General features: G+C 40.4%; 4 protein-coding genes across 6 annotated transcripts in view; 1 reads left to right on the top strand and 3 right to left on the bottom strand.

Annotated features, from left to right (window-relative positions):
- Nucleotides 1-14477: 14477 nt before the first annotated feature.
- Nucleotides 14478-23825, bottom strand: IMPA1 (inositol monophosphatase 1). The gene is made up of 9 exons (XM_065752268.1): nt 23760-23825; nt 22405-22486; nt 21153-21286; nt 19962-20066; nt 18901-18946; nt 18642-18750; nt 17787-17895; nt 15488-15639; nt 14478-15084 (listed from the first exon to the last, which is right to left on the bottom strand). Exons 2-9 carry the CDS (start codon nt 22465-22467, stop codon nt 14966-14968), a joined length of 837 nt encoding a protein of 278 aa, XP_065608340.1. The 5' UTR covers nt 22468-22486; nt 23760-23825; the 3' UTR covers nt 14478-14965.
- A 2347-nt stretch (nt 23826-26172) lies between these two features.
- On the bottom strand, nt 26173-30532 carry ZFAND1 (zinc finger AN1-type containing 1). Its single transcript, XM_065752541.1, has 8 exons — nt 30458-30532; nt 30111-30153; nt 29390-29429; nt 28938-29065; nt 28761-28852; nt 28421-28545; nt 26510-26665; nt 26173-26384 (listed from the first exon to the last, which is right to left on the bottom strand). The coding sequence occupies exons 1-8, from the start codon at nt 30510-30512 to the stop codon at nt 26214-26216; spliced, it is 810 nt and encodes a 269-aa protein (XP_065608613.1). The 5' UTR covers nt 30513-30532; the 3' UTR covers nt 26173-26213.
- Nucleotides 30533-31995: 1463 nt separating this feature from the next.
- Nucleotides 31996-44793, top strand: CHMP4C (charged multivesicular body protein 4C). The gene is made up of 5 exons (XM_065752562.1): nt 31996-32345; nt 39143-39320; nt 40259-40373; nt 42336-42444; nt 44352-44793. The coding sequence occupies exons 1-5, from the start codon at nt 32150-32152 to the stop codon at nt 44414-44416; spliced, it is 663 nt and encodes a 220-aa protein (XP_065608634.1). The 5' UTR covers nt 31996-32149; the 3' UTR covers nt 44417-44793.
- A 7019-nt stretch (nt 44794-51812) lies between these two features.
- The window catches only part of SNX16 (sorting nexin 16), a 19667-nt gene continuing 537 nt past the window's right edge, over nt 51813-70942 (bottom strand). For 2 of the 3 annotated variants that reach the window (XM_065752043.1, XM_065752041.1), the window contains exons 2-8: nt 67284-67746; nt 63607-63693; nt 59462-59610; nt 58089-58158; nt 54855-54991; nt 52773-52889; nt 51813-52498 (exon numbers count right to left, since the gene is read on the bottom strand). In XM_065752043.1, the coding sequence (XP_065608115.1) occupies nt 52387-52498; nt 52773-52889; nt 54855-54991; nt 58089-58158; nt 59462-59610; nt 63607-63693; nt 67284-67655 (1044 nt within the window). In that variant the 5' untranslated portion in view covers nt 67656-67746 and the 3' untranslated portion in view covers nt 51813-52386. Of the gene's footprint in view, nt 52499-52772; nt 52890-54854; nt 54992-58088; nt 58159-59461; nt 59611-63606; nt 63694-67283; nt 67747-70761; nt 70923-70942 lie in introns of those variants that run through there. The other variant, XM_065752042.1, reaches the window with a different exon arrangement.

Here is a 70942-nt window from a genome sequence, read left to right as displayed (position 1 = left end):
AGACCTCAAGTAGATAGATTTGAGGAAATTTAGGTAAATGGTTGAATAAAATTTGAGGGGAAACAAATCAAAGCAAAGGGTAAAGAGGATGGTTGTCTCCGAGAAAGAACAGATACAGAGAGATTCAGAGTGCAGAGCTAAGGTAGGACTCAGAGGCCAGGCTGCTTCACTGTAAGTTTGTCACTGTCTCCAAACGCAAGAGGAAAAAGAACAAAATGGAAAGGTCATATTCATAATTATAGGAAAGGAGGAATAGTATGAGCAAAGAGGGATAGGATCCTAAAGGCCAAAGCATAGAACAAGATGCAACAAGAAATTTGGCTTTTAAACAGGCTTAGTAAGGGAAGAGTCAGTCAAGAGGAAGGTCTCTGCCTTGAGTTTGATTTAGAGAAGGACAAAATATTCAGCTCTCTCATTTGTTCAGCTTTCCCTAAAAAGTTCAATGATGAGCAAATCTATAATAATTAATATCTGCCAAAAAAGTATAAGATTTCAGCCTAGAATAGGAAAAAAATGGGATGAAGAGGTCTTGCAGAGCAAACTTTTTGATACATATTATTTTAGCATCGCTGATATATTGCCAGGTATTATTAGAAGTCAGAATGAAGCAACCTCAGTGAAGAACAAACAAGAGATGAACAGGAGCCCAGGGTAAATGCCCTCATAGCACCTGTCCTTGGGAGAGAGGAGAAGAAACAGAGACTAACAGGCCTTACTGACACTTGTTCAAAAATCAATTGAACGCATTCAGATGATTAAAAAAAAAAAAGGTAGTACTTGCTAACACAGATATCAAGAACAAATTACGTCAATTCTACTATATTTTGGGAAGAATGTTGTCAGGGAATGCAGGGATGCCACAAGAGAAGCTAAGGCCTGCTTGTAATTACATCTGGCAAAGGACAAGAAAGGCTTCTTTAAGTATGTCAATAGCAAAAGGAAGATGAGAAAATGTGGGTCCACTACTGAATGATGTATACCCTGGTAAGGGAGGACACTAAGAAGACAGAGTTACTGAGTGCTTTATTTGCTTGAGTCTTTACTGCTAATACCGTCCCTCAGAAATCCTAGGCCTTGCAGATAACAGAGAGTCTGAGGAATGGAAGAATTCTCCTTGGGTGAGGAGGATCTCGTAAGAGATTTTCTAAGCAACATCAATGCACACAAATCATAGAATTGTAGAATCACCAAGGTTGGAAAAATCCTCCACGATCATCCAGTCCAATCATCAACCTACCACCAATATTTCCCTACTAAACCACGTCCCTTAGTACAACATCTAAATGCTTTTTCTAAACACCTCTAAGGACAGCGACTCAACTGTCTCCATGGGAAGTCCATTCTGGCACCTGTCCACTCTTTTGTTGAAGAAATTTTTCCCAATATCCAACTTGAATGTCTCCTGGAGCAACTGGATGACATTCCCTCTAGTCCTATTGCTACTTACACAGGAGAAGAGGCTGACACCCACCTCATCACAACCTACTTTCAGGTAGTTGTAGAGAGCTATAAGGTCTCCCCTAAGCCTTCTCTTCTCCAGACTGAACAATTCCAGATCCCTTAACCAGATTTATTACCCTTCTGTGGACACACTTCAGGGTGCCAATCAGAGAATCACAGAATCACAGAACTGTAGGGGTTGGGAGGGACTTCCAGAGATCATCGAGTCCAATCCCCCTGTCAAAGCAGCTCCCTAGCTCAGGTTGCACAGGTAGGCGTCTAGCAGGTCTTGAACATCTCCAGAGAAGGAGACTCCACCACCTCTCTGTGCAGCTGTGCCACTGCTCTGTCACCTTAATTGTGAAGAATGTCTTTCTTGTTGCAAGTTGCACAAAACTGAACATAATGCTTGAGATGCAGCCTCACAAGAGCTGAGTACAGGAGAACGATCACCTGCTCCTGCTGGCAACAGTTTCTGACATGAGCAAGGATGGCATTGGCCTTTTTAGCTACCTGGGCACACTGCTGGCTTATGTTTAGCTGAGCATTGACCAACACCCCAGGTCCATTCCTTCTACACAGTCCTCCAGTCACTCTGCCCCAAGCCTGTAGTGTTGCTTAGGGTAAATCCATGGGCCTCGTTTGGATGCATCTATGTGTGCTGAGAGAGCTAGCAGAAATCATTGCCAAACTGCTCTCTATTGTTTTTGAAAAGTCTTAGAAAATGGGAGAGGTGCCTGAGGACCGAGGGAAAGCCAATGTCACTCCAGTCTTCAAAAAGGACAACAAGGAGGAGCTGGGAAACTACAGGTTACCCTCCCCCTCTACTCTGTCCTGGTGAGGCCAGATCTGGAGTACTGTGTCCAGTTCTGGGCTCCCCAGATCAAGAAAGATGGGGAACTTCTAGTGAGAGTCCTGTGGAGGCCCACAAAGATGATTAAGGGCCTGTGGGCATCTCCCTTATGAGGAAATGTTGAGAGACCCAGGACTGCTCAGCCTGGAGAAGACTGAGAGGGGATCTTATCAATGCTTCCCATCTAATGGTTGGCATTCAAGTGGACAAGTGAGGTTCTTTTCAGTGGTGCCCAGAATGAAGGTCAACAGGTACAAACCAGAGCACAGAAAGTTCCACACAAACATGAGAATTAACATCTTTACTTTGCATGTGATAGATAACTGGAACAAGCTGCCCAGAGAGTTGCCTTCTCTGGAGATATTAGAGACCCACCTAGATGCTTTCCTCTGCAACCTACTGTAGGGAGCCTGCTTTAGCAGGGGGTTGGACTAGATGATCTCCAGAGGTCCTTTCCAACCTTTCCAACCCTACAATTGTGTGACTATGATTTTCTTTTTCAGTAGCATATCTGATACTTTATTTAGGGAAGAAGTAATAAATCACTTGTCCTGGCAGCAGTTTTTCACATCGTCCCTTTGGACACTCTTACAAGGGTGTTAAGGAGACAGAGGTAGGATGAAATTAGTACAAAAGTATAGGGAAATGTATATTGTTCCACAACTTGTTTTTAAAATGGAAAAACTGAGGTTTCTGTAAGGCCTTTCCTTAGGTTCAACACTTATAAGTTTTCTACTTGGTATAAGATTTTTTTGTCGTATTCATAGCAGATGAAACAAAAAGTAATGACCTTAAGTTTCAACAATATTCATTTTAGACATTATTTAAAACTTTTCTAACTGTAAGTAGCACAAGGAGAAAGAGACAACTTCCATTACCGGAGGTCTGTAGTAACTCACTGAACAAACATGTCAGAGAATAAAAACAAAAAGCTGTAGCTGACTCTGCCTTGAAAGAGAAGAATAGGAGTGGGAATAGGAATAGGTTAGGTCTCTTATCTCCCTCCTTTTTTGTCTGAGATTAAAGGTATTTAAACAAAGCAGAAAAAAATCTTTACTCAAAAAGCCTCCATCACATCAAATGCTGTTGATGTTTATGAGCAACATTATCTATCTGTATCATTTATCTTAATTTCTAACAGCTGTAATCATAATTAAACGTCAACATTGCAGTTGTGGTTCATGTTAAAGCTTCTTGCTTTGCAATGCCATTGCTGAGTGATCGATCTCTGGAGCTGATAATTAAAGGATGAACATTCATGGCAGAGAACTATGCAAAATGCAATGGGAGATTAAATAATAAATGGAAACAGTAGCTGTGCTGTGAAAATAATTCCCATTTGCAAGAAAGAAAAGTTTTGCATATTCCTAGACTTGTGCTTAGTTTCCCTAAGTACTCCCTGATGCCACTGGGAATATGTGTGAACTGAAAGGTGAGGTGTGAGGAGCAGCTGAGGTTCCTGGGAGTGCTCAGCGCAGAGCAGAGGAGCTGAGGGGAGGCCTGATGGCGGCTGCAGCTCTCACAGGGAGTGGAGCGCAGTGACAGGGCCCAAAGGAACAGCATGGAGCTGTGTCAGGGGAGGGGTGAGTAGGAGTGAGGGGCAGGGTCTGCACCAGAGGGCAGTGGGCATGGAACAGGATGCCCAGGACAGTGGGCACAGATTTGAGTGCCCGAGCACAGGGAGCATTAGGATAACACTCTCAGACATAAGGTTTGAATGCTGGGTGGGGCTGTGTGGAGCCAGCAGCTGGACTCGATGATCCTTGTGGGTCCCTTCCAACTTGGGTTATTCTATGATTCTATTATATACGTAATATAATAATAGGTGTACATGGGTTTTTGCAAAGTAACATAAAACATTTTCTTATGATGATACCAGGAGTCATTTCTGTGATTCATGAATCCATGACTGACTTCCAGCATGAAATCTACCGAGTTACGTGAAGAACCACCCTGACCTTACAGATTTTCTCCCTTACTTTCAGTAACCTAATTAGCTGAAGTTGCATTCACTACGATGTTATTAATATGACCAATTAGCTGTTGTATGTTTATATGGCCCACTTACAAACCTGCTGTGAATGAGCCTGTTTCAAAAAGCCACTGAACTGGGAGCTGAAATGACACCAAATCAAGCACACTTTGTTGCACAGGGCTTCACTTCACCCAGTGTACTCCCTGTAGTAGAATTCATCTGCAAACTGTCTTCTCTACGTTAGCTTGCAAGACCTCTGTCACAACAAAACAGCTCACATGCTCTTTACCAAAATGAGTTCATGCTGTCCTTAATGGTACTTCAGACTGAGTTCATTAAAGTCTGTGTTGCCTCTGAACTTACTGACAAAGACATTACAACAGGCAGGTGAAGTGGATTGCAGGAAGTCAGCTGCTGTGGTGCATTTGGAAATGGTATGGACACATTCTCACAGGTTGTAATAGAAGAGTCACACATCTTGGATGCTGCCCCTGCATGTCATCTTGCATATCTTGGGATATATGAAGCAAGGAGGATAGAAAAAGCCTTCAAATGAAATACATTTTTTAAAGAACATGCTCAGGTATAAATGGATACAGCATACGATTTTTTATGTGAGTGGTACAACATAATCTCCTCTCCAAGACAACATAGGCCATGAGAAAGGCTATTATTAGTCCACATGCACTATTATTTAGTCACAGAATCACAGAATTGTAGGGGTTGGAAGGTATCTCACTACTGAAGTGAGTCCAGCCTCACCTTTTTCCTCCCACTCCTTAGATGTTCATAGACATGGATCAGATCCCCTCTGAGTCTTCTTTTTTCAAGGCTAAATGGACCCAGGTCTCTCAGCCTTTCTTCATAAGGGAGGTGTTCCAAGCCCTTTATCATCTTTGTACCGTCTGCCGGACTCTTGAGGAAATCCCTGTCTTTTTTGTACCAGGAAGCCCAGAACTGGAAATCAGGACAGAGTAGAGGGGGAGGATCATCTCCCTTTACCTACTGGTCTTTGAGTCATTATTTCATAATCCAAGTAACATTATTAATATATTTACAAATCTCACTTATTTTCTTTGGTGAATTGAATTGAGAGTAGTTTACTGTAGCTGATGTCACCTCCTAAAAAATCATTAGCCTCTTTGTAGGTTAAAACTATAACTGAGTCTTTCCTGGCTTCTCATCTTCTATTTTCTGTCAGATGGTGACTTTATTGTGAATGGAAAGCCAATATAAAAATTTAAATATTTTTGAAAAACTGTCATATGATTTTCTTTTCTAGATAGTCTGCTAAGATTAACATATTCCTTTAAGAAATGCAAACGTCTCTAATAAAATAAGAGCAAAACAAACAAACAACCCTTTTCCTTGTTGATTGCATGTTCTTCATTCTTAGGAAAATCAATCAACTAAAACACAGTTACATATAGACAACAACTGACCCTCCAGAGGACAAAGGCTCCCTGAGTTCACCATCTTCCAGAGAGCATTGTCTAAAAGCTTTGTTCTGGACTACAGTCATAAAGCTCAGGATTCCATGTGGGTACAGTTCTTATCTGAGCAGTGCCCTGTGTGAAGCTGGAAGTAGCTGGTTTGAAAATTCATTTTCTAGGGTGTTCATTCAAACTTAATACTGCATAATACAAGCTAAATAGTTAACACCTGAGAGATTTCCTACAGGCAGCCTGCTGAATGTGCATCTCACATAGTTGGGCAATCAGGGATTACTTTTTCCAGTTCCAGAGTTCAAATAGCTCTGCTGGATAGGACTGTGGATTTGATCCCATGCTGCTTAGGTGGGTGGAAAACATCCCATTAGACAAGGGTGATCCCAGAAATGATTTCATGTGTGTTCTCACTGAACACATAGCCATAAGAGAATGGAGAAACAGAAGAAACAAAACCAACAATGAAAAATGAATTCAAACCTCTGTAACTTGTCTGTATTTTGAATAACTTACATTGGCTGGGAGATGTGGGCTTTTGTATGCATGTTTGCTCTGTATATTGTATTTTTCCTGTAAGTGAAAGAAGTCTTTTGTGGCCTCTCAGTTCTTAGGGAAAATCACATTCCTGAACTCTCTTAGCATCTGTTTTCTAGGAGTGAAGATGGTGGTGTGACACCATAGGGGTAAAATGATGGTGTGACACTGAATGTTTGGCTGCGTACGTCCAAACCTGGTGATGTGATTCCCCCTGCTGGTACAGGACATCCAGAATGGCAGTGAACAGATGGTGCTGAAGAATCTAGCACAGGAAATATGGGTGCATAAGTCTCTGAATTCATTATCCTGTGAATCTCTGCAGAGCTGCAGGTTACCACTGGCAGCACCTAATCTCTCTCACTACCTCATTATTTGTCTTGAGAATTCCTGAGGTGCCCAAGAGGTACATGGCAGATGCCCAGAACTGCATAGTACTGTCAGCAACTAACACCTTGGATGCTCCAAAATGTGGCAAGTACTTTACCTGTAAATCTGTTTGAGAATGAAGATCAGACCAAGCCTCTTGAGAGACTTTGAAAATCTCACAGCAAACTCATGGGGTGCCAGCATCTCCTTTCACAGACTTGTATGGTCTGGTTTTGTGCTTATTGAAATGCAAAAACGCTGTTGTTGTACTAGGAGCTGGAAAAAATATCCTCAAATTTCATGTGCAATTGTGTATCTTAACCAGCAAACTGCATCCCTCCAGTCTCTCTTGCTTGCTCTCTACTGCAATGCATACCAAATTCTTCTTTGGTAAGATACTATCTGGGAATGGATCCTTCAGTCCCCTCAAGCAGAAAAAGAAGAAAATGTGGCCTCCCACATGCTGTGAGAGCATCCTCCACCAAGTACACTGCTTTGTGTCTGGTCAAGCCAAAAGAAAAAAAAAACAGGGAGTGGGGGAAGAGGGGGGGAGATCGGAATCAAAAACTTTCTGCTTCAATAGCACAATAAGAGCAAGAGAACTACACAGAAAAACTCATCACACTCCTAGTTGTCAGCCACTTCGACTCAGGAACTTCCTGAGCAAGCTGTGATTTATTTATAACTTTCAATGAATTGCAGTTCACTGGTGACTTCAGTCTACATCCTTTTTTTGGGAACTGGCTTTCAAGTTCTGCTAGGAATAGGATTCAAGACATAGTGCTACTCATCAGCTTTGTCTCCTGAGTAATTTGAAGAACTTCCTACTGAAGAGAGCTCTGTTTTGGAGGGTCCCTGGTTCTCCATGTTTATTGCATAGAAAGATGAGGCAAACAACATTTTTGGATAGGTTGGATAGCTGGGCTGAGGCCAGTGTGATGAATTTCAGCAGGACCAAACACCAGGTCCTGCATTTTGGCCACAGCAACACTACAGGCTTAAGGCAGAGTGGCTGCAAGACTATGTAGAGGAAATGGACCTGGGGGTATTGGTTGACACTCGGCAGAACTTGGGCAAGCAGTGTGCCAAGGTGGCCAAAAAGGCCAAAAGCATCCTGGCTTGTATCAGAAATAGTGTTGCCAGCAGGAGCAGGGAAGCAATCATCCCTTTGTACTCAGCTCTGGTGAGGCTGTACCTTGAGTAGTGTTCACTTTTGGGCCACTCACTACAAGAAAGACATTGAGGCTCTAGAGCATGGGAGCATGTCCAGAGAAGGGCAATGAAGCTGGTGAGGGGTCTGGAGTCCAGGTCTTATGAGGTCTGGCTGAGGGAGCTGGGATTGTTCAGTCTGGAGAAGGCTCAGGGGAGACCTTATTACTCTCTACAACTTCCTTTAGGGAGTTGTACCCAAGGAGATACGAACATAACTGATGCTGAGGTATATTGATACATTCCTGTTGAAGATCACAATGAAATCGTCAGGAAGTAAAGGGAATATTGTCTTGTAGTAGAGCCTGCTGAACTGGAGGGACTAACTGTGCACAGAATTGGACTGACAGTTCCTAAAACTTCAATAATTAGGCTTAGCAGTTGGCAGGTACACAGAGGACAGAAAAAAAAGTACTTCTCACTGGCTCCACAGATAATGCATTTTCCACAGAATTGCAATAAAAGGCAGAAGAAATTAGCCGAACAGGAGCACATGCTAGTGTGTAACTTATTTTCTTTTTTAATTGATCTGTTTTTCAGCGACAGATACACAAATGACTGTTGGTGGAAATCATTATTTCAGGGTTTGCACTGCCTTTGCTGTTAAGACCCAAGCGTCTACAGAACAAAAGCTTTTAACCTCTCCTCGCTGTGATAGTTTAACATTATGAATTCCATTTCAGCTAGCTAGCTGAAAAAGGGGCACAGATGAAATGGGGTACAATTTAACTCTCACATAGCTAATATGTTGCTAATTACACCTATGTAAATATTGAAACAGAAATTTCTAACAGCATTAAACATTACTCTCTTTTAAATGTGTTTTGCTGGAGGAGTGTTCAGAACTGTAATCACAATCTCAAGTATAATGAAGCAGAAAGAAAAGGAGTTTTTACTATTTTTAGCTTTCAGTAGTGAGGTGAAAATAATTATTTTTCTGCTGTTTGCCAATGCTAACAGTCAGTAATGTGGGGGATTCTGTCATTAGTAACAAATAAAGTCATCCCAGACCTATATTAACCTTTTGTTTGGGGAAAGCTACATCTACTTAGGCTTTCAATATGGCTGTATTGAAAACCTATACAGAACTCCCCGTGGCTGTTCATTATTGGAGATGGAAAATAACTGCCTTCCTAAAACCAGAAGAAAATAATCATAGGTACTGATGCCAGCCCCAAGCTAGGATCTCTTCTCCATTTTGCAGCTGTCTGCTGCTGTCAGTCTTCTCTGGCCAGCCCCTCTGCTGCCCTCCTAAGATCACACACCCCGTGCACTCCCCAGGTGGTTTTTCACTCCCACACTGACAGTCACACAGCTGGAACTCTCTCTCTGCAGCAATGTGTCCTTAGCCAAGCTCCCTGCTGCCAGAAAATGAGTTGCAGGTGCTCCTGGACGTATCTCTCCTTTTGCTATTTGCTATTAGGATACAGAGCCCCTCAGAGCCTGCCCAGTATCCTATGCTGATGTGCAGGGCTCATGCTGGACATGGCATGTTTGGGATGGCAGGGTACCTCCAGGGGTGTTGTAGTGAAGGTAGTCCTTAACCAGCCACATTGACATAAATTGTGAACCATTAGTGTGTAATGCATTAGCATTACTGCTTCTCTCCGCCACTACCTTCCACAAATACAGAGAAACTTTCTCTTGCATGCTGCATACAGACCTGTGAGAAGATGAAATAAAGGGATAAAGCAGCTATCCATGCCAGAACAGGTTCCTAAAAGCACAGTCTCAATATGCTATACGGTCTGTTGACAGTTTAGACACAACTGGTAAAGCTCTTTCAAAATCATCACAATGCATTTGGAAGCAAAATAATTCCTACTGGGCTAGGGTTCTCTTTGGAAAATAAAACAGGAGCAGTGCTAAAATGATGAAGAGCTGTTCATCTGTGCCTGGGTTTGTAGCCCAAGGGCTGCTGTACCTGCATACAGACTGATACACACATACCCCAAACATTATTTTGTAGGTTTAAAAAAGCCTTCCAAATGCCATGTCCTAATTTGTGACAGCAAAAATCCAGGGGAAATGACTACAGATTTAAATATAGTGCAATCTAATATTTTGCGAACCCTCAATTAATCAAAAAGTTTTTGCTCCAATTTGGAATTCAAGTTCCAGTGACAAATACCACAGTCTTTCAGTACACTGAAAAACAGGGAATGTTAATGTTGCTGGCACAAGAGAAGCCCTGTTTCATATATCTTGTCAAGACACAGACACACAGAGCGTAAATCCTCACATATTCGAGTTGTGATTCGTCTGAGTAATTATCAGATATGGTTGTAGTTGAATTCAACGTTAATTAGGGACAGGAGAAAGGGGTTGGGAAGAGAGAACCATGGTGTTTTTCTGGCTCTGGCCGCCATCTAGTGTTCTGTCAGGAGTGGTGAAGTTCAGCTCAGCGAGTCTGCGTGGACCTCCGAGACAGAGCTCCATCTGTGTACAGAAAGGATGAATAACTCAGACCCACCTCTCCGAGGGACAGCAGAAGGGGAAGATTTAACAAAGCAAGGGGAGGAAGCGCTTCCATGATATTAGCTGCCAAGTGTTTCTTCTGAATTAACTGCTTTCCACGATTGTGAATGTGGTTCCCTAGAACAGACATATCAAAACATAATTTTTGATCCCTGCTGCTTGAAAAAGGAATAGGTTTCCATACCTCACTGCTGCTGTCATACAGTTGTCACTGTTCTATTTTGGGCCTCTTTTCCTTTCACTTAAATGGGCGTACAGATGGCCTGATTCTTAATAGCAGCAGTAGTGGTGTAGGAAAGAAAAAATCCTAATGTAAAACCCTTGGCCACAACTGCAGAAACCAATTGCATTAGCTCAAGCTAATGTAGAAATCAGTGTAGTGATAAGCTCCTGGAACAGGATGGGCATACACCATCATTTTTAACATTTTAGCAGCTAGAATTGGGGTAGGAAACAATTTCTGCTCCACTGCAGGAGGATCTAATCCATCCTCCTCCAGCAAGCAACAGTTTGTAGCACTTTCACACAGTGGCAGGATGTGCTTTCAGCTGAGCACGCTCCTCAGTTTGTTTTGGATGTTGAGCATGGCTTTGAAGCCTTTGCTTGCCCCACTCTTGTAGCAGGCAGACAGCAGTCACAAAGGACATTTCAGAAACTCGTGCTTGTCTTTGGGAAGCCACAGATCCATGCATGAAGATTGTGCAGACCGTAGAGTGATGTGACAGACTGCATTCACAACCACTTTTGGTGCAGCACAGGCAGAAAGCCAGAGATGAAATGGATTATGTTGTCCTGGAGATGGCTGGCTCTGGCACAGGCTCTTGAGGTGTCACATCACCAACAATAACCTTCTGATGCCTGGAGCTTGCACAAACAAAGGAAGTCATGCCAACTGCTGTAGATCAACCAACAATGTGCTGTTGGAAAATTGCCTGTCAGCACTGTAGCAGCAGGATCAGACTTGTGAAGTAATTATTTCACCCACAAGTAATGAATAGAACTGAATTAGCAGCTGACTTTGAGAGGATGAAGCTCATGAAAAGAGATCTCCTATATTTAAAATGCTTCAAACTGAGCTCACAGGTTGACATCCTGTATCTAGTCAAAGAATCTAGTCAGCTCTAGGCATTAGTCCACACAGAAGCTCTTTAAAATCACAGCTTTGAGTCACGGATATTAGCAATAATAACCCATATTTTCTATTGAAGGAAGAGGATTCTCCTCACATCCACAAATGCAGAGGGCTAGATGGCTAAATGGAGAGGGGGAGACAGCAAGGAAGCATCATTTGCTTCCTTATATGCAATCAGTACTAAAAATCAGTCTTGCCTATTTTTTTAGTGCAGATTGTTTTAGTTTTAGGCTCAACAACAGTATATCTCCTATGAAAACCTTTGTTAGGAACAGCAGTAGGCTGTGTAGCAACTGTACAGATGGTGGCAATCCAGTAACTTTCTCAAAGTGAAGCAGCTGGCTGTATTTGCTCATACAGTCCTTTGATTTCTAGCATTTCTTCAGTTTTTGCATCTGTAGCTGAATGTTTGCCTGATGATCTCTTTGCACCTGTAAATCTTTGAGTGCTCTTAACTTTGAGTCTAAATTTGTAGCTTACCAGTTGAAAGAATAATTTGCTCGATAAAAAGCTGTCTAAGAAAGCTTCCTATGTGCTGGACTGCTTATGTTTTTGTAAGAAATACTAATGACCTTAATTTGTCAATACCCAATACAGTATCTATTCAATATGGCTTCACTAAGGGCCAGCTGTGCCTGACAAATCTAGAGGTCTTCTGTGATGGAATTAATCACAGAAAAAAGACCAACGGACGTAATCTACCTAGACTTGTGTGAAGTATTTCACACTGACCTGCACAGTATCTTTGACTCTAAAATGAAGAGGCATGAATGTAACAGATGGACCACTTAGTAGATAAGGAATCAGCCAGACGGCCACATTCAGAGTTGCAGTCAATAGCACGATGTCCAGGTGGAGAGCAGTGACAAATAGTGCTCCTCAGATCTGCATCAGGACTATTTCACATCTTTTCAGTGACGCAGCAAGGCTGCCAGCAACACCAAGCCAGGTGGTGCAGCTAACATGCTAGAGGAAAGGGATGCCAAGCAGAGGAATCTTGACAGGCTTTAGAGATGAGCACACATGAACCTCATGAAGTTCAGTGCGGCTGAGTGCCAGGACAATTGCAAGCACAAATATGAGCTGAGCAATGTGTAGACAGAGCACCCCAGCTGAGGACTTGGGGTTGTTGGTGAATAAAGAACTGAATATGAGACAGTGAGGTGCACTTGCGATCTGAAAAGCCAGGTGTAGCCTGGGTCAAATGAAAAGAAGTGCAACAAGTAGCTTGAAGGAGGTGATTGTCCCTCTCTATTCTGCTCTTGTGAGACTCTACCTGAAGTATTAAGCTCAGCTTTGAGACCCCCAGCACAAGGAAGACATGGAGCTGTTCAAACAGGTCCAGAGGAGGGCCACAAAGATGACCAGAGGGATATAGCACCCTCCTGTGAAGATCCCTTGTTCAGCATAGAGAAGAAAAGGAGCTGGAGAAGACGTTAAAGCAGTCTTCCAGTACATTCTTTATGAACTGCAGAAAAGAGGGGATGGCGGCTCTTCATCAAGGAGCTTAATGACAGGACAAAGGGTGACAGTTTTGCACTAAAATAAGGGTAGGCTCACACTAGGTACAAAGAAGGAATTCTTCACTCTAGAGGGTGGTGAGGCACCAGAACAGGTTGCCCAGAAAAACTGTGCATATGCCATCCATGGCAGCATTCAAGATTAGGCTGGATGGGACTTTCAGTGACCTGGGCTAATGGAAGGTGTCCCTGTCCATAGCAGAGGGGTTGAAATTAGATGATCTTCAAGTCCCGTCCAACCTAAATCATTCTATGATTCCATACACGGTAACAGGTTTTCCTTTCTGATTGACTCACATGAAATGTCCAGCAGAAGCCATCTAGAATCTCAAGAATTTTAAGATGACTATTTTTGTCACCACCTCTTTCAAAACAAAATAGACGTTTTATTGCTTTGAACTTTCAGGGACTGCATCTTATAAATAATCTCAAAAGCATTTTGATTACAGTTATCACGACTTCTCCATTTTCCTAAAACTTTAGTCAAAATTGCACACTAACACAGATCTAAGAAGAAAAGACACCTACACAACAATTACATTCAGGTGTACCTTCTATATGACTAACAGAAGTGGCCACATCTTACATTATGACTTATTTGAGAGAACCACGCTTAAGCAAAGTAGCTAACAGGGATTTCTGATCTCTCTGAAAGGGAGAATGAAGCTAAAAAGAAAACAGAGAACACCTAAAAGCTGTCACTTTCATCCCAGCACTGTACTACAACGAGTGATAATTTTTTTCCCCTCAGAGAGTGGTTAGGCATTGCAACAGGTTGTGCATTGCAACAGGTTGTCCAGGGAAGCAGTGGTTACTGTAACTGGGGGTGTTTAAGGAAAGGGCAGATGCAGTACCTGGGCCACTTGAATAGGCGATCTCAGACAACATTTCTAACATTAATGATTCTACAAATGAGCATTTTCTTAACTCTTTTTTTTAGATCTATGTCTCATTGCACATATTAATCAGTTCAAAAACAAGTTACATGGGATTTGTTCTACAAAAGCCAGAGAAGTGGTACAAGTCATACTCATACCCAGGAAATAACAAAGATCTCAGGTCATTTACAGCAATAAAGTTACAGTGAGATGCCCAAACAGTTCCTATCCATGTCAATGGTAACTTTAAGAGTAAAATTAAGTCTGTTTTTTTCCTCTTTTTTTCTTTTTTCGGCAAAGGCAGCTGCTGATCTTATTAATGTTATCCATCTGGCATGAGATATAGTTTCAAATAGAGCACTTCAGCAAGATTAGAAAAAAAGCCAAACAAATGACACAGGCTCCTTTTACTCCTGGGACAAACACGTTTTCTTGTGCAGCAACTGTTACCTTTGCAACTGTAATAAATATGCAAGTATACTGGCCACGTAAAAAGCAAAAGAATAGATTGTGTTTATCTAATGTAAAAAAGGCAGAACCATGATTACAAAAACAAAGACAGGTAACTAACAAAGCCTTTAAATTAGACCCCAAACCATAAGCAACTAAAAAAAACCAAACATCTGGACACACATGAACTGCTTCTAGAAGAACCCTAACAAGTTAACAAAACTGATATGCTGATGACATAGACAAAGATACAACAGACAGGAGAGAGAAGGTCAGAGACTAGATAAACACCACTGCCTTCAGATTTTGGGGATCAAGGTCAGATGCAATTACCTGGTGTTGAGATAGTGAATTCTGTTTTGTTATTATTTAACTAAACAAAGGGTCTTATGCTATGCCTTCCAGTGTAGTATAAAGCTTCAAAACAGCAGTTGTAGATCTATAAAAGCAGCAGATACGTATGTGTTTTTAATGCTAAATAGAATACGTGACAGTAAAAGCTCACTTAGATCTTGGTCCAATCTCAAAACACTACTTTGCAGTCACACCATAAACTATCCAGTATTGAAAGAATAACAAGTATCTTTTTTCTTTAATCAGGTTCCAGGTGTAGAACAACCACCACATGAGAGAGAGAGAACCATTGTACAACTTCATCATTAAGGTGTAACTTTGGTATTCAGTTAGTTGCATCATCCCTTTTCAGAGGAATTATTTGAAGTGCTTTGGCTATTCTCTCTGCAATAGCTTGACTGCTTGCTGCAATTATTCTCCGAGACATCAAATCAAATGGTCCACCTAGAAATAAAAGCAAGCAAAGTAAGTAGCCTATAGTTGGAAAAAAGAAAAGCTGTTAAGAAAATGAGCATTATAAAAATATATATATATATGTATATGTTATGACTCTGGAACATGCCATTGGATAAAAACACATTTAACTCAACAGGTTTATGTAGCCTATGAACTACATTTTAATTTTTTTCAGCATATGCTTACTGCTTTTCTTTTTCTTTAAACTGTCTTTTTGGTGCTCAGCCAAATGGGTTAAGAAGTAGTATACTCTTAAGCTATAAGACTGTATGTTAACTGGATGTGAACTCTGTTTAGCAGTAGTGACATAAAAGACTGAAAAAAATCTCCCTGCATTCTCATTTCAGCTACCTAAATGATAAAAGAGCATCACACATTCCCACATGCTTACCTGATACATCTAGGAGTACACCGCCTGCTTCAGTGATAATGATTCCAGCCCCTGCCATATCCCAGCAGTGAATCCCCATTTCATAATAGGCATCAGCTCCACCCGCTGCCACAAGGCACATGTTCACAGCTGCTGTACCAACAGCTCTAATCCTAAAGAAGACAGTTGTTTTTCAGTTAAGAAAAGTTTGTAAGGAAGTCACAAGGTACGTGCACATGGCAAAGAACACAAAAGCATCATGTGCAAAATGAACTGAGCTAGAGCAAATGAGATGGAATGCTGCAGTGAAACGCATAACTTCATTCCCAATTACTTTCTCTAAGTAGCTTGAAGAGCTCTGTGTATATAGCAAATTCCCAGAAATAATATTTATGAATTCCAATTTAGAAAGTGGCTTTAGAAAGAAAATAAACATTGAATAACCTCTCAATATATTAAAAGAAAGTATTATGTAAGATAGCTGAGAGGAATGGCTGACACACCAGAAGGCTGTGAGACCTAGACAGGTAGAAGAGTTGGGCAGAGAAGAATCTGATGAGCTTCAACAGGGGCAAGTGCAGAGTCCTGCACCTGGGGAAGAACATCAGCATGCATTAGTATAGGTTCAGGGCTGATCTGCTGGAGAGGAGCTCTGCAAAAAAAGACCTGGGTGTCCTGGTAGACAACAAGTTGACCATGAGCCAACAGTGTGCCCTCGTGCCCAAGAAGGCCAGTGGTATCCTGGGGTGCATTAAATAGCATGGTCAGCAGGTCAAAGGAGATGATCCTCCCCCTTCTCCATGCCCTAGTGAGGCAGTAATGTGTTCAATTCTGGGGTCCCGTTTAAGAAAGATGAGGAACATTCACAGACAATCCAGCAGAGGGCCACAAATACTAGAGTCCTGGAACATCTTCCCTTAACATGGAAGGCTGACAGACTTGGGACTGTTCAACTTGGAGAAGATTGCCAAGGGATCCTACCAACACTTAAAAATACCTAACAGGAAAGAATCAAGTGGATGAGGCCACACTCCTTTCAGTGGTGCCCAGTGACAGAACACAAGAATCAACAGGCACAAGCTAAAACACAATTAGGTCCCTATGAACACGAGAAAAAAATTATTTTGAGGGTTACAGAACACTGGAGCAGGCCGCCCAGAGAGGCTATAGAGTTTCCTTCTCTGGAAAAACTCCAAATCTGCCTGGGTCCTTTCCTACTTCTGTATGGAACCTGCTTTAGAAGGGGGTTGGTCTAGATTTTCTCCAGAGATCCCTTCCAACCCCTACAATTCTATGATCTACCCATGAAATACTAACAGATACTCTACTTTGCTTTTTGAATACAATACTTCAAAAGCATTGTACACTTATCAACATTAAAAAAAATTACTTCCCTTCCTTGAGGGCTGGTCAGTAAGCATCTCTGGCTTGCAGTGAACCAATAGTAATAATCATAAAAAATAAATTACACGGTGTAAAACCAGTCTGGGTAACTTAATCAAAATCTTCTTAGTATTATAAATTGCAACTTCTTCTGGAAATATTGATGTAATTAATAAATAACTTGTATAAATACTTGTTTCAATTATAAGTAAAATTTGCATTACATTGTAATTTATAGTAGCTAAGTTACAGCAAGAAGCAGTTTAAATCAAATTGAGCTTGAAGTTACTTTTTACACATAAAATACCAAAGCTGAGATGAGGAGACACTTGATGCTTCCTTTACTTATAATTTAGCATATATTCCTTAATGACAAAGCTGTTTGAAAATGCAAACCAAGCATTAAACATCAAAACAAGAATCCTGAGAACCTCAGCCTAAAACTAGAACTAATTCTAGATTAGAAATGTGAGTAGACTTAACACCAGAAATCTGTCTGCTGAAACCACCTTTGTGAAGAGAAAATTATTCGTGGAAACATAGGTTTCAGGTCAACATATTCCATGTTTCTTCTCATCTGGGTGAGCTAAGAGCAGTTTGTAGGTAATGTCAATTATTTGGACTAATTAGAAGTATTTGTGCAGCATTAAAAGAGGAAAGAAAGATCTACTTTTGACTTCTTCATAGGAGAAAAAAAATAGTAAGCAATACTTCCTAGTCCTACAATCCCAAACATGCCTTAATTCTCAATGCTATCTGATTTGTTACGGTTTTCTTATTATATCTCAGTCTCAAAAAGTGACCTGCAGAGAACTACCACGCAGTAACAATTGTATTTTGAAAGTACATTGGGATATGGCACGTAATGCAAGTGATCTGTCCCAAAAATGATCACATATAACACTACCAGTAAATACAGAAATAAACAGTATCTTACCCGTGAATAGGAATACTGAGGAGTCTTTCCATGTTAGAAAGAACTATTTTTATAGTCTCTGGGTCACGATTTGATCCCAATTCTGTTACTAGAAGGGATTTTGTAATGTCTGAAAAAGAAACAAAACCTCACTTTTGCAACAGTACAACTCAGATCCCTAATTAATGTTATTAATGTTATTAGGCAACTTAAATTCAAGCAGAATTTACTCCATTGCTTTCTTACACAAAAGAATAAAAATCATTTAAATATCAATACTACATGTACTACATGTGTAAAAATCCTCTTATAATGGCAGAACAATATGAAATTAACCCAATAAAGCATGAGATGGTTTAATTTTATATATACATGCATATGTATATTAATTGATGTCATTACTAAGTAAAAGCATTGATAGAAAAATTAAAAAAGTTCTCAGAACTCTACAGGGCCTCCACTTTACGTGAGGATTTTATTTCACATAGGATAGGCAAGTAAAAAAAAAAGTATAAAAGAGCGATAGTGATTTAAGAATGGACAAAGTTCACAGCTGGAAGAAGGTGAATTGTTTAACAGATTTGTTATGGCTTCCAAAGAACAAAGGCATTACAGACATGCAGAGAATAAAATTTTAAAAATACAACACAGAAATTCAACTGCTGAGTGCTGATCGTGCAAAGACCACAAGCATATTATAGCCATTAGAGAGAACAAAACTGTTTATCAAATCTGAATAATTCACAGCCAAAAAAGCCTGTGTTTGAAAGCAAAACAGCATGCTAAGAAACTGGAATACATCCAAGTTCAAAAGTATTGATGTACCACTTGTAAAAGAAATTACATTATTTTAAAAAGGTATTCTGTTCCACTTACCTTCTTGGCCTGATACTTTAAGTTTCTGACCATTACAAAATGCACCTTTTCCTTTTCTGGCAGTATACATCTTGTCTTCAACACAACTATACACAATTCCAAACTCCATCTGCAAGGAAAAGTAAAGATACCTTGAGGTTTGTTTGTTTGTTTGTTTTTTCCTTTCTTCCTATTCACTGCAAAAATACCAATCTTAACAACTAGCAACAAGAAATTGACTGGTTTTGCTTGATTAGATATTAAGTAATGAAAAATATACCTTTTTGTTTACAACAAAGCCAATTGAAACTGCCACAAATGGAAACCTACAAAACAAAACATTTCACTAATGTGAAGATACCAAACTTCTTTCGTTACCATGCTTATGCTTAACAACATTCACTCATATGCAATTTATACTTAAAGAAACATGAAGTACATAGGAAATAACACTTCTGGAATTTGCACCATTTACTACAAAAATAAACCGAACAACACCATTTACTATTGCAAATACAAGCTTCAGTGGGTGGAAAAGCTAAGAATGTTACCTCTGGGGTTAGGGTCTGTTACTGTTTTCTAGCGAAAGAATACAACCAGGCCTCTGTATCACTAACCTTCTCATAAGGAACAAACTGGCCAAAACAGCCTCATTAAAAGAAGTTAGTCATCTCCCCTGCCTTCCTTACAGACTTAAGTCAGAAAATCAGCAGAACATGTTCTTTCCTTGTGGCTTTGTATCCATGTTAATTATCAGGATAGAGGAGCTATTTAAAGCTGCAGCCCACACAGTAACAGTCACTTGAAAATGGGATTTAAGAACATTCAAAAAAGCTCACCAGGGTCAAACTCTACATTTCAAGGATGAGGGAACAGTCAGTCATCACTACCCTTAAAGTCTCCTTCTCAACATACAGAACACCCACTAGTCACTCACTACTAATAATGTTATTTTCTTTCATAGTAGCTCCTAGATCAGATTTGAAAGCTGTTGGAACATCAGTGCTTGGAACTGTTACTGCCTTTCACCAAAACCTTTCTGAAGGTGCAGCTCCTAATTCTGACTCCTGATGCTTTTCAAGGCTGATGACCTCTGCCACAGAGTAAAAGCCTTCGAAAGAATAAATGCTCTTGAGTTAAGGCAAGGCTACTATAAAAGTTACAGAAATACTAAAGTGATGAAAATTATCCAATGCCTCTCATTAAACTTCAACAGTTTGTAACTATCAACAATATCTCTTTTAAAGCAATTCAGAAGAGAAAAAGCTGTACTTTCCAGGAATTACAGAAAGAAAAATGTTATTCAGTTGAAGTTGCTAACACAGAAAGTGAAAGGTGGACCTGTGTACGAAGTTGGTAGTTCCATCAATGGGGTCTATAATCCATGTGGGATTATCTGTCAGAACACTGCCCTCCCCAGCTGCAACGGATTCTTCTCCAATAAAGCTGCAGTAGGAAACATATTTAAAGGATACAGAGAAATTGTTTAAAAGTCCTAAGTTACAATACCATCCTAGAAATTAAAATTCTTAAGGTGAGATACACGGTTTCATACCATCAGTGATCATATGTAAAAAACAGAGAAACTGGAAAGCACCAACTGCATCTGACCATGTTTGCACCAAAAATTATGATGACAGAAATGATCACAAATCATGAAAGTAAAAAAAAAGTTTCCATATCCCTTACTGGAACTTTGCATTCTTAACACTGAAGTTCTCATTTTAAACAGTAACACCATCATCAAATCTTGGCTACAGTACTTTCATCTACATATATCTTCCAGTTTATTTGTACCATAAAGCATTGCTTAATGCCTGTATTTTAACTGAAGAAAGCTTTTATGGTCATACTCATGTGGTTAGACCACTGAAGTACCTGTTAAGTTTGTTAACACTTAACTCAGATACAGCAAAATGGTTAAGAATTGCATTCATTTTACAAGCATTCGGAAAAAAGGAAACCTGGCAAAGGGATAAAATCAAATCAGAGTCCCTCTTGAAAGACAGGGCAAAGTGCAATCAGGCATACTACTAAACCAAGGGACACATGTGGCTTTACTACAAGAACCTGAATTTCAGAACCTGGATTTTGAACTCCAAAATTATTAGGATCGGTGTAAGCAGGAAGAGTTCTCTTCTATGCCTACTGCACATGGTTTATTTTGTCACATATTATTCAGCCTATGAAAAGCATGTATCAAATGCCTGCTCTTATGATCAACTAGAGAAGTAAAGATGACTGATCAGAAAGAAACAGCATATTTTCAAAAAGCAGATCTTCAAGAAGGGAGAGACTCTGTGGATGCTTCATTTTGTTACTACAGCTCTCTTAAATCGATAACATAATTAGCAAGCAATTAATTTCAAAGTATTTGGGAAAAACTAGCACTATGAAACAACACACTAAAGCAACAGGAGATCTCAGTAACTTTCCAACAGACAGTCATAAGATAATTTTACCAAGCAAAATCAAACTCATTTCATAACCCCTTCCCTTCTCTATCAAAAATGAACTGATTAAAAACTGTACCTGTGAGAAGGATACTTTTCTTTTATCAATGAGATAATGAAGTTTTCTACTTTCTGATCAGTTTCAGTCACTAGATCTACTGGTGAACTTTTAATCATAATGGATTTTTCTTCTTTGAGTGCTCCACGGATTATCTGTTAACAATAGAGGGAAAAAAATGCAGCTTTCATTAAAAGCATGAAAAAAAAAGCTTCCTCAAGAATCCAAGCATCACTAGGTATCATTTTTACTGCAATTTTCTATACTGCACATACATAACAGGAAGACAAGCAGTGGCAAAATCTTGATTTAATTGCAAGGTCTCACCTCTACATCTTTCTCCAGTCCCTACTCAGCACAAATTTCTACATGACCTTTACAATGGTACATGACACTGAGCTCTGTTTTGTTAGAAGTGCTACATTTATAAATTCAAATACAACAGAGATATTTAGGACTGAGTTAATGTCATGCTGATGATTTTTAGCCAGATCTCACATTTATGATCTTAAAACTGACAGAATCAGCTTTAATAAGAATCCATGGCACACAGCCCAGATTACTAGTTTACTCAAAGTTTTTTTCATGGAAGATCATAATGAGGTCGTTGCAGGGAGAATGTTCTGCTATTCTGCAGCTCCAGGGGTAGCATTAGCACATGTGCCATCTTCTCCAGCTACAAACAGATGTACCAAACAGAACTACTGCAAACAAATGAACCTTCATTAATAGCTCCTACAAGGCTCTGCTGAGACAGATGAGCTTTTTCAAGAGATCTTAGATCACAAAACTTAAATGTACTGATGCTGTAAGAAATATTTCTTATTTACAGATGTAAAGCAGTCTTCAGAAAGAAAAAAATGTGGCACTCTGCACCAACAAGAAGTCACTGTGTAAACCTCACCAACAGTGTTCAAAAGAAAGACAGTCAACAGTTTTCAGGTGTTCAAAAAATAAGGGAAACAAATGTAATGGAAGTAAATAGTCATTTACATTGTTTACCATTATTTAGAAATATTTTTAAAGTGAAATTTAAGGAAACAAAAGATTTTGTGACTTTTATTACTCTCATTCCAAGAAAGATGCAAAGTTACTTAATTACATTAATCAAGCTGAAAGATACTCCAATCTAGAAACAGAGTTATTTAAATACTGTGATAATTTCTTTTTTAATACTCCTCAGAAGACTATCCAACATCAACACTCATTCAAAAGCTACATAGATACTAGCCTCAGTAAATAATGTCATTAGTTACAAATGGTTTATACTTACTTCCCCAGCTTTCCTTGCTAATGTAACTGCATAATCCATACATTCTTGCCAAGGATCTGCCATGTTTGCTTTGACTTACAACCTACCAAAGGGATATGATGTCACAATAAATGATTATGGTTACTTTTTATAATTTCTGATTTTTCACTCCTCCTGTTCAGACTGCAGTGCTTTCTCCTAATTGGAACAGAGAAGTCTGTATTACCTTTTACTTAGGAAGGAAGAACTTCAAGTTTATTAAATGCTTTGTGGAAGTTACCAGATTATTCGCCCATTTTGTGACTATCAATAAAGCATAATAAACAAGTACAAATCTTCAGTGTAGAAAAGACAAGCATATATGCAATTCTACATTTGGACACTGACCTCAAAGTACATAAAGGCTCTGAAAAGCAGTACTGTGGTTACAAATGAGCAGTGTACAGCTCAGGACCTGTTTATTTAAAAGCTGTAGAGTCTTCACTATAATTCACTCCAAAAGACTGTTGACATAAAGCTTATTCTAGTTTTAAATATGGCTTAAATTAATACGAATGTCTTAAATTAGAAAGGAACAAACCCCAAACCTCTACTTTGTTGTTTATTCTGTCGCTCTTTGCTCCAGGGGTCTGATCCAGACTTGAGTATCAAATGATTCTGGTTCTACATGAGAAAGATGCAAGATTCCACAGTCACTTAAGCAGTAGGAAACAACACAAACTACCAATACCCCACTCCATACACATACCTATGTGAAATATCAACTGGCAGAGCCTACACTAGGTCTGCCGCACCTACCGCAAGCCACACGTTCATTCAATGCCACAGTTATGTTCTGAACCACTATGTAAGTGGTTCTGTCTGAGACGTGATAAGTAAGGCAACAGACCTGAAATGCTTCTAGATTTAGAAGTGCTCTTTAGAAAAAACCTTATGCCATCACCACGACCCATCCCCCGTCTAAGAAACCTGATCTAATGGCCCTCGCCTAGGTTCTGGTCTTAACAGCTGGAGATTGCCAAACCTCTTTTATAAATAAAACACAACAAGCCAGCGGTTCAGTTGTGTTCCTAACCTACTCATCGCAGAGCCCACTGGCCGGTCAGATAATATAAGCAAAGCGCTGTGTGCGTAGCAGAGGCCACGAGCCACGTCCCGCTAAGCGCACAGACACCCGGCACGGCGAAGAGAAGCGCTACCTATCCAAACACTAAGTCCGCCTGCACTCTAGTCTAAACACCAGCTACCCGGAGCTCGAACGGTCCAGCCGAGTGGAAAAGCGGCCCCGTCGCGAGCAGCCGCTGCTCCGCACGAGGAAAGAGCCGCGAGGGCAGCAGCGCATCGCGACATGGCGACTGAGGAGAGGGCCGCCTCACCTGACCTCACCGCCCGGAGCTCCGTTAACCGCCGCCGCTCGGACGTCCGCTCCTCAGCCTCGGCGGCACTACGCATGCTCAGGAAACGCTAGCCACGCCCCTACACCGCCGGTGCCGGTTCTGCCGCGCATGCGCGGTGGCGCCTGTTGACAGGCGTGCACTGCCCGCCCAAGGGAGGGTGTGGCGGTGCGCAGTGCCCGCCAGGCGGAGTGCTGTTGTCAGAAGTTACGTCTTAATTTTTTCCCTAAAAGCTTTCAGCAACTGTGCAACAGCCTCCTTTCCCTCTACGCTTCCCCTCTTCCCCCTACCCCCATCAGGTCTGGTAATTCAGATAATACTAGATGAGGTCCCTTCCAATCCCTACAATTAAGTGATTCTGTGATACCAAACCAGCAACCTGAGCGACCATTGGTTTTGATTTTCAACATACAGTAAATTTCTAGAAAAGTCCATACAATCCTGACAGATTTTTGAAAATAAAAAGCTGCATCCTTGAGGTTGCTATAATTAAAGTGACATAGAGGGAAACAAAAGTCATTGCTTTCATTTGTGAGGTTGCCTGAAGACAGCCTTGTTCTCTGAAGTCTGGCTCTCATCCTTCATCAGGATAAAACACTGATCCATCTTGTGTTTACAAATGACAATCTAATATGTAAGATATTAATCTACAGCAAACAATGAGGACAAGGGCTGTGTTTTATGGCTTAGAATGACCATAACTTGTCTCCCACTCCCAGTGGCACCCCAACCCACAGCTGCATGCTCCTGCAGGGCAGGTTTCACCTTTTCCATCCCAGTGGTGCCACGAGGCTGTTACTGCACCTTTCCATACTTCATCTTTCCCTGTTTGTAAACACGCAGAATCGTAAAGACCTTAAGCAGTATTTGAAAGTCTTTGAAGATGTACAGATGTATTTCTGCATGATTATTTTGCACATAATTCTCTTCAAGCTTATACTAAGAAGTGTAGCACCAATTCAGAAAAACACATTGGCTGTGATTCAGCTTTTGTTGCGATAAGACTAAGAGGTCTGTGGGTGAACATCTTCAGACCAGGTAGGTCACACACCACAGGTCACATACTTTTCTCTCTTTCTAAAAGACACACAAAGAGAAACTGATGAAAATGTTTGAGAGATGGCTGTCTACTTTCTCAGCACAACATATTACTTCTTGCTTGCTTTGGCATCACCCAGCTGGTTCACAGGTTACATACTCAGGCAAAGTTGAGCTTTTGATGTAAATTTAGGCTTTCCCAACATTTGCTCTATATCAATACACGGAAGGAGATTTTGTGCACGAAGCAGCTCAAGGCAAGGAGCTAAAACCTGCAGCACCCTCAGAGGTAAAACATTTGCAAGCCTCAACCTCATCCATTTTCTAAAACTATCACAGAGAAATAACAAACAATAAGCTAGAGTCTAACAGCTAACATCTGAGCAATTCTAACTCAAGATACTGAAGCTCAGTGAAAGTTTCTGCTTTTGCTTCTAGAGTCTGTATAGCTGCCCTGATCGTGGTGCTCCTATTTGTCCATCAGGATACCTTCATTTGTTTTTGCTTCTCAGTTTCTGAAAATGGAGCAGGATGAGCTTCTGCATATTATCCCAGACCCAGTCTTGGAATAAGATGAAAGTAAATGCAAAAAACTTTTGGAGTTTTACCAACTGTGATTTGCTCTATTTGTACTGGCGTTTACAGGCTGCTAACTCTTAGCACTAACTGGCAATTGGTAAAAGCAAACTTCCTTACAAAACCTCTGAGATCTCTCCAAATATTTACTTCTGCTTCACCTGGTCTATATTCACCCTCGCTCCAGTAAATCTTATTTTATTTTGCCTGCAGTTACACACACTGAAAAAAAACTAAACCAACTATTATTAAGTAAATAAACTCCTGAAGAGGAGGTGTGCAGGCAATTCTGGCATGCATCTCATTCAAATAGGTTTATGTTGAGGGGTGGTAGAATGGTCACATAAGCCATGTTTCACTTACAGGTGACGTGTGAAGGGACGTGTGAGGAAAGGGAAAAGAAAAAACAAGAGGAGAACTATTCCTTTTATGCCAGACACGATGACAGCTGCAGAAAGAGGCAGGAGGAAGTGGAGAAATGCATGCACAGCAATTCACTATTGCGAATCAAAGATTTTCAGAATATTCAGCCACTGAAGACCAAACTGCTTTTTCCTACAAAGATAATCACACTGATTTCTCAAAGCCTCCAATACATCTCTGCTCCAAAGTTTGCCATCCTTACTCCTAGCCATTCTCTCCCCATTCCATGAATTACCCGGGGTCTCCACCCTGCCAACAGCTGGATGCTTGGAGCTAAATGATCTTTAAGGTCCTTCCCAACTCAAGCCATTCTACGGTTCTGTGAAGAGGAAACTGGTCTTGGTTTGAACACCACATTTCTAGAAAATCTTATTTTATTGTTTTGTTTTCAATGAGTTACTAACTTAAATATGACTCTGTATCCTCTATAAATAAAACATCATTATCAAGATACTCTAGAATTACATTCCCACCATTGAATAATGGATTATCTTCATCAGATAGCCATTTTTCCAATGTGTGCTCAAATGGCAAGGCTTCTCCAGAGGCAGTATGGCATAACCTCAATTTCTGCAAGAAAAAAATAACACAAATTAGCATCAAAATTTGCCCAAGATGCAAAAAAAGGGAGGGAGCTAAGAAGAGAGGGAGGGAAGGTTAAAAAAGAATAATATATATATGTATTACTGATTTACCTGGGCTGTTGATTTGTTGTTGTCATTTTTAAGGCTTGCTAAGGAAGCTGCATAATCTACTACTTTGCCAATACTCCACTTACTGCAGAAGAACATAGGCTTGCTTTTCTCCTTGTTTCCCTTTGGTAAAAGTACTTGAAAGTAAATTCTTTCTGTCTAGAAAAACATAAAAATGAGCTGTACTTATAAAAGATAAAAAATAAAACAAAACAGAATTAGAAAAGCAAAATATTATTCCAGACATATGCATTGGTGTATTCATCAGCTGAATTTGTCCTTTATGAATCCAAGCCAGACATTGTCAAACAATACAGAGGTCTTCTTTTTCAAGGATTTATTAAAGCCTTCTCTAGGAAAAAAACCAACACAGATCAATCCTTCTTCCCAGCTTGTTCATTAATCTGACTATGATTTTCAACCTCTGCCATTTTCCTCACACAAAAACGTGTAACACCCAGGAATACTACAAAGGGGAAATGGAAGTAGGACTTGAATCTTTCTAAAATGTAAATGACTACAACTTGTGAAACAGCTAACACAACCATCTTAGTACAAACACACACTATGTAAGCTTCTAACAGTGTCCTAGCACCTTCCTCCACTTCCTCCTCCAGTTCTAAGGATGACGAGGCAGTCTCCCACAGCTCACTGCAAAATAATTCACAAAGCTGCTCATTCTGCTGCTGTATCCCTAACTGTGGAATATTCCTCCTGGAATTTCTGTGCCATATCCAAGAGAATATCAGTCAATCAAGGATGCAATAACTAACACTATATTGCCACATGTCCCTCCTGTTTTGAGCTGCCCAGTCTTGAAAGTAGTACCCAAAAAAAGCAATTATCTGCAGAAAGCTGATCTCTGTCAAGAGTGAAAAGATATTTTAAGATAGTCCCTTTTTTTCCTGATCTTAAGAGGTCAGGAAGGACCTCTGGGGTCACACGGTACAAACCATTCTCAAAGCAAGGCATAATGAAAGCTGAGCCTAACCACAGTGAATGATCAGGCAGTATTAAGTCAGATTCAGTCAAGTTTTGAACACGTACAACTTCACTATATAGTGATGAGAGAATTAATATGCCTAAGAAGCATTTGAGAAACTTCACATTAAAAAAGTCTGTCAAACCAGAACAAGCTGGGCAGTAGAGAGGAGTAAAAAATATCTATAGAGAGACTAGGAGGCCAATTAAATAGACAGAGATTCTGGAGTTTATTTATCAGTCTTAAAATTATTGCTATTCTAGATGGTTGGAGAATTAATATCCAAATAAGAAAATTAATAATGAGAAAAACTAGCATATAGTAATTCATGTTAAATTTGTTAGACCTTACTTGCTTTGAAATAGGAGGCCACTTTTAAAATTTTCTTATAAGTACTGACAGCAGAATTCTTAAAATTATGTTCCATAATATCTGAAATTAATCAGTCTCTCTTCAGCAAATATTTCTTAAAGTAGCACTATCTATGAGGAGCATAACAAGCAGGTCTTTGTAATAGGTCTTCTGCTACATGCAGAATTAGCTAATTTTAAGCACGACAAAGTAGAGAAAAATAAATCCATACGACTCAGTAATTGAATGGCTGCAATTGTTTTAAAAACAACAATTAAACACAGCTAACAACAAAATTATCAGATAGAATGCTTTCATTATTATAAATATCAGAGGCCTAAACTTGGTGTGCTCAACACAACTCTGTTATAAATGACCTGACTGCTATAAGCTCTAAACAGACCCCTTAGAAAACACACAGGATCAGTGCAACAGCTTTTGAATGCCAGGCTGAAATGTGTGTGTGAATGACTTGGTGAATTAAATCCAAAAACAAACTGAGGGAAACAGAAGAACAAGAAATTTAGAAAAATGTATTCCTTCCTTAGAGAAGTCATTTACTGAAAGCAAGCACGACTTACCTGAGGCAAGGACGTGTCACCACATGCATGCATTTTCAGTTTCATTAATGCCACTTTTGCTGCTGTTTCACTGTTCCTTGCTCCTTTACGTTTTTTGCTTTTTACTTCTTCACTTTTCTTAGAATCTGAGAACAATATTATTCCTGTTAGTATGAGTCGAATTTCTTATGAACACATCTTGAAATAAGTTTATATTCTATCTCTACACTATGAGCCTTACTTGTCAACCCCATGTACTCCTGAAGGCAAGATACTCCCATCTAGGTCAAGCCTAGACCATTAAAAGAAGGTCACGAGCCTTCTGAAGAAAACTATAGTATATATATTCCAAAGTACTTGCCTATAATATCTTTAACTAGCTGCTGAGTGGCAGCCATTCGAGGTTTTGGTGCATCCAATTTCTCACACTCATGATCTGATTGATGTCGATGTCTATAAATGAGATAAAAACTTGCATTAATTTTTCCCCTATGCACTAATGAACAAGCATTTATGTTTGAACACCCTGTTCACTCACCTCAGGCAAAAATGTTTTTCACAGTAGGGACATAAAACTGGCAAAAGTTCCTTCACATGGCAGTCCTTATATGAGCACAGGTAAGATTGGTGCTCATCTGGTTTTGCAGAATTGTTTCTTATGTTCACCTAAGCATTAGTACAAAATATTCTGCGTAAATAAACATACTACAGACAAGTCATCAGCCTGGTTACTCTAAAGGACTGTGCCTGCTCCATTCTACAGGAAAAACTAGTTCAGCAATTCTCCCTTATTTTTTCATTAATTCAGCTGCTAGAAAAAGAACCATCCTCCTAATCACACTTAATTCTGAGATACAAGGAGTACATTCATTTTTTAAGCTTACCAAGCTCTCTCAGTTTAATAATTCATAGTTACATACTAATAACGTATGCCTAATCTGAAAATAGTTCAGCGCATAGAACTTTAAGGTAGTCATATTATTAGATTACCTCAGAACATCTATGAGCATCCCGGCTTCTGTGCTGAAGACTCAGTGGCAAAAGAAGAAAATATCACATTACCATCATTCCAAGAGAAGAAAACTGCACATAAAAACATTTAAGTCTTTTAAGAGGAATCTGACAAGTTTTATCATAGCAGCACTTCAACTAAAATTCTCAAAATTTATTCTAAGGAGCAAATGACTGTGTGGTGCTTAGCTGTCTGACAAGTTAAACCACAACAGTTATTTATCTCTCAGGACTTAAGTTAATGAAGCATTCCAAGGCACTAAGGTCATTAGCATGCTTAAAAATTCAGCTCAAAGCAACTGGAATTTGTCTGCCTTAATGGATTTTGGATCACCCTCCACAACACCAGAAACCTCTTGAAAGCATCTGCAGTTTTAAAGTGAATTTTTTAGATCTCCCCTCAACTTAAGACAGCTAATCATTTCTGTACTCTGATCTGAAACCCTGGAAGAAATAAATATATATATGTTCTACATAAAACAAATACCACCATCAGTACAAACCGAGGTCTAACCCTTGTGCCTTCCAACCACATCCTAGAGACACTCTGACTTAATACCTCTACAACAGCTGCTTGGGAGAATGGGCCAGGCCAAGAAAAAGCTTTTTTTTTTTTTTTAACTGAACATATCTAGCTTGAGTTACTGCACATTCATAAAACATTTATGTCTAGAACTGCTATACTTACAGGAAAACTTACCAAAAAACACCTGAACAGCCATCACATACAAAGGGCAGAAAGTCTGAAAGAAAGGGAAATTTGTTTTCAGTTTAACAACATAGTTGGCTTTCTATTTCTAAAGTAATGGTGTTTTTTTTTTCCTTCCCCCTAATATCAACCTTTGAAACTGAAGCACTTCACCAGCCATCAGACAAACGCTCATCGCTTACACTTAACACTTCATTCATTCGTTGGCGCGCAGCCAACGCCCGCTCTCGGGCCATAGCCGAACATCAACGACGGGGGAGGAGCGGAAAAACAGAACAATAACAGAGGTTATGGCAGGACGCTCCCACCCCACAGCGCCTTGCAGCCCCGCTGCTCACCCAGCTGGCGGCAGTCCGGCACCCCGCAGTGCTGTCCCAACAACAGCTCCGCCATTTTCTTCGCGCACCGCCACAGGCGGAAGGGGTGGGGGACGGACAGAACGCGGCGCGCAGGCGCAGTCGGGCTGCTGGAGGAGCCGGGCTTTCCGCCTGCTGCTGCCGGGGGGCGGGGCAAGTGTTTTGCGCTGCTTTTTCTTTTGAGTTGGGTCACTCAAACTTGCGTGCAGTGCTTGAGGTGAGGCCACCCGAGAGCCTCAGGGTGTTAATGCACGAGTGTCCTCTAGCAGAGCATGACTAACAGCTGCCACTCGCCACCACGGAGCTTGTGACTTCTGCACCCAGTATTTATGAGGAGTCTGTGTCATCTGCATGTCACCAACATCATACATCAGGTGCTGGCACGTTCATGGCCAGTTGGCATTGTTAGTGAGGTGATTGTTCCTCTGAAAACACTCCTGCAGTATGAGGCTCTCTGGAAGACAAAGACATTAAGGTCATTGAGCGTGTCCCATGAAGGACGACACAGCATCTGACCTGAGTCATTTCAGTCTGGAGAAGGCTGAGAGGGGATCTAATCACTTCATATAAGTAACTAAAATGTGGGAGTCAGGTCCACGAGAGTGGGCTCATTTCGATGGAGATCAGCAATCAAACATGAGGCAGTGGGGAGAAACTGGAATACAGAAAGTTCTATACAAACGCAATATAAATCTTTTCTGTCAGGGTGACAGTGCTGGAACGAGCAGCCCAGAGGGGTTGTGGAGTCTTCTCTGGAGATATTCAAGAGCTGTATGAACACCTTCCCGTGCAACCTACTGTAGAGAACTTGCTATAGCAGAGGGGTTGGTTGGGCTGGATGATCTCCAGAGGTCCCTTCCAACTCCTACTTTGTGGTTCTGTCAGCTGAGGGAACTGGGGTTATTTGATCTGAAGAAGAGGAGGCTCAGGGGAGAACTTATTGCTTTTTACAGCTGCCTGAAAGGAGGTTGTGGGTGGGTGGGGTCGGTACCTTCTCCCAGGTAGCAGTGGCAGGATGAGGGGTATGGCTTCAAGTTGTGCCAGGAGAGGTTCAGTTCTGACATTCAGAAAAAATTCGTCTCAGAATGAATGGTAATGCACTACAGCGGGCTGCCCAGGAGGTGGTGGGGTCACCGTCCCTGGCCGTGTTCAAGAAGCGCGGAGATGTGGCACTGAGAAACACGGTTAGTGGTACGGTGTGGATGGATTGACAGTTGGACTAGATGATCCAACCTTTACGATTCTCAGACTGGCAGAAACACAAGCTGCAGAGCTATCCCTAAACTTTCGATGTCCAGTTACTGCGGAGCGGGACCGTGCTTTTCATACTCCTGCAAAGCAGGCTGTGAGAGCTCAGCGCAAGAAGGGGCAGAGCAGAGAAACGCGGCAGGAGCGTTCCTCCGGGAGAAAGCAGGCGGGCAGGCGGGCAGGCGGGCAGGCGGGCGGGAGCCTCCCCGCTGCCGCTCCCACCACCGCCGCCCGTCCCGCCCGCTGCTCGCGGACGCCGTTGCTGCTCGCGGAGCTCGGAGCTTTCTCGCCGGTTAGGGGGCACGCGCCATCAGGGGGAGGGAGGTGAGGCCGGCCCGCCCCGCCGCCAGGTGCCGTACCGCGGCCCGGGAAGTGCCTTCGCGGCTCTAGGGCGGCCCGGCCCGGGCAGAGCCTTCCGACACCGCGATGAGCAAGATCTCCAGGTTCTTCAAGGGGGGCGGCTCCGCGGCCTCTAAGGGCCGTGGGGGGCCCTCGCCGCAGGAAGCCCTAGCCCGGCTGCGGGAGACGGAGGAGATGCTCAGCAAGAAGCAGGAGTACCTGGAGACCAGGATTGAGAGGGAGCTGGCGCTGGCGCGGCAGCACGGCACCAAGAACAGGCGAGGTGAGCCCCCGTCCCGGCTGCACCTTTCGGCAGCGACCTGTGTGGGTTGCGGGTCTTCAGATGGCCAGGTTCCTGCAGTAGGCCGCTGTGGTGACTTTGGTATCCATTTGTGTGTGGTGCATTGTGGAGTCGTTATGTTGGACTGATAAGAGGATGCTTTATTCTTAACTGGTTTCATGCCTGTAGTCCAGTGGGTGGTAATAAATAAGGTCAGGATCCTGCTTACATCAGTGCTGTCGCCTCTGGGAAGCAAATGGTTGGAACCACAGGGACACACAGGCTTTTGAGAAACAAGGAACAAGGTAATTACTTCTTTAAGACACCTGGAATCCTTGTTGTCTGCTCCAAGACTTATTTTTTCTTAAATGCTTCCAAACAGAGGCAAAATGCTCTGATTCAGAGATTCACACTGTAACAAAAGAGTAGTTCTTTCACCTGCTCCTTCTGTTGATGGATAATTTAAAAAAGCTAATGCTGTAGAATTTAGAGCTTGTGAGGAGTGCTTTGGTTATCCCTTTAATGTGTTTGTAATCCTTTAGCACCTAATAGTTGTTAACAGGAAGTATTTAGTTAGGATTAAAAAACATCAATAGGAATTGGGCAGGTTTTAAGGCAAGGTCTGAGGGAGCAAAGCCCGCCCAGCTGCCAAACCTGCCCATTTGTGGCATGTGAGCTCTTAAGGATGTTGCATTGGGAGTTGTAATGTTCTAGATGTCATACAGAATTCTTACAGAGTTCTTACAGACTACCCTGACTTTACTGGAGCATCTCCCTGGGCCTCTTGTGTAGGCTCTGGGTCATTGTGCTGGCCTAGCAAGCAAGGTCAGGGAGGAGGGGATCCAGCTGCAAACTCCCACTGTGGGATGCAGAGACCAGATAGCTCCCAGAGCTGGGTCACTGTGCACGGGCAGTGGGACTGACACGAGGAAACAGTCTAATTCCTGTGCTTGTAGCAATTCCTGCCAAGACCTAGACGTGCTGCTGTAGAACTTCGTGCCAAGCCTGTACTTTAAGCTGGCATTACTGCAGTTTCCTGCCTCATTCCTGCCCTACTCTACTCCCATCCTTTTGTTGTCAGGGCTTCCGGAAGGGTGTGTTCCAGAAAGCAGCTATAAAATGTCTTACTTTTTTTCAGCTAGGTTGTTTTTACCCAGGCTGTGTTAAGTTTCTCTGGCTCCACAGCTGCAGAAGAGCTCAGGCACCTGGGAAGAGGGGACTGAGAAGGTGGTACAGAGGCAGCAATTACATATTACTGGGAGAAGGTGGATCTGCTTTTGCAACCTGGCTGATTTATGTGGGTTTTAGTTGTTAGTCAAGCCATTGCCTTATGCTTAAAACATGTGTCATTAGGCTTGTGAAGCTTCTCTCTCAGGTGTTTTTTTTTTTTAGCTCTGCTGCACTCGGTGTGCAACCCCCCTGGTTTTATCTGTTCAGGTGTATGAAGAGTCATGTTGCAAACTGGGTTGTTGAACTGATCATGGTTAATAAGAATTCCTTTTTATCTTTCTTGTCATTTGCTCAGTGACCCACAGTTAAGGTCAGTAAAGAGAAAGAAGGGCAAGAAGTGGAGAGAGGGAATTTTTTAATGCAAAAAATGGCTCTAAAGCCAAGAGTAGGTGATGAAACTACAGTCATGAAAAATGAGAGAAACTCACCTTGCTGTGCCAAAACGTTTGAATTTGGCAGCCTGAGCAAGCTTAGTTCCCCAGGAATATCTCTCGTTTGATGTGACATTTGTGCTAGTTTTTATCACCGTTCATTAATGTATAACAACACTAGTGCTCACTGTGCTATGACAGAGGAAATCTGTGCTAGACTGCAACTATTGTAGCACTGTGTAAACACAACGTGTGAATGAGAGAATAAAGGTTTCAATCTACAATGCCTTGTTTAAAGCAAATATTTCAAAAGGAGCTGGTGGGTAACTGTTCATAATTATACCTGTGGAGGAGCCTGTGGAACTTAAAACAGGAGTGTCTGGGATGAAGCAGGATTTATGCAGGCATGGACAATGCAACAGATTAGTATGATCTCATTTGATTTTTGGGCTTGTGAGCCTGAGTCAGTTTTACTGACACAAGTGAGATCATATTTAAGGACTAACAATTCTTAGTGAGTTCAGATGAGTCTGAGTCTTGGATGGGTTCATGTGACGTCAGAAGATTATCTTGCCTTAAAGCTGTAGCATATTAGCTATGTAAATGGATCTGAAGTGTTGCCTATATATATTTGGCTTCTCTTTCATAAAGTGTGTGTCTCTGCAGTTCCCATATTTAATCCAAAATTAGCTGTGCTTTGGGGATGATACATTTGACATGTTACCTAATAGTATTTTACTGTAGCTAGACTACCACAGGGTTTTCTGAGCAGCAGTGCATGCTGGAATCCCCCGTGGAGAGGCTATGTCATGATGAACAGTAGTTATTTGCACAACTAGCATTGCCTTTTAATGTCTCACCGTATCAGATCAGAACTCAGGATTTCTTTGATGTCTCTTGCCTTATTTTCTTGAGTGTCTCTTGATGTTTCAACCAGTGTGCGGCTGCTGACTCCAGTGGCACATTAGCCATTCATCTTCAATATCCTGGAGGTCGTGTAGAAAAATTTAAAGGACAGAAAATGATCTGAAGTATCAGAATTGATGAGGCTCGAGTTGAGAAATAGGGCTAGTGCTGGAGAGATGCAAGCTGCTGGGTTTTCTTTGAGCTTCTACAGCTCATTGTGTCCAGGTTAGCAATGACAACACCCAGTTCCTTTATGATTGTGGGTTAAGACCCAATACAGCTCACCACAGAGAAGCTCCTTTGCCTGAAGCTTCCCACCTGCATATCGGGTATTCTCTTAGCACATGGAGGGGTACTGCCTCCACTGCTGACTGATGAGATGATGACCAGGACTCTTGGTTGATTTGTTTAAAGCAAGTTCATCAGCAGTGCTGAATATATGAATAAGCACAAAGCACAAGAGAATGTCTCTCCAGGGTAGTCCTGCGAAACGTTTGTCTTCCATTCTTTAAAAGCTGCCTAATTGTTTCTGCTTGTTTGCTCTTACAATAATCCCTATGCCTTTGAATCTTCATTCACCTGTCCTATCTCATACCTCCACAGACATACTGATTCCTATTTTGTCCATTTAAGAAGGACAGGTTTATGAAGTGTATATGTGCCCGTGAAAGTAGTTTTTTTTCTGCCTGAAGTCTATCACAGATCCTAAAATAAGGATGAATGAAAAGAAGTACATTAGTAGTGAAATGAAAGAAGCCATACCTCTTTCTTCTTCTTCTTCTTTTTTTTTTTTTTCCTCTTCTTTTGTTTTTCTTTTTCTCTATCCAGAATAGGAATAAAGCTCAACCCAGAGAGCCATATAATAATATTGAGGACAAAACCTGTAAAGAAGGTTGGAATAAGAGGTAGGCTTATATGAGTGGATGCTGTTAAGTATGCTGTGTAGCACATTTGGGCAGGGTTCATGTAGCCACGTAGCATTCCTTTTCAATGAGCTACTTGTAACCAGAAACTGAAGAGCAATGTGGTAGTTGCATGCTGGCAGGGACAGGGCTGTCATCACTGCAGCAAAGGTGTGTGACAGGTCAGGACTGAAGGTTTGTGGCAGGGAGAGAGGAGGAAGCCTGTAAGTGTCTCTTTGTTCTGTGTCTTACAGCCATTGTTCTCTGCACTTTTTGGTCACATTCAAGGTATCTTGCTGTCAGCTGGAGTGGTTACAATGAGTCAAGTGCCTTGTTGTAGTTCATTTATTGCCTCAGTTGTAACCGAGGCTTCCTTTGCATTGTATGTGGCTTCCTTCACAAGGCTTTTAAGGTTCAGAGTACTGATAATGATCTTAAGGTGGTGTGATTTTTATGGCCTCAGCAGCATTTCTTCTGGGTGTCCCTAGTTTGAGCTCAGATTCTGTAATCCATCAGTCCCTTAGGAGACATGAAGTGGAGTTTCTGTGAACTGTAGACAAGAAAGAGATCCAGTGTTTTCACGGTGGTGTTATGTCTTCTGAAGACATAACCAGTTTCCTCCTGGGAAATTTTAAGGGTTATTAGACAATGTTATTAATTTTACTTCAGAATATGAGATTACCAACTCCTGTACTGACAGAAGGTGGAGGGTGGAGGATTGGTGGAGGGCTTATAGATAAAATGAGAAAGCACGGTGATAATTTTTTTTTAAGTGCCACAACTGTGCCACTGTTTTTGTTCTTTACTTTAGAAACTTGGGTATTCAGGGTGGTCAGAATTACTGTTGCCTTTGCCAGAAGTGGCCAACATTGGTCGTCTCTTCTTCCTTACTAAGCATAAGCTCAGCAGTGATACTGGAGAATTGTGTGTAAATAACAGTAGTTCTTCAGTGTGTACACCTAAACTGACATAACAGCCTATTGCTGTTCCAGCCACTAAACTGGGAAATAGAATAAAATCTCAGATTAAAAGCAGTGGTTCCTAGTTTTAATGAGCTGTGTCTTGCTTGTAGGACAAGTTGGCAAACTAGAAAGAATTGTTAACCACTTGAAATGCAAGAGTTGAATCTGCTTCTTTGGAGTAAAACAGAGTATTTTTGTCCTGGTGAAGACCTCCACCTCTTCCTGGTTAAACTGGTATTATGCTTGCTTCCTCAGACTCTGACCCTCCTTAGACTTATCCTACCTGGCTGTCTTTCCTTTTCTGAAATCTTGGAAGTGGGCAACACTGTCTTTCAGTGTCAGTCTTAGAACTTCAGTAAAGTAAGTTGATGTTCTCTTCAATTTTTCATGTTTTTAAAATAGGAATTATGTTTTGGTTTATTATGCAGTAGCATTTCTGTGAAGCATTTAAATATTGTTCTTACTAGAGCTGGTACACGGATTTTAAAATGCTTGTATGTACAGTGGAAAATCACTTAAAAGTAACAACAAAATGTTCATATTTTATCTGTGGGGTCTGTGATTACAGACCTGTGTGCAACTAAAGGCGTTCATTTAATAAAGTGAGAAGATCATGCAGTATGGTGTGGGAATATGTTACACCCGGATTTGCTAACAAGTGCTTTGTTCTGTACGTCACTGAAAAACCACTCTAAGGTCTCCCTGGAGTCTTTTATTCTCCAGACTGAACACCCCCAACTGTCTCAGTCTGTCTTCATGGATGAGGTGCTCCAGCCCTCTGCTCATTCTCGTGTCCTCCCCTGGACTTGCTCCAAAAGCCCCATCTCCTTTTTAGGATGGAAGACCCTGACCTGGTACTCCAGATGGGGACCTTACAAGGACAGACTAGAGGGGGACAATACTTCCCTCCCTCTGCTGGCCACCCCTCTTGTGTTGCAGCCCAGGAAACAGTGGACTTCCTGAGCTACAAGCACACTCTGCTGGCTCACGTCCAGTTTTTCATCCCCCACCATCCCCATGTCCTCCTCTGCAGGGCCGCACTCAGTCTGCTTGTTGCCCAGTCTGTATGCATGCTTGGGACTGCGAAGCTTCACACTGTGTCCCAAAAGCTGGGTATATGCTGAGTTTGAACACTGAGTTATCCATTTTGATTGTCCTCATACACTTCCCTGTAGATTCCAAAGACACTGTATTTCACATCCTCTGGGAATGCCCGTCCTTGTGCAGATAATGATGGCAGTTTTGACTGTGTCAGTTCAAGCACTTGTTGGTAAAGCAGTAAATGAATATTTTAGAGGAACCTTGCTTTATTTGGAGAACTGGGTGCCCCAGTGTCCAGGTTAATTGTTTTTACACATGGACTGTCATTTAAACAGAACACCAACAGTAATTGCTGTTATCCTCTGACTGGGGACTGCAGTTGCATGTTGGCTCTGAAAGTGGTGAAAAAATTAAATAGAACAGGAAAAAATACACTGTTAATAACTGGCTTTGGAAGAGCAATAGTTTCTTTCTTTTAAATTATTTTTTGTTTTAAGTCCAGAGCTTAGCCTCTTTTGTATGCTTTTTTATTGCCTGGCACATGTAGAATAGTGGTCAGGAAATGCTTGTGGGTTCCACACCCAGAAACTGAGTGAAAGCCCTTTTCTCTTTCTGCTTGTCACGTGCATTTATGCTGGTAATGATTTACCCTGGGCAAAGTATGCTGCTTACAACTTAGCAAATACAAAACACTAATCTCCCTGATTTACAAAGATAATAGTGAGGTGCTGGATTTAACTGCGGCCTCATCCACAAAAGCTTTATATCTTCTATATATTTTCAAGATTTGAGTTTTAAATTATGTTCCTTGATGACTACAAGGAACAAAAGATAAAACTGAAAGCCAGAAAAGCGTGAATCCTCCCTCTGACCTGAGGTTAGGTCATTGGAACATTACACGATGCTTTCTGCTGCTGAGACAAAACTTTGAAAACATCGTTGATGGAGAGGTGGCCATTATGCCAGATTTTCTTGCTGTCTTCCTTAGTTTTTTTTCTTAGGTTTTGCAACCTCTTCTTTTCTTTCTTTCTTATTTCCTACTTTCTGATTTCTCTTTGATGTTTCTCCTTTTCATCCCTATCTTCCCTGTTTTGCTCACATGCACGTGATGGAATTCAAGATCTTCTGTAGTGGAGAAGAAGCTGCTCTTGCCTGTTCTGAAAGGATTTAAACTAAAAGAGGCTTCCAAGCATGTTCATGCAACAGCATGTTGGTGACAAACAGACTGCTGATCTGGTGTGGTCAAAGTTTGCCTCTCTGCTAGTAAGGTAGGAGGGTGAGAGCTGCGACTTCTCCTGGTCAGACTGTTACTGAACTGCTTGTCCTTGTGTTTCACCTTGTGTTTCACTATGAAAATACACAGTGTACTGTGCCTCTCTGTATTCCAGCTGCCCTACAAGCACTGAAGAGAAAAAAGAGATACGAGAAGCAGCTGAGTCAAATTGATGGGACGCTCTCAACCATCGAATTCCAGAGAGAGGCGCTGGAAAATTCACACACGAACACAGAAGTGCTCAAGAATATGGGTTATGCTGCACAAGCTATGAAAAAAGTGCATGAAAATATGTAAGTCACTTCTAATAGCTTTCAAAATGAGCTTGGTAATGACTTTTAAACTATATCCTTGCTGCTATCTGTTGTATCCAGTCATCCAGTTTTGACTTCATTTTGTTTCAAGCTTTAAATGTCAGGAATGTTGTTGGTCCTGTTGTGTTATATTTGGTAGAAAAAAGATAGCTTTTCTTAGCAGCAAGTTAAGATGGAAGTTCAGCTAACTAAAGACATCCAGGTGGCACTTTTTTGTTTTAGTAAACACGCCTTGGCAGCAGAGACCTGCTGCTACCCTCAATTTTTCCAGAGGAAAACTTAATTTCTTCAACTAAGTGGATGTTCTTCCTCAAAGTTTCTAAGCTGGACTGTATGACTCAAAGTACTAGTTAGGCTTGAAGAGAAGATAGGGTATTTTGTGTGTGTGTTTATAATACTTTAGTATGTCCTATATTGTTTTGTGAGGCATTCTCCTGCCTGAATAAACAGTTATATCAGGAAGGTTGTTCTGGCAAAAGTAAACAAGAACCAAAACAATAATGAGGTTAACAATAATGGGAAATTTTTAAGTGTGATTTGCTTCTGTGTTTCCCTGAGTTCTGGTGAATGCTTAACATCAAAAAAGATCCATCTATAAAGATGCTGACCTCAGGAAGGAGATGTGGTCTGCTCAGTGATTGTGGCTGTTGGCTGATGGATGTATGAGAAGCATAGAGAGGGGAAGCATGGGCTACTGCAGAGTGACTTGTGTTGTTATCCCACAGTGGAAGGAATTGGACTGAGTGAAATGCACTAAAGCTTGACAGGAAACATTAAGGTCTAAGTAAGGGAAATTACTCCACATGAATTCTTCTCTTTAAACAGAAGTAAACTAGGGTCTCTTTAGGTGTTTCTGAGTGCCTTCTGCAGAGTTTGAATAACGTATCTCTAAAAACTGTTCCCTTTTATTTTGCCAGGGACTTGAACAAAATCGATGACTTGATGCAAGATATCACTGAACAGCAAGATGTTGCTCAGGAAATTTCAGAAGCTATCTCAAACAGAGCTGCATTTGGTGATGAGTTTGATGAGGTTGGTATTTTAGTAAAAACTGAATTTTGGCTCTCAAATCACTCCGTATTTGTTTTGTGGTACAGTGGTTTGTTCCAGAGTTCTATTTCTCAAAAGATGTCAAGTTTCGTGGTTCTTAGGTTATTCTATGTATGACGTCTTATGTTTAATTTTATCTTTATAGAAATAAGAAACATAAAAATATAAACTAATAAAAAGGAAGTTTCAAGTCTAGTGCCATAGTTATTTTCAATAGGAGTGTTCCCGGTTGCACCGTGGAAGCAGAAGGTCACTAAAGCATGTAATTACTGCTCTAAATGGATACTGAAAGTTATAATTTGTTGTGCTCCAAGCAGGCATTCATTTAACAAAGTGCATTTTGCTATCACTGCACCCTGAGCAGGCTGCTGTTCCCAAATTCTGCGTACATGGGCCACATTTTAAAGTATTATATTGTTTTGGTGCTCAGACATGCTGGTCCTTACATTATTTTCTGGATTTGCTACAAAAGTAGAAAATAATGTAGAAGTAATTCCTGTCTCAAGCAGCGAGGATTCTCTTCTAGAGCTTTCTTTTCCTAGGTGCCTTTCAGGACCTTCTGAAACTTTGTTGCAGTGGCTTTCATCCAGTGGTTGGGCTTGACTTGGTGTGTCTAAGGAGGTCCTTACTGCTCAGAGGTTGTGTATACTTTGCTTGGTCTGTGGCAAGTAGAGCTGGAGGTCAGACTGAGTTAAAATACAAAGTCAAACTAAATGTACTACTTTGTGTTAGAATGACCAAGCACTAGAAATCATTTGAATAATCTCTTAAAGAATTGAGCAATTCCCAGCCTTCCAATTAATTGATTCCTTTCATCAGTGCTTAACTTTTAGAGGTCTAGATACATTAGGCATAGTGCAAATTGACCCGAATTTTCCTAAGAGATCCCGGTCAGAATTAATGGGTGTTTCCTGTTTTGGCAAAATAAGCCACTGTCAGTCATGTGGGACATCACTGTACCACCACCTGCTTTTGCATAGGAGCCTAAAGTTTACAGTACTTGTCCAGTCACTGGGAGATCTAGTTTGTGTGCTACTTCAGCTTAAGAGTATGAGAATCAGTGGCTTAATCACTAGGTTTTCAGGTGTTTTATATTAGAGGAGGATACTTAATTTTTTCTTTTAATTTGAAGGACATTTTGACCATGCACTTGGATTTCCTCTTCGCATGCCTACCACTGAATCATGTAATTGGTACTACTCAAAATAGACACATAAACATAAGAGTTATTTTTCCCTGGGATCGCAGTGTATGTATGAGGAAGAATGTAAAACAAGATCCTACCATACCTGAGTAGAATCCAAGGAATAAATGTTTGGCTTTTTAAGAAGTGTGAATTCTTTAATATTATACTTGTAGATGAGACTGTCTGTCCAAATTTACTTCTGTAGCTAAAAGCCCAACGGTGTTATTTACTTCAAGAGTGAGTGACAAGACTCAGGAGAACAACTCTCATTCTAGTGCAGCTTTGGAATCACATGTAATCCTAGGCTTAGCGTAAAAGGGTGGAAGCACAACAATTAATGACAGTCTGCCCTAGAACCAGTGGAAACTCTATGGGTTTTAAAATGGGAAAAGATGCACATTAAAATGAGAATCTGGTTAAAATGTACAGACTCTAGATTTGGAACAAATCTGATGGAGGCATTTGGACTTTTCTCTCTGTTTGCTTTTTTGTCATGAGTACTATGCTGGCATTTTTCTTTCTAATTTTATCCTTTGACCTGTTTCTAACTTTCATCACTGTTATTTAAACTTGCAGTGATGGTTTATTGTTATTGATCACAGCTAGTGAAAACTACTTGCACTACACTACTTTATCATATTTGTTTATCAACCATAAACTGTTATTTCAGTAATATTTTACTTGATGGTGGTTAAAAGTGCCCTTGACTGGGATCACTGTCAGGACAATGAATTTGTTAATGTTTTCCTTGAATTCAGGATGAGTTGATGGCAGAATTAGAAGAATTGGAGCAAGAAGAAATGAACAAGAGAATGAGAGATGTCAGACTGCCAAGCGTCCCATCCACATCGCTACCTTCTCGCCCTGGTAAACTGCTTGCTTGCCATTTTAAGTTTCCCATGATTAAGTCCTGCTGTGTGTAGGAGAGGAGGAAGAGAGAATCACAGATATGTATTTAATTCTGTTTTTATTTCTTAAGTATTACAGATTCCTTATCTGTTTTTGCATAGTTTATTAGGAAAAGCAGTTCTAGTTTGACTTACGAGAGCTTTTAGGACCAAAATCAACAGATTTGAGGAGGCAAATTCAGGAAACTTGGCCTTTCATGTATCCTGGTGCATTTCCTACTGAGATAGTGAAAGCATCAGAGAATGGGAAGATCTTATATCAGTTATCAGTCTGTTTTAATTAGAGTCTGACCTAGATACAAAATGTTTGCATCACAAAAATTCAGCTTTTTAGGTTAGTGGTTAGGTATTTGCCACTGATACTGTAATTAGAAAGGCAGGAGGTAGCAAGGTGTACAAATTTAAAGAATCATTGTCATTCTTTTTGTTTCTTTCCCTGCAACACTGAGCAATAGTATTGTTTTTCTGTAGTTATGCTGTGTTTGTTTTGAATTAAGCCAGAGGCAGACAACTGTTAACTATATCTTTCACTGTGTCTCAGTTCTCTATGAGCTGTAAGACTTGCTTTGTACTGGTGCTAGTAAAAAGAGAGTAGATACTCAGTGGCAAGGATAGCACTCATGACAGGAGCTGTGTGGTGGACACTGCAGAACAGGTTGCCTAGATCAGCTCATTCTGAAGATTCTTGTGTGTGATTTGGCAAGTGACACTTAAATCTATGAGAAACAATTTAAGATGTTCCAACTGGGACCGTGGTCTCACCTCCTTATGTAAATGGAGGAACAGCTAGAAAACAATGGACTGCTGAACAGTAGGCCAGTGGCACCTGCAGAGTAAGAACTGGACTGTTGGTTTTCTGTGTTCTTCTCCCAGCTTGAGTCCTCAGAGTGGTACTGAAGATCTCTCCTGTGATGGTAGACCCAGCAGCACAGCAGGAGCTGACTGGCTGCACTAGAACAAACACACAGGGCTGGTGCACACACCCAGTAGTGCAAATCATGACGTACACACAGCACAGATCTGGGGAGAACAGTGGCTGAACCTGGGCATTAGGGTGTGCGGTTTGCAGGTCACTGAATGAAGACTATTTGGACAAGGTTATAATTTGGCAGTGTGAAAACAGGATAGGAGATTTGGGCTTAAAAAAAATATATATATATGAGAAAGTGAGTGTGGAAGCTGAGCTGAGTATTGCTACTGCTGTGACTAGAGCCGTTAAGCAGGTAGCCACAGATGTTACTCGAGCAAAGTACGTTTAGGAATTTCTTTCTCCTTTCTGATAAGTAACAACTCTCATTAAAATGTGGTGATTCCATTTGGAGGCTAGACATGTGCACGCAGAACCCTTCAGCAGCATTTGGAAAGCTGGCACAGTCAGCTGGTGACAGGTCATTTGTGCCTGCTAATGGAGGTGAGAGAGCAGATAGCGTTGCAGTGTTTGCTCACTCATTGTAAGAGGTTTTTGGGGTTAAATACATTTTCTGTGGGAATCTTTCAGTAGGAGGTAAATGAGACCTGTATTGTTCGTAGTGGGGTTGTATGTGAGCTAATGTTGTTGTGTCTCTGTCTTAGTTTCAGCTGGGATGGAATTGTTTTCTTCGGAGTGTCTGCTATGATGCTTTGTTTTGGTTCTAGGAGAAAAACAGTGTTGATAACACACTGATGTCTGTAGTTGCCACTAAGCAGTGTTGTACAGAGCCAAAGCCATCAGCTTCATCACTGTTACCTGTGTTTACCTTGCTCCTCAGTAAAGTGACCAAGATCTTAAAACTAAAAAGAACTATGCAAGTCCTGATGTTCACAAATGATGTGGTTCTAACTGCTATTATCAGTTACTGATTATTGTTTATCTCTTTCTCTGTGCAGTTTCAACCAGGAAGAGAGTGGAGGATGAAGACGATATGAAGCAGCTTGCAGCCTGGGCTTCCTAAGAGCACAGTCCTTTCCCAACAGGGACTGTTAGAATACAGACGTAAAGAGCTGTAATGCTGTTATAAACTTCCAATTTAGCGTGGTTTTATTTCATACAGTTCTTAACAATGGCGAATCTTGCTAAGAATAGTGTGATTTCCATATTATAAAATGAGTTTTAAACCAAGCAAACAGAAAACAATTGCCAAAGCCTCCAAATTCAACGTTCATTTTGGTCTAGGCCAGAAACGTTTTGGTCTCGGTATCAGTTTTAATTAGGTTATGTCCTGCTGTTCTGAGAGACCTCGATGCCTCACTTGTGCACACAGCTGGATGCAGTATTGCAATGAAAAAGATAATTAATGGAAGCCCCATCCTAGAGGGTTGTGTGGTTTGGACTGTTAGTGGAACAGCTTTATATGTGGTACCAGTGCATTCCTTTGAGCCCCAGGGCTAGTAGCCATTTGTTTGGCTTGGAGACTTACCTGGAGTGCCTGGAGCACATTGTGGTGTCCTAGATACTAAGAGAAGGCTCTTCTGTAGATCTTTTAGTTTTGTTTGCTTGCTTGTACTATGACAAGTGACAGCAAAAATATCCTGTGCACATCTGTATGGCCAACTCGGATTGTGTTTTTAACTATTTCCAACTCAGCTAAATAGCAGCCCCCCTGTGACTGGGGGAAATAACAGTGTCCGAGATTGTGTAGTTCCCTGATGAGCACTAATTCTATCAGAAAGCCAGAAGAGAGTTAGCCCTCCTTAACTGCTGATTCTAAACTACTTGTAAAGTCGAAGTGGTATTGTCCAGCTGCCAGCCTTTTAGTGTAGGGAACAAATGCCACCGAGTGTGAACACACTGCATACGTAGAGATAAAAATACAAAACAAATTAAACATGCTGGCTTGCACAAAGAAAATTATTTAAGAAGACTGAAGCTCCACGGTAGCAGCTTGCTGTAATTCACAAGGAAATAGTAAACCACTGTGGAGTTCCTGGGGAAGTAGAAGTGCAGTTACGATGATATTTGTTTCTTCTTTTCAAATTGAGGTAATTTTGTGATGATTGAACCACCTGGGCAATAGGGGGAGAGTTGCTTTCTGTAGATGTATAGCAGCAGGACAGTGACTGCTTGCCTGCAAGCCTTTGCCTGGCCTTTGCTTTAATGGCCTACATCGGGCTCTGCACTATGGGGTTTTAGGTAAAGCACAGGCTAGTGTGTGTTCTGCACGTGGCATTCTGACACACTCGGAACCTTGCACATGGTGTTCTTGGAACAAAACCCCGAATTTGCTAACGTGAAATGCCAGTGTTTCATTCTCTGCAGCAGAATTGCTTTTGGTTTGCGTGTGTATGAAAGGGGACTGACCCATCACTTCAGGTAAATTGACAACGGGGGAAAAAAGTTTGCAATTCTATTCCAGAACTCGGAAGTACCGGGAAATGGTCTCTGTTGGGAGTAGAGGGGAAAGACTGGAAATATTCCACTTTTGTTTTAAAGCAAACAAAAATCAAAGCACTTCCTCAAATTTAGAAAGGCATTTTGAACTCTCTGTAGGAACTGAAACACTAATGAAGTGTCATAGAGTTGTAGTGCCTATGCTCAGAAGTACAACAGTTGTGTACACAAATCAAAATACAGTGTATAGCCCCCGAGGTGGAGCGCGTGTTGTCGTGGGTGCCTGGGGGCTGTAGAGGACTGGTTTTCTTCAAAAGGAAATGGGCTCTGGGGATTTAATTCAGCCCAGGAGGTGGCACTTTCCTGTGTAAGTTCAGATGTAGCTGTGACAAATGGCTCTTTCTTTTTTGGAAGAAAGAGGCTGAGATGCTGTTTGTTTAGCACAGTGTCAGCGTGTCACTGAAAGCACACTCTATTACCCTGAACGTGTTTTATGAGAGGACTGTGGAAGCTGACAGTGTACCACCGCTGACTCCGTTTCCTGGTTATTTATTTGAAGAACGCTTTCTTAACGGGCCTGGATGATTTAAACCTGGATAACTTCACGAATATACTGATTAAGGAAAAGAGGAGTTAATATATACGCGTCTTGTAAATAAACATTTTGGTGCCGAACTTGCGCTACGCGTTATTTTCCTGGCGGGAAAAAGCTCGCCTGTGCTTCTTACGCTGCCGTTAGGACAGCGGACTCCGCGTAGTGACTGTGAGGGCTTCTGCCGGCGGTGGCGGTCAGCGCCTGCAGGCGGAGCTCAGTGCCGCCTAATGCTCCGAGCGGAGCGGAGGGCTGCCGGGAAGCCTGCCCTGCCCTGGAGCAGCTCGCGTGCCCTAACTCAGCTGTACTGGAGCAGCTGATGTAGGACACTACGCAGGGATGGTAACCTTCCAGAAATTACCGTCTGGAAAGAGGAAACCGTAATAGGGGAATTAACAACAACAAAAAGAAAAGTATCATACGCATAATGCTTTGACTATTTCAGTGTGTGTTGCTCGTGCTTTTTGTACTGCGTCAGTGAGAGCCGGAGAGAAGAAGCCCTTCATCCTCTGCAGCAAAAGGCTGCTGTGCTGCCTTAGCTACGGCAGAAAATGTGCCCGCTGCACATCACGTTGCACTAGGGGGCAGCACCCTCTGAAGCACCCGGCCCTTCCTCAGTGCCGTTGCATCTGCACTCCATTCCAGTGCTGCAAGGAATGCCTCAGCTGTTTCCCATAAAACAAACAAACAGGAAAAAAACCCCACTAAGGAAACCAGTACAGATGCACAGATTAAATAGAGTGTTTTTAATGGATGCAATAGAAACTTTCTAAAGAGAAAAGCTGAATGTGCAGAGGGGAGATCACCTCACACATTATGGGTTAAAACTTCAGCTCCCACTGCCTGAAAAGCTCTGCCAGGAAAAAAATATGCCTAACTGCATGAGCTTCCTGGGGAAGGATATCCCACGCTGCAAGCCAGGGCATTGTAGAAAAAGGTTTCTAATAGCATTAACCTGACCACGGATCTTATGCTGCACCAGATACACAAAGAGCTTTCTATCACTGAGAAGGCAACAGGAAGAAGGTGGGAGAAAACAATAAGCAGTTAAGATGTGAGTTTATGTCGATGGAGAAGCTGTGTGGGCACATATTTGTCTGAGTAAACTGAAATCTGAGCCAGCATCTGCTTCACCAGAACAGAACAGAGTCCTTTTGTTGAGAGATCTCACACTGACTTTTGGAATGTCACGAGCCTCCTCCATCTCTTACCATCTGGGAAGTGAGGGCTGTGAGCCTTGTCATGGGATGAGAGATGCAGAACTGAAACACCCCCATATTGCACGAGATACCAGCAGGGACTGCAGCATGCTGAAAGCCCAAGGTAAAGGCAGTCATTCGCACACATCATCTTCCTCTCATTCACTAACACTGCAGTTGAACTTTGTTTTTTTGTTGCTTGATACTCCCTCACAGCATGTCAGTTTGCATGTTCATTTTTGCAGCACTCTCACCTTGTGTTTTCAGTAGCTTCTTTAAGTCAGATCTGACTGGTGGGTGAGATGACAGAGGAATGGTCTGCACGCAGAGTTGCCTTGCCTGGGCCCTACTTGCACACACCAGCAGCAGCAACACCTGCAGTCACAGAATCATAGGGGCTGGCAGGGACCTCCAGAGATCACGGAGTCCAACCCCCTGCCACAGCAGCTCCCTAGCCCAGGTTGCACAGGTAGGCGTCCAGGGGGGTCTGGAACGTCTCCAGAGAAGGAGACTCCACCACCTCTCTGTGCAGCTGTGCCACTGCTCCGTCACTGCACTGGGAAGAAGTTCCCATGCACATTTGTGCAGAACTTCCTATGCTTCAGTTTGTGGCTATTATTTCCTCTTGTCCTATCGCCACACACTGCTGAGAAGAGTCCGGTCTCGTCCCTTTGCCTCCTGCACCTTAGATATTTCTAGATGTGGGTCAGATCCCCTCTGAGTCTCCTTTTCTCAAGGCCGAACAGACCTAGGTCTCTCAGCCTTTCCTCATAAGGGAGGTGTTCCATGCCCTTTAGCATCTTTGTGGCCCTCCGCTGGATGCTTCCCAGGAGATCCCAGTCTTTTTTGTGCCAGAGAGCCAAGAACTGGATACAGTACTCCAGGTGAGGCCTCACCAGGGCAGAGTAGAGGGGAGGATCACCTCCTTTGACCTGCTGGCCATGCTCCTTCTAATGCAACCCAGGATCCCATTGGCCTTCTCCGCCACTAGGACACACTGCTGGCTCATGGCCAACCTGTCATCCACCAGGACACCCAGGTCCCTCTCCTTAGAGCTCTCTCTAGCAGATCATCCCCCAACCTGTACTGATGCATGCAATTATTCTTCCCTAGTTGCAAGACTCTACGCTTTCTGTTGTTAAACCTCATCTGGTTCCTCTCAGCTCAGCTCTCCAGCCTGTCCAGGTCCCACTGAATGGCAGCACAGCCTTCTGGTATGTCAGCCATTCCTCCCAGCTTTGTACTATCAGCAAACTTGCTGAGGGTGGACTCTATCCCCTCATCAAGGTCATCGATGAATATGTTGAATAGGACCGAACCCAGCACCAACCCCTGAGGAACACCACTAAGTACAGGCCTCCAAATGGACTCTGCACTACCAGTCACCACCCTCTGAAGGGAGTGTGTCCTACAGCATTCTTCCTTTCCTTGGTGGTTCATGACTGTGGACTATTTATTTCCATTGTGACATTCATAAAACATCAACAAAGGCCACCACTGAACCACAAAAATAAAAAATTACAGACCACAAAACCCACAGCTAGAATGGCAGCAACTTGAGGTGAAGTCTTCAGAATTCCTTCCCTTTTATTGGTTTGCTGAACATGGGAAAACAAAAACCTGTAAAACTTCTATAGAGGTTTCCTTTGTTATCAGTTCTAGTGCTAGAAGTGAGGGTATCTGGCAGAGTAATCGCTACTGCTTCACAGCTACATCTCTACATCAGGAATAGAAGATACAGATAGAAAAATTAGGCTGAGGTTTATTGAAGATGTGTTTTTGGGCAGGCATATCCACCAAACACTAGCTGTCCACATCCCTTTCCTCCGCAACTCTGAAACCCCAAGGCAACAAAGAGATGCCTAGCACAGGAAGATGAGGACAGCAGCACAGTGCAGAACAGGCTGTGTAGGCTGCCCCCTCCCACAGCTGTCTGGTGCAGCTTCCTTCCTTAAGCACGTTCAATGGGACTATTATTACCAGTAGCTAATGGGAACAGTGGGAAAGTAGGAGTTTTACAGGGACTCGTTCTCAACAGTCAGCACATGAATTAGTTTAGGAACACAGAAATCAAAAGCAGGAGTAGCGTGAGAAGTGTGCAAGTACCTTGGAGGAACAAAAACCTCACAGGGTTATTACATTTAGATAGCAACATTAAAAAATGAATGGCCAGTAAGGTTCAGCTGGGTACAGCATATGAAGTCTGAAAGAAACAAACTAAAAAGGCATATGTACATCACTGACTGAACTTCTTGGACAATTATTTTCAGAATACTACAGCAGATAAAAGCCCAACAAAACCACACTGCTTAGCTGAGATGAGAAGCAGTTTCATCTTTCAACTAGGCAAAAACATCTGCTCACATGACAGTAAATGTTTTGGGGCAGCAGGACACCTCGTAAGTTTGAAGGAGGGAGGAACAGAATTCACAGTGCTTCAGCACTTCCTAGCATAGATGATTCAAGAGCCTTCTCAGGGCTTCTGAAATATCTCTAGTTAGAAGGTGCCACTGAGCATACACAGCTCCATCATCTTGAATATGCAAGTGACATCTGACAAAAGGCAACGTGTATTTTCAGTAAGGTGACATAACTCCATAGTTCAACAAATGCCTGCCAGGATTCAGGTAGACTATTACAAAGATCAGCTCCTTGTGTGTTTTAGTCTTCCAAAGGAGTGCTGTGAGGCCTCACCTGGTGCGCTGTGTCCAGATGCAGAGTCCTCAGTGCAGCAGAGGCGTGGAGCTGTTGGAGCATGTCCACAGAAGGGCCACAAAAACAATCCATGGAACAGAACAGCTCTCCTATGAGAGCAGGCTGAGAGAGCTGGGGCTGTTCAGCCTGGAGAAGAGAAGGCTGCAAGGTGACCTGATAGTGACCTGTCAGCATCTAAAGGGGAGCTACAGGCAAGAAGGGGAACAGACTCTTCTGCGGGGTTTGTGGTAACGAAACAAGAGGAAATGGCTTCAAGCTCAGGGAGGGCAGATTTAGGTTGGACATAAGGAAAAGTTCTTTTACAGTGAAGGTGGTGAGGCACTGGAACAGGCTGCCCTGAGATGTGGTTGATGCTCCATCTCTAGAGACTTTCAAGGCCAGGCTGGACAAGGCCCCAAGCACACTGAGTGAGCTGTGGTGTCCCTGTTAACCGCAGCGCAGCTGGATTAGATGGCCCTCAGAGGTTCCTTCCAACTCTAAGGATTCTATGATTCTGTAAGCTTTCTGGAGTGTTATTACAACATTCTCATTTGTTTTTAGGCAAACAGAGGTCAGACCAAAAGCTGAAAACCTGAAGGAAGTTGTTAGTCTTTCTAGCAGCACTTATCCTTTTGCCAGGCAAGGCACTGAACGCTTCCTTCTACAATGGAAAAGAGAAGACAGGTGTTTTAATCATAGTTTTATTCCACCAGGAAGGTTGATACAGTCCTGCATAAAGGTCACTGTATGCAGCCTGAAGTACAAAGCTCCCTTTGAAAACTCCAGCACAAAGACACCGCATATTAACGACATTAAACAACGATGTGGGCGGTATAGGGGGAAAAACATATTAAAACAAAACAGCATTCTTCCTATTGGAAAAGCAGAATAAAACAAGGCACTTTCAGTAAATAAGTGAAGAACAGAAATGAGCTGTATCAAATATTCCACAAAGCCGACCCAGAGCACTGTAACAAAATTCTGCAGTAATGAACACGTAAAATACAAAAAGGCACTGCATAATCCTCTCCCTGTGACTCCTTTCTCAACCCATTAGCCAACTGAACTTGGCACAGTGGAGTCTTAGTTATAAAGTGCATCTCCTGTCTCAATAGATTTTGAGAAATAGGCTACAGAACATAGGTAGCAATATTCCCACATGTACAACACATTGAAACAAAAATACATTGCAACTAGATTCAATCTAGTTATGAATTGTGCAGAAAAACATATGGCTTCTTTACAGTCTTTCAGTTATCTCCATATAATCTGAAATACTTTTAAGGAAACATGAACGCGTTAGCAAGGTGATAAGAGGTAGTGTTCCAAGTAAAAGGCCAACTGCTGATTTTACTGTTAAACGGGTAACGGAGCAAAGGTATCCCAGGTTTTAAAAGCAGCATTATCCAACTAAAAGTCTCCTAGCGTGCCATCTTGGGATGGAAATACACAGTGTTTTGGGGGTCTCATCGTAGTTCCTTCAGCAAAAATGACCACTTTCTTTTTTTTAACATATTTATAAAAAAAGTTACAATTGTTTCATAGGTATCTCTCTCTTGGTGCTGTACATTTTCCTATTGCATTGCATTAAAATTTCCAGACAAATATTCTTCAACTTCAGAATTTAAAAACAACATATGCTACGCACTTATTAAACGATTTTTACTTCATTGTCCATCAATTTATGGCTATAAGGACAGGAAAACACAAATACCAAACTGATGAACACATCAAACGTGTCACGTCAGCGGCAACGTATTGATGCGACACTGTAACCTGTCACATTTAACAAGTTGAATGTGTTTGGGGATTTAAGGTTGCTGTCACTCTGCTAGGAAAGTCAGCCAGATCGGGTATGTGTACTACCTACATTTTAGCTGATCTTAGCCCTTCTTAGACTTTAAATATATTAAATATATAAAGGCTAAATAAAAACTGAAATGAAAGCAGCACGGGGTATATTTCTTACGTCAATGATTTGTAAGGATTTGTGTAAACATTCAGCATGTGCATTCTTGCTCTTGGCTGTAAATACCTTACAGTTACTGTATGCCCCTACCCACACAGTACGTCTCAAACTGGAACTTTTCCTAGATAGCTGCTACTGATCTATTCCTCTTCATCAGCAGTATATGCTACTTCAGCAACTTCAATTTCTGGTACAGAATTTTCAGGCACAGAGCCACTCCAGCACGCCGCATGATGGTTCTCTTTATCCGAGCTGCAACAACAGATCAATATGCTTTGTCAAATGGAAACCAATATGATTCTCTGTAGTCACGTTATGCCCACAAACCACCAAACATTTACAAAGCTCGTCTAGCTTATCACTTAACTCAGGATCTAAAATGAACTGTCCTGAGGGCCTTTATGAAACATGGGAAATGCAATAAAACACTGAATTCCTCAGCTGTGCAGAATTCATGTGAGACCAAACATCTGAAAACATACTTAATCTATTTTTAATTTCCTTGAAGTAAAATAATAGTATTTACCAGCTGTCCTCACCCAGAGTACCCTGGTCTGCTTCTACTGCAGAAGACTCCACCTCACCACTGCACTCACTTTCTTCTCCTGACATCTGACGAATCATTTTTCCTGAAGATAAATCCCTACAACAAATAAGAATGAAGAGTCATCAACCTGTCTAAATATTTATCAGGGAAAAGCTGTTTGTTTCATTTTAAACTTACCAGTTCCTAGGAACATATCGATCTCACTCATAAAATGCTCCATATTTTATCACTACAAAGACGTAGGGCTTGCACTGGATAGCTATTGAAGCAGTTAAGCTGAGACCTCTTGCTGAATCTCAATTTAGTAGCTGTATAAAATAAGCCAAGTCCTTGAGAAGCGAGTATAACTTTAGATATGAAATTAGAAGCAGATGATCTAGGCCACATCCATCTTGCTTCAATGGCAGAAGGATCATTGTAAGCTGCTAGATGCAAGTTAATCAAAGCAATACATTCTCCATTAAGGAGACAGGTAGTAACTTTTTTTCCTTACAGCAAAGCAAAATCATGGTCTGACTAGCCTGGTTAAAAATCAAGATATGGTTGCGAGAAATTACCCACAGAAACAACACTTATTTCCAAAGGGCTGAAATCTGTCACTTGAACTGGAAAGGCTTGCAAATGATTTTGTATTGAAGATATTCACCTCTTTTCAAAGTTCCCTTAATTACTGCTGTTTCCATAGCTTTAGCATGGATTTTTAAATAGTACCTCAGCATTACTCATCTAATCCAATGGATTACTGGCCTATCCTCAGTCAAACACCACATGGTACATAAAGGCCTACGAGTCTAATATTTTATGCAACTGTTCACCTCCTGCTCCACACACATTTTAGGTACCTGGCTTTGAGAGTGCAAAGAAAGAAAACACTTAATTGTTCTTGGTCTATTAGATCAGAATTCTACTTCAACGAGGCAAAAGCAACATCACACATCATTCCCAACCAGCAAACAGCATTTCTTAAAGTCACTACATGACTTGGTAGCTTTACAACTAAAAAGCACAGGAGTTACTTTCAGTGAAGATTTCAGCTACTACTTGGCTGACTTTTAGAAGCCTTACAGCACTCTGAGAACAGGCAGGGTATATCCGTGTTAAAAACAAAACAAAATCTATCTTTAGGGAAAGCACTGAAGTACTGTTACTCATGCTTTCTGATTTTAGTTTTAATCAATACAGAATTTCTTCCCATGCTGTTTCAGCCAAATACAAGTTATTTAATTTTCATTAGTTACTTCAGCATTGATGCCAGTAGTAAGTCATAATTTTCTTGACAAACAGGAAAGGCATCTTCCAAACACAGTTAATTGCCTTCAGGAGTAGTATTACAAACTGAATATAGTATTTGGGTCAGAATTCTCAACAAACCACAGCAATACCACTTAAATGTCTTTTCATAATCAAGTGCTCAAAATATGCATTCAAAAATGTAGTTTCTTAAGGGTCCATGGAGATGTATTCTAAGGAAGCTCCACAAAGACTGATTCAGTAAGCCTAGCAGGATGCTGAATACCAACTCCCCTCCACCTGTTGCACAATGTAACAGAGGAGTACCACGAAGGCTTCCTCTGAGACTCAACCAGTTTTTTCTTTAGATCTAAGGGGCAATCTTCAGTGGCATTTAAAAGCCATCTGCAGCAACGTTCCGGGCAGTTCAGAAGGAAGTTAGAAATTAATATAGACACAATCACTTGATCTTGAGGCTGTGTCAAAGCTCTGAGTGCAGGAGGAATTTTATAACTCAAAGCAATTCTTCTGCTGCTCTCATCTCCACTGCAGCATTTCACGTATCTGCCATTTCAAAGGCAGAAGAGAACCTTTACCTTATCTTTACAAGATTGCAAGGATTAGGAAACATAAACCCAGCGACTTTAAAAGGATAGCATGGGTCAACGCTTTCTGTTATCTGTATGAAATAACAGCTTTTAGAGAAAGATTACTGAAAATACTGCCTTGTGTGCAGCTGTGGGAAAGCTGTTTCCAGGAACACAGTTCTTCTAAACTACCTAGATGCTTTCATGTCAAGAAACACCTACAAATCCTATAATTTCTACGTACCTAATTCTTCTTTCAATAGCATCTATATGAAGTTGTTTTTCACTTAGTAATTTCTTCAGTGATTCCACCTCTCTCTGTTTTTCAAGCAGTTCTTTTTGGAGACGGTAGTTTGTTTCCTCCAGAGTTTCACAGAAAGCCTAAGAGAGATTTAAGGACATCAGTTTAATTTCAGCAGAATTTCTTTATTGATTCTTCTTTTAAGAAATCTCAAACCATAGCAGAATTGTATCTGCTTTTCTTCGTATCGATTACCATAAAGAGCTATGTAATTAGTTTTGGGTTTAATATTAAACATGGCTTTGGCTTGGCTTTGAGCTGTGAATTCATTGTATCAAACTGCAAAGCACGTGTTTCACTGTATCCTCTGTGACACAACAACATAAAAGCTGTAAGAAAGAGGTTACTCTATTCTGACACTCAGTTCCTACAACTGAGCCTGTGTGCCTACATGAAACAGAAGGTGAAACCCCCAATTCCCTTTGCCTTTCATATAAGCTTTGATTTCACAGGACTTTGAAGTCAGCTGCCTGCGCATCTAGGCACAAAAGATACCAGGCATAGTCACGAGAGGTCAATGCTCTTCCACATCCAAGATAAAAACAAAGTTGTAGCAGCTACTTGGTACCTGGCTATAAGTACAGAAATCGAGAGAATCCTGCAACCAACAGAAACATTTTTGAAGAAGTCTAAGGAAATGCTGAGAGCAGTAACTGTTCACTGACAAAATGTATTTTACGTTACTCCTTAGTGCCGAAGAGAATAAGTGTACACAGTCACAGTACACCCAAGTGAGTTTGACAGTGAGCAATCTCAAGGCTCAGCACAAAGCTCAGCACAAAGAGCTAACATCCAATGCAATCACCACTGACTGCAGGCACTGACCCGGCGTTGGCATGGAGCCTGGTGGTCAATTACTGGTAAAAGCAAGCTTACCAACAGTAATGCACAATGCTGATTTAATAATTTACATGTTTTTGCTAAGAACACCCACTTAGGAGACTATCTTGGATTACACCATACACAGCTGATCACTGGTTCATGGAATGCATTGAATATGAACATTTTATACGAGCTCAGTTAAGAATGCTGCAATGCTACAATTTTACAACAGACTACAAACATTAAAGAATAGAATCTTCTTAATTATATAACAACATAATTATACAATTAAAACAAGTGCAGTGTTATTGAATCCAACAGCCATTTCTAATTTTTTTTTTTTTTTTTTTTTTTTTACAATGAGTTTTGTTTTATTGACAGGTAGCAAATGTTCTTGGATGACAGATTTGCTGCCTGGTTTCACCGAAAAACACCCAAAATATTCTACAGGTGCTGTGAACACTTTGGTCCATGAAAATGAAAACACAAAGCTCAACTTAAAAAAACCAAACAACCCTCAACTTAAAAAAACAAAAACCAAACACAACAAGCCTCATTTCTAGCTACAATCTATGTATCAGCTGCCTGAAGGAAGAAAGTCACTGTTCACAACTGAATAAAGTGAACATCAATGTATTTCAAAGGATGTCATAATAGCAGAAAGGTGATCTAAAACTGAGGCAGACCTACTGGGGAACTACCAAGTGGGTATTCTTTGCAACCTCTCAAAAGACAACACGACTAGGCCAGCTGAAAGACAGATTTCTTCTTCACTAGATCATGAAACAAACACATCTACCAAGGCTATGAGGAAAAAAAAAATACTGCTTTAGTGAATATTTTACCTAAATTTTTGTGATTGAAGCATACAGTACAGTTAATTCTAATTATAGGATAGCTATTGGAATTGTGGATAGGATAGGATAATAATAATAATAATAGGATAGCTATTAGAATTTATACCTCTGAAAAGGCCTAATCAGGTTCTAATGGGAGAGGTACCCTGCTTGGACTACATGATCTCAAGAGGTTCCTTCCAACTCCAAGTATTTCTTAATAAGGCGTGCTAACCCCAGAGAGATCAGGATTTTATAACAGATATATCCAAAATATTTACTGAAACCGTTATTAAACAAAAATATAGCAGCACAGCTATTTTAATGTTTTGCTAAAACTGCTATGGTAGAAGAATATCCCTGTACTTCATCACTGTATCACAGAATTGCAGGGGTTGAAAGAGACCTCAAGAGAGCGAGTCCAACCCCCCTGCTACAGCAGGTACCTACAATGGGTAGCACAGATAGGTGTACAGGTGAGGTTTGAATATGTCCATAGAAGGAGAAGGCTCCACAACCTCTCTAGGGAAGCTGATGCAGTGCTCCACCACCCTTACTGTAAAGTTATTCTGCATGTTACTATGGAAATTCCTACGTTCAAGTCTTAGGTCACTGCTCCCTGTCCTATCACCACACACCACTGAGAAGAGCCTGGCCTCATCCATTTGCCTCCCACCTCCCTATAGATATTTATGAACATTTATCAGATCCCCTCTCAGTCCTCTACATTAACATTCACAATTTCTGCAGAAATAATAATGCATATATAATTCCTAAACAGGTTGGATATTAGGAAAAACTTCTCCAAAAGAGTGCTCAGGTGCTAGGATGGGCTGCCCACAGAGGGGCCCGAGTCACCATCCCTGGAGGTATTCAAGAAACGTTCACACACTGTACTAAGGAACATGGTTCAGTGGGCAACACTGGTGATAGGCAGGCAGTTGGATTAGATAACCTTGGAGGTCTTTTCCAACCTTAGATTCTATGATTCTATGTTTTTACATTACAAAGTAAGAAAGCCAAAAATAAAAGTTCTAGACACACCTGATATAGCTAAGCATGCCTGTGAAATACACAGGGAACTAAGACTGTAGCATACTGTATTTGCTGCACACTGTGCTCACAAGCATGCTGAAAAGCTGTAATTTTACAACTTGACACAACTCAGTTATCTGCAAGAACTCTATTTTTAGCAGTCACAATTCTATTTTTAGCAGTCACAATTACACTCTTCATTACGTGTCATAGTAAGAACATTTTACAGCAAAGCTTGAAGTTTATGCTGTATGTATTGTGACAATGTGTTGAGTAAATCATCAAAAAACCTCTCCTTATATTCAGAACTGGACTACAATAGCAGTGGCCTTTAAAAAAAAATTCATCCACTGCTCCTAAGTGAAAAAGGAAGAGATTGTATCGATGTGTAGGGATTAAGTATAGCAGTCAAAGATGAGCAGTGTTTTAGTGATCACTAATAATCAGTGATCAGACTGTTTTTCAAATATAATAAGGTACTTACCCTGCTCTCTTCTAGACTGTCAAAAGGACCCGGAGGGTCATCCAGACAAAGAAATTCTCTCACTGCAATGCTTAAGCAAATAAAATAGAGTGCATTACTTAAAGTACAAAATAATACTTACAAATGTAAGGGCAGTATTTCTTTAAGGATGCAAACATCCTTACATTACTCTCAAGTAACTGTTCAACATTATTTTGAATCTCACTTGTATGCGTTACCAGGAGACCTCAACTAAAACTAAACTGAAAAAGCTGCACAAATACAAAAGTTTTCAAACAGAAGAATTCCATTTAGGACACTTTTTTCCCCCCAGATCTTCACAGAATATATACCCTTATGATATTATATCCCAATTAATAATGAAGCAATTTATTAGCAATTCTGTTCAGAAGATGCAAACTAATTTCCTGTCTTTTCCTCCTATCTAAAAATTCCTGTCCCCACACTCACTTTCACATCATCATCCTTTATACTAAACTGAAAAATTCCTCCTATGACAATGATCCACTCCTTTCTCTACTTAATCTTTGTGACAGAGGCTGTAAGACTTTCCTTTTTTGAGCCCACTATATTATATAAATCCATGGTGTATGGCCCAAATTTATACTATTACAACTGTCTCTTCCACACAAATAACAAAAATATTTGACAACTAAAACTAGCATTATCACTTCAACTAGCAAAAAGAAGTGATAGATGGTAACAAGTCATTAAATTTGTTAAATGGATAGAAAAATAACTGCAAACTAAATGAAGCTATTCAGCCATATAAAGTACTCTTACAAGGAAGAGACTTCTTTTCCTGTCCAAATAGCTTAATCTGCCTGGTTGAAATGACTCTTTTCCAACATGATGCTCAAATCCATTTTTTGATGGTTGAATTGTTCTTTTCATAAAGATGAAAGTTGTGCTGAATGAACTCATATAGCTAATGCAGAGGAATTCATTATATGGAAACACTTCTCATCATTTCTCTCAAGCATCTTCATCATTGATCAATTAATTCTGTTCAGACACTTAAAAATATTTCATTTCTACATTTCACTAGTAATTTTATTTTGAAGTGTAGAATTAAAGAACACACAGCAATGCTTGTGTAACAGAAATGGAAATAGCTTCTGGGCTTTTTTTTTCCTCCTAAGGAACTGATGTCCTTCTCAATCTAGTTCTTAGTTAATCATGTGCAATTCCCCTCTTCTGCTTATGGTTAAAATGTGATTAATAGGGCACCATATAATTCACAAGATGACCAAATACACAACAAAAATGTTAACAAAATTCTTTACTTTGTTGCTCAAAGATATGCTGGTAGCATCCCTGAGAAGCCTGAATGCAAAAAATCTCAAATCCACAGGCAAATTCTAATGACGTACCAGTTTGCAATATCTTTGTGAGCTACGATGTTCTGGAGGAATGCTTGTAGTCCCAACTGTCTGTCTTCCAGGAAATCAGGATTATAATTATCCTTGAACCATCGCTTTGGTGGAAGGGCCAACCGAAAGCCAGGAAACATATCTTTGAGCTGAAACACAAGTTAAAGACAAATGAAGAAAACGGAGAAAAAAAAGTCATAATGAAATACCAAATCATTGGTATTGAAGGCATTGATTTTGCTCAGAATTACAGGTGCTTCCTGTCTTCAAGCACTAGGCGCATCTTACAACAATACGTGAACTCAAATTATACACAGTGTAAGTTTCATATACATGGATGCAGATCAAATCTTATTATTGTCACGCAAAGTTTTTTGCTTGCTTCAATATTGATGACGTATGCTCACTGTAGGAAAGACAATATTTTATGTGAATTGAAAACTGAAACACAAATGAATGAATGCTGAAAATTATATCATGATTGACCTGCCCAGGGACACTAGCTTATCTATTTTTATAATACACATTAAGATCATAAACATGAATACTTTAACCGAAAGCAATTTCAAGCTGCCTTTTCTTAGAAGAGATGCTTGAGACACAAAAACACAAATAGTTGTTATAATAAAAAGAAAAAGCAAACAGGTTTTCACAAAACTAACTTTCCATCAACTGAAGGAAATAATTTAATCTTTTTGTGAAGACAGGAACAAGCACATTTCTGCCAGATATACTGCTATATACATCAAATACATTCATACAGATGTTCTGGTGATAGGAATTGCACATCTGCCTTGAAAACAGCTTAGCACTTCATGTTTCAGTAGCTGTAAGATAATTCTTCAGTGGCCTCTTGATTCCTGCATTGAAATAATTTCTAACTTTCTGACATCAAGCTTTATATTTTAATTTTCAGGAACTCGTGGAAAAACCTACAGGGTAGCTCAGCTAAAAAGAAATACTGTATTACAGCTACAACCTCTCTCTACAGTTTAAAGGAATAATCACATTAGTTTGTTACACTTGCACATGTAAATACCATCTCATAGTACCTGAAGGATATTTTTGGTTCACAAATACTACATTTTCAATTTTAAGCTCATGATAACTACTAGTTTCTAATTTATAGAATGGTTTGTCAAAGCCTTGCTCCTTTTTTGTGCATTTAAATCTTGAAGCTTTCCTCTTCACTTACTGAATGCTATCAGACTTTATAGTTTTAAGTTGATCTTTGGTCATTGAAAGTTCCTTTATCTCTTACCAAGTTACCATTAATACTGTACATAGAAGTATCTTTTAAGCTCTATCACCTCTCTTAACTAACAAAATACTGCACATAACTCAAAAACGACAACAAAAGGACTTCCTGTCTTATCTTGGTTTTAGATCAACTTTCACTTCCTGGAAATTTTTTTCAAGCAGATGGATTTCTGCTTAATAACTTCATTTGTTCAGTTATGTAGATCACATCATTTATTCCTAAGCAAAAAGTTATGTCTATCCACAGATCACTCCATCTGTGAGTGAGTACAGCATGAGAAAGCTACCAGCTGTCAGCAGACCGACTTTCAACAGCACTGTCCTGAGGCATTCCTTCTTGAACTCTACTTGGATGCATCAGGAAAATCCATGGGTCAGACGAGTTTTGCTGTTGGTAATTCCTTGCCTGTAATTCAGTATTTTTCTAGACATCTTTCCCCCACGTCATCATGTGACAGCTCACACGTGTCACATGAGGCAGTATCTCAGAGAAAATTAGTTGACTTCTTGGTTTATTCTTAGCTCAGCAGCTCTGCAGGCAGAGAATTTTATGATGCAATTGTTCCCCACTAAGTTTTGGCACAGAATAGTACTTTCCACATCTTTTTCTAACCCACTAGGTGTTCTTAAGTGACAAAACGTACTCATACTGCCAAATTTTAGTATTTGCTCCTAGTCTCTCCATATCTATTACATTCAGCACTCAGACTGATTATTTTTTGGTAATACCAAAGCAAGTTCTCTGACAGTTTTAAAACTTATCTGTTTCATTCATAAAAGGACAATCTGTTTCATTCATAAAAGGTTTTGACCTCTCACTCTATTAGCTGCTGTGCACTAAAAGCATTTCAGAAATGAGCAGAAGATAAAAACACTTTCTAGGATGCTATTTTACTTTCCTGTTTCTCTGAGAGATCAGAGTAAACAATGCCCTAAGTTCAGTAGCTGCTTCTTTTAGTCAGCTGAGTTGCATTCATTCAGCTTTTAACTTTATCTACACGCATCCCTATTCTCACCTTCTCCCCATTTCCAGTCACTGCTGAAATGCATCACTCGGTTTAGTTTGAGTTCTGAATAAGCATATACCTAACACACACAAGATGAACTGCTCTCTTCTTTACCCTGTCTTCCTGAACAGTCATTTCCTTCAGTTAATAGTTCAAACCATGATTCGTAGTGATTAATTACTCATTCAGCTGACATTTAATGCCATGCTTCAAATATAACCTCAGGGAATTAATAATTTACTATCAACCTCAAATAAAGATGTTAGGGAAAAAAATTATAAAAATGTATTACAAGTGTTCATCGCTGATTTGTAGGAGAGAAGGTGTAAAAATCCTGGAAGTATACATGAATGCAATTTCGTATCTATTTGCCTTTAGAGCACAATCAACAAGCTACTGCAAGTATTCTGTCATGTCTTCTGAACCAGTGACACACATATACTTTACTCTTCAGTTCCTAAGTGACTGTGCTTGATCTAAAGTGTACAATAATTCTGAAACATGTAAAGAATTGGAAACAAAAATGTCTAGATGTATATTTAAAGGTGAATAAATTTGAGCCAGTGGTACAGAGGAAAAAAAACCAGAAGTTCCTTATCAACGGAAATCCTCCTACCCAAATATTATGCTGGAAATCACTCTTTAAAGATTTGACCACAAAGAATAAAGGCTACACTTGTAAAATCTAAATATCCTCCTAAAATGAATATCTGTGGCAGTTTAATTTTGCCATCTGCTCACAGGCATGCTAAAAGACAAGGCAGTTCTAGGCCTATATATGATCTAGCTAACTAAAATACACACTGTGATGCGACTTGACTTCAAACTGAAATCTCCAGAACAACACCAACTTAATATCTATTGGCATTTATGATAATTAAAACACAGATTTCTTCAGAAAGAAGTCTCTAAACTAATCTGTATTCAACAATATGCAGCAGTAGCTCTAGACTCCACTCATGTTCTAAAGGTGGCTTAAAAGATGTCCAAACAGGTAAAACCAAGAGCCCAGAGTGGGTAAGTTCAAATCCACATTTAAAATTTCAAAAGAAAGTTCTTACGTGATTAGGCATGCTGCTCCAGGTAAGAGAAATGGTAAACCAAAAACTCATTAGTATGGGCCAAATAGAATAAAAGTTACAGGTTGTAACATGAAAGAATGTAATAGAAGGAAACGTGTTAAACGTGCAATGGAACTTCATCCTTGGGAGTTGGCAGTAAAATGAAGATGAGTGTGCTTAGTCTTTTGTTTTTATGCTCTATAGACATAACACTAACTGGAACTGCTAAACATTATTCACCAATTCAAAAACCTTGTGCTTTTTCGACAAACATCTTTTGATTATGAATACTGTAAGAATACTGAGTTGATAAACAGGAGTTCTGGGGCATCAAGAATCTACACCTTCGGTTTTAAGATCTGATATAATTACTTTACAATTAACTGCTAGAAACAGCAGAAGACTGATCAACATAATTAGGACTTCCAGTATTTACAGAACTTCAGTTTCATCAGTCTGCGTAGTTTGTTGCATTAGAGAAGAATAAATAATGTACTGGATTGTTCCTGCAAAATTATGTGAGCTTCTAGTTCATTAGTTTCATCCTCAGCATGGGAATTGAGAGTTAGGTTCCTTCATCAGATTGATAAGGAGTAAAATATGAAGCACTCTAACAGTCTGAGATGAAAAACATATCTTCTTTACCCTAGACGTAGCTAATTCACATGTATAACATTATTGTCCTAATGGAAAGCAGTAGCATGCTACATTTTATGTGCATTGAAAAAGCAAAGAAAAAAGTAACACACAAAGAAAATGAAATAAGTAGTAAGAGTGAGGCAAACTGGCTGAGAAGTTACCAGAGTATACTTCTCACCTTATCGTTGAGCCTGGAGAAGTCAGTGTACCGCCTGAAAACCACCCAACTTTCCTCTGGACTTCTTTTTACTAGTATTTTGTATACCTGTGTGGAAAAACAGGGATGTTAGAGGAACATACAGAACTTCCTGACTTACTGGCTGGAAGGCTGAAATTATCCTTTATTTCTTAATGAAAAAGATAGAACTCTTGGATTAAAAAAATAGTTCAGTATAAACAACAGAAATAAATTTCTGAACTTAATGAACAAGTTTCCATCGTTGCCAAATATCTTTAACCACCTTTTGACTGTAAGAAAGGGTTGCTGAAACTACATGTGAACTTGTACTCCAAGGAAAAAAACCATCTTGCCTATCAAAAGGGAAGTGATATACACTTTAATCAACTGCTTTAACTATTGCTGAATTACTGTTTTACTTAGTAATCTTGGAGGCCAATCTGCCTTTAAAATGACTGTAATGATCAGTTACTTAATGTCACATTATTCCAAAAACATCTCATGTGACTTGGTTCATGAGGAAATTAACGTAGGATAAAATTAGGATGCTGCTTTGGTCCTCTTATTATAAACATCAGCTTTTGTTTTTCCAGACAGAATGTGATCACTTCCCCAGGTAATTAACATCAAAATAATTACACCAGTGCTGTAGAACTAAGTAAATGAATCCTTAGAATCAGATTTAGCTAAACAGCAGCATGGTAGTATTATTTCATTTAAAGCAAATGGACTACAAAAAATGGATTAAAAAAATTAATCAACTTTTAGAAGAGAGGCAGATACTCAAATCAAAAAGTCAATCACCATTAAACCAATAAAACAGAACTTTAACAAGGAAAAATTTAAAGTAACATTTAAGAAAACAAAAACTTTTGTGTCACAACCTCACTTTTTTCAACATAAAGACTTCAGTTGTAAAGGGTTAGCATTCCCAGCTAAGTTCTCTAATTAAAAATGATAAAATACAAGTTAGGGGTAATTCTGTAATTGTAATCACAGGCATTTCACTTCTTAAATATTTTCAAGACTGTTATGTAGTGAAAGATTTTGTTTTCCTCCGAAGTAGGATGTCCTGGCTAATACATGTATATTTCTTGTTGCAGACCCCACATGTGATAACCACAAAGCTTCCCAACTTCTGTGCAGCAGAAAGACTTCAGTTGAAGCATTCCTTAAAAAAAAATAATATAACGTATTCAACTACAGAGAGTTAGACAAGCTACAGACAACTACATTAAAAAATGAAAGCAACTTCTGAGCAAGTACTTCTCCTGTTTCCCTTTAAAGGCAGAACTCTACTTTCAAGCAGCAGCACCCATGGACACCTTATCCTATACCAGAAGCAATATTTTTGTCACGACCAAAGTGCTGCTAGTTTATAAATCCATTCTGCAAGACATGCCTTCAAAGCAAGCCTTAAAATGCAATTCTTTCTTTCTGTGCTTACCCAAATGTTTCAGCTTTCCTTTCATAGCAATAATATAAACAAACTTTTATTATGAGTTTGATAAAGCATAACCACTGTATAGAATTGTAAAGACTTACAAAGTCAAGCTTCTCAACTCTCAATCGCAACATCCCAAAAATACAAAATATTCAGTGAAAATAGGCTAGTATTTAACAACAACTCTTTAGCTGATTCAGCACCTTAAATCATTTCTAGTTAACATAAAAAAACACGAAGAGGGTAACAACATTTCAGGACTGCCAACACATCTGAGATGAACTGCTGATGCACAGTGATGTCCTTCAACCCCCCAACAAACAACAACAAAAGAGCTATAAAAAGCCCAACCAACTCAAAAAATCTGACAACAACAAAAAACCTTTAGCAAACCAATCTCCTCTAACTTGTGGTTTTGATTTAATACCCACTGTCTTCCATCTTATTGATTTTTGCATTACAGAAGCAACCAAAATTTCTAGCACTAATTACTTACTAGTTTTAATACACAATAGCAAACCTATTTTCAACATGCAACTGAAAACAAAGTTAATTACATGCTTTCAGAAATAACAACACAGCAACAGAAACGAATTGTGGAAGAGCAAAAACGTATCCTAGGAATTTAACCATGAAGGACGTTTCAATTGTTCTGTTTTTAGAAGCGTGGCTACAATGACAACTTTGACTACTTAATTTAAGTGCACCTGCTGCTGGGTGAGCACCGGACTCTGCCTCAGCATATTTTTAGATCAAACTGTGTTTAACCATAGTGTTCGTTGTTTTAGTTTTCAAGGCACTGTTCAAAGGAATCTTTTAACCTGTATGTAGCAAAAATTTGGCTCCTCTCCTAACCTACCACGCACAAAGACATCAGAAGCTGAAAAATTTATGGCAAGCCAAGCCACATTTTCAAATAATTAAAAAGCCTTGGTATTTAGTTATTTGCCAAAATAACTTGATGGCTTTATAGTATTTGAGGTTATCAAAGTTATTAGCTTCCAGGCATTTCTAACGGATCTGCCATTTTCCCTTTTTAATTATTGTCACAAAATGCTGGTCTCCAGAAGAAACATAAGTAATTAGTAACAAATAACTTCCATTAGTTCCCCAAGATTTGTCTGATTATCTCGAAGAAGCATTTCAACCGCATCCACAGAAATAAATGCCTGGATGCGTTTATGGCTTGTCAAAAAAACTGAACTGCCAGCCACCATATGCTTTGAGAAAAACCAATCCATACCAGTTCAGCTGGTGCTCTGTCAGGTATTCCACAGGATATCTCAACTCTGATGTTTTCAGATTTCTACTAACAACCAAGCAAAACAAGAAGCTGTAAACTATGCATTTGTACTTTAACGCAAATTAGATCATGAAATGAAATTATTCATTTCAAATGCAAGAGATTTGTTTAACTTAATAATGTTTAACTATCCAAGCTTCCACAATTTCACAAGAAATTACAACTTAGCAAGAATTTCTGACTTCTCCAGCAGATATTCTTGATACCTCAAGTAGAATGAATTGCTTCTATTCCATGTAGAGAGTTAAAGAAGAATCACAGAATCAAAGGAACTGGAAGAAACCTCAAGAGATCATCAGGTCCAACCCCCTGACCCTACAGCAGGTCACACAGATAGCCTCTAGACAGGTCGGTCTTCAGTATTTCCATCAGAGGAGCCTCCACACCTCTCTGGGCAACCTGTTCCTGTGCTCTGTTACCCTTACAGTAAAGAAGTTTGCATGGAACTTCCTATGTTCAAGTTTTAAGCCATTGTTACACACCACTGAGAAGTTCCTGGCCTCGTCCACTAGCCTCCCACTTCCCTATAGTGATTTATAAACATGTATTAGATCCCCTCTCAGTCTTCTTATCACCCCAGGATTGGCCTTCTTGGCTACCAAGGCATGGTGCTGGCTCATGGCCAGCCTGTTGTCCACCAGGACACCCAGGTCCTTCTTCGCAGAGCTCATCTCCAGCAGGTCAGTACTGATCTGTACTGAAGCATGTGGCTATTGAAGATGTGTTTCTGACTGTCAGTTTTCCCACCTGTATAGTGGGAGCAATAGTCTCCTGTCAGGGTACAGGACTTAGAGGCACAACCAGTATTTTGTACAGCGCTCCAACACCCCTGCAAGATTAATTAGTGAAAGAGAATGTAAAGCACAGTCAATATTTTATCATTACAGAACAAACTATTTATACTAATTTATACTAATTCCAAAAACTTACAGTGAATTTCGCCCTTTCCTCCATCACCTCATAACCCAGTATAGTAGGTGTGGATGGTCGATCTTCCCAGCTCCTAGAATCTGTATTCTGCTCTATTTCTTCTATGGGCTGAGTACAGTACTCTATTGATGTATCCAGACCTGTAAATTTAGTCCTAACAAGTGGACTGCTACAAGCAGATGACGTAGAACCAGTCTGGTCAGGCATGCTCATCTTTTTAAAACTACCAACTGTAGAGTCCTCTGGTTGTCCTTTTGAGGAACTGGAACTTGTTGAGATGCTTCCAAAAGAAGAACGTCTTTGGTTTCTGTTTGTAAAGCTGGATGATGAACTTCCAACAGGAATAGGAACAGGAACATATGGTGTTGCCATCCTTCATGGAAACAAAACCTGTTTCCAGACCAAGCGTTTAAGGTTCATTCAGTGTACAGTCCATGATTCCTCTTCTTTTCAAGAACAGTATCTGTAGAGAAGGACAAAAAATATCATGTTAGCTTATTTATTTTTAAGTGAAAGCAACAGTATGATACTGCTTTGAAAAAATTTGTATCAGTACTGGGACAGTGCAGTACTGACTTAAATTTTCACAAGGAATTTGGCTTTACAGATAATACTGCTTTAGCTCTACTGTTTGAGGGACTGATAATCAGGAGTTCCCCGCCTTTCACAGTCACTAAAATAAAACAGTAGAAAATGAAAGTACGACTACAAAAGAGAAATCTTTATTATGTCAGTAGGATTTTATGTTCTCAAAAGGTCAGCAACTTTTAAGCATAACCTAAAACGTTGGTGGAGGTTTACTGATCCTTTAGCACAAACAGTAGATTTATTTCTGCATGATGTCCAGGAACTACATGTGGTGCATGTAATATGCATGATGTGAATCAGAAGAAAATACAGTAAACAACTTAAGTGGAAAAAAACATATTTGCACATCATACACATTTACTGACATGATGTATTTGTTTTTAAAGCAACTGTTGCATACAATTTTGCACACATTCGTAACAATTAACAAGGTACATTTTCTGTAGTTTTAATTACAGCAGTTAAGTTTTACAAGCATGTACCTCAAAAACAGTGTTGTAATAGTAGTTTCCTATTTCAGGAGACTAAAACTGAAAAACGAGTTCAAGCAAAAAAGATGAATCAAAGATTTTACACTCGTCCACAAGAAAATCATTTTAAAGTAAAATTAATATTTTGTCCTTATGTCCATTTCTAGATAAACTTTCTTGGCAGCCTCAAACTGCCAGAAGCACCACCACCATCTCACACCAAAAGAAGTGTGCTAGCATCTCATTTGCATCTTGCAATCTCTTTGGATTAGCAGGAGTTGAGTCACCACCCATTTCAACCAGGAGAACACCAATCATGAAGCTGCAGGCTGCTGTGAAATGGAAAACTGTCAGCCTGATTCAAATCACAGGGACAATCAGTCATCTACTGAAGCAAAAAACAAATGAGATTTCTAATTGCTAAGGGGAAGCGATGTTTTCATTCTTATTTTACATAAATATTAGAGACCTTAAGTAAAAAATGAATACAAACTTTATCAGTATCAACAAAACAGACTGAAAAAAATGCTCAGTAAAAACTTCACGCACTCTGCATGTCCGAAAGCTGAGGAACCATGACCAAAAGGGGCAGTTTCAAACTGACAGCAACACACAGAAGTCTCCCTGCCCCACCATGGGATGCAGCTAGATACTGAGCAGCAACTGATGGAGCAGAAAAGCTAGCGTTATAAAACCCTGCTGATTTACTTTGCTATCCAAGTACTGCACTTGGACAACCCAGCAGCTTCTGCAACACAGCCTTGTGCTTTGTTGTGTGATGTCACCCCTCATATCAGATGGCTGATGAAGCAAGACACACCTGTCTTGGAGACAAGATGTTCTCCTGTAGCTAAACTAAGATACAAATCTGTTCTGCCCACTTGCATCTCAGTAAGCAAATCTGACTTCTACTTCAATATAACAATGACTTAAGAGTAGTAGAAATACCAAAATACAAAGTTTTCTCAGGTACGTGACATTCTCTGGAGCTACTAGTCTGTATAAAATATTGAACAAAGTACTATCTGGCTGCAGTAAATGTTATCAGCATGAAGAACTGAAAGCACCCCCTATCCAGTTATGTTCCTAGGAGCTGTGAGATTAAATCCCTACGAACAGAAGAACCCAGGTGAGCTGAAGGTCTGCAACAAATCAAAGGATCTGAAAATCATGATACAAAAATAATACAGTCTCCTGCTGCATAACTTTGTGAATCTAAACTAGAAGGAAAACAAGTCCATACTTCATGAATCCTTTGACAATCATCCAGAGTTTTTGGAATTTTGCAAAATTGCTTTTCAGCATTCTATCTTATTTTTAAAATACATTTTCACAAGTTACAATGCTTGTGAACAGTGTCTTTTCCAGAATGACTCCCTTCTTTAAAGTGGAGTGCCAGCCAAGAGCTTGTTACCTGGAACTTACTGGTATACTTAAATGCACACACGTTAGTGGGAGGCTTAACGTGAATGGATGTGTAGTACAAAGCACCTGGTGTTAAGAAGTCAACACCCATATTATATATGTTTCAGCAACTTTTATTTCAGACTAGCTATAACTTAGTAGCATTAACTGAACATTTACTAGCAGCTAGAGTCTGCTCCCAGGATGCATTTTTTTTTTTTAAGTGTCCCATGTACACTTAAAGACCATTCCAAACTATAAGTCAATGCACATTAAACGGTGTTGACCACAGTATTTGCTTCTAAAAGACATTCAAACTAACACAGTAAAGTTTACACAGTAAACACACCCGCAGATAAATAAAAGAGGTGATACTACCAGCACCTCACTCTTATTCCTAGATCTCTGAAGAGAAACACAACAGTATGAGCAATGGAAGCATCAAGTCAAGTGAACTAAGGGCATGGCATACCATTCAAACTGATGTCTTTTTTCAAGAAAACTGAGAAAGAAACATGCCAAGACACTACATCAAACTTACCATATAAATACATATGTAAGTAAATTCATCTTAACCTGCAGACATGTAAGTATCTAAGCACTTAAGACATCTATTTGCCACGAGTTCCACCAGAATTTAAAATCACACTGATTTCCACTTCATAAAGACTAAATCTTTGAGGAAAAAAAAAGTACAGAGCTGAAATGAGGGTCACAACCCAAGGACATCAGTCTTTCTGTGTATCCAGAAGCTCACCGTCAATTCATGTAATAAAAGGAACAGAAAGCAAACTGATAAAATACTTTTACATAAATTACAGTGCTCCTTCCTCACACTGGTGATGCAAGGAGGGAAGATTTAGGTGCAAGCTGCTACTTTCAAGCTTCACAGCAGCCTGGTGTCACGTCACTGCATTAAACCGACAGAAACATTGCACCACACCAACTTCCAGAACAAACATCACCGCTGACACCGGAAACCAACCACGGCAATTCTCTCTCGATTAAGTACTTACTTTACTTTTGAATAAGAAATTTCTTCACTGCTCAGAACACACACTTGGCTCAGTTTGATTCCCAATCGCCAGTTTAAGAATAAAAACAAAACAACTTCTGCTGGATTGCATTGCTAAACGTGAAACAGGATAAGACGGACTCCTAGGAATCACAGTGTCACATGTTGCAGGACAGCATGAC

The sequence above is a fragment of the Cyrtonyx montezumae genome, unplaced genomic scaffold (genome assembly GCF_038088225.1).
Source record: "Cyrtonyx montezumae isolate F1298 unplaced genomic scaffold, pur_monq_1.0 scaffold_8, whole genome shotgun sequence".
NCBI lineage: Eukaryota > Metazoa > Chordata > Aves > Galliformes > Odontophoridae > Cyrtonyx > Cyrtonyx montezumae.
The sequence above is the reverse complement of the archived record's forward strand: the minus strand, read 5'-3'. Positions and strand labels throughout refer to the sequence as shown.

What these genes read in the sequence shown, in the direction of transcription:
- IMPA1 (XM_065752268.1), bottom strand. Translation starts at nt 22,467, where the DNA reads ATGGCAGATCCTTGGCAAGAATGTATGGATTATGCAGTTACATTAGCA. An exon ending in GCTTTGTTGTAAACAAAAAG is followed by an intron (nt 18,751 to 18,900) that starts GTATATTTTTCA and finishes TTTTCCTTGCAG; the next exon opens with ATGGAGTTTGGAATTGTGTA. An exon ending in TGTACTCCTAGATGTATCAG is followed by an intron (nt 15,085 to 15,487) that starts GTAAGCATGTGG and finishes TTTTATTTCTAG; the next exon opens with GTGGACCATTTGATTTGATG.
- ZFAND1 (XM_065752541.1), bottom strand. Translation starts at nt 30,512, where the DNA reads ATGGCGGAGCTGTTGTTGGGACAGCACTGCGGGGTGCCGGACTGCCGC. An exon ending in GCCGGACTGCCGCCAGCTGG is followed by an intron (nt 30,154 to 30,457) that starts GTGAGCAGCGGG and finishes CCTTTCTTTCAG; the next exon opens with ACTTTCTGCCCTTTGTATGT. An exon ending in GTGACACGTCCTTGCCTCAG is followed by an intron (nt 26,666 to 28,420) that starts GTAAGTCGTGCT and finishes ATGTTTTTCTAG; the next exon opens with ACAGAAAGAATTTACTTTCA.
- CHMP4C (XM_065752562.1), top strand. Translation starts at nt 32,150, where the DNA reads ATGAGCAAGATCTCCAGGTTCTTCAAGGGGGGCGGCTCCGCGGCCTCT. An exon ending in TTGGTGATGAGTTTGATGAG is followed by an intron (nt 40,374 to 42,335) that starts GTTGGTATTTTA and finishes CCTTGAATTCAG; the next exon opens with GATGAGTTGATGGCAGAATT. An exon ending in ATCGCTACCTTCTCGCCCTG is followed by an intron (nt 42,445 to 44,351) that starts GTAAACTGCTTG and finishes TTCTCTGTGCAG; the next exon opens with TTTCAACCAGGAAGAGAGTG.